At 38.9% G+C, this 72,089-nt stretch overlaps 1 protein-coding gene, 1 non-coding gene and 2 pseudogenes across 5 annotated transcripts; all 4 read left to right on the top strand.

The window, feature by feature from the left end:
• The first annotated feature begins 1,737 nt into the window (after positions 1-1,737).
• LOC109438382 (large ribosomal subunit protein uL1) lies at positions 1,738-8,019 on the top strand (annotated as a pseudogene).
• Positions 8,020-22,363: 14,344 nt separating this feature from the next.
• Positions 22,364-22,445, top strand: TRNAS-AGA (transfer RNA serine (anticodon AGA)). Its single transcript has one exon. It is a non-coding gene; the product is annotated as a tRNA-Ser (tRNA).
• A 244-nt stretch (positions 22,446-22,689) lies between these two features.
• CFAP418 (cilia and flagella associated protein 418) lies at positions 22,690-45,293 on the top strand. 4 transcript variants are annotated; one of them, XM_074316245.1, is made up of 7 exons: positions 22,690-23,076; positions 24,775-24,835; positions 27,296-27,383; positions 30,133-30,197; positions 30,745-30,810; positions 38,204-38,317; positions 43,095-45,293. In XM_074316245.1, the coding sequence occupies exons 1-7, from the start codon at positions 22,932-22,934 to the stop codon at positions 43,246-43,248; spliced, it is 693 nt and encodes a 230-aa protein (XP_074172346.1). In that variant the 5' UTR covers positions 22,690-22,931; the 3' UTR covers positions 43,249-45,293. The 4 variants fall into 4 exon arrangements, with proteins under 4 accessions (XP_074172346.1, XP_074172348.1, XP_019573783.2 ...); XM_019718224.2 differs by having other exon boundaries at positions 22,708-23,076; positions 38,222-38,317; XM_074316247.1 differs by lacking the exon at positions 24,775-24,835 and having other exon boundaries at positions 22,704-23,076.
• Positions 45,294-45,436: 143 nt separating this feature from the next.
• LOC109438383 (maternal embryonic leucine zipper kinase) lies at positions 45,437-50,253 on the top strand (annotated as a pseudogene).
• The last annotated feature ends 21,836 nt before the right edge of the window (positions 50,254-72,089 follow it).

Consider the following 72,089-nt stretch of genomic DNA (forward strand, 5'->3'; position numbering starts at 1 on the left):
GTGGGGAGTGGGAGTAGAGACCCCGCAGGCCGCCCGCACGACACCTGTGTTCTTGTGCAGGGAGCGGGAGCAGAGACCCCGCATGTCACCCTGCACGACAACACCCCAACATTGTGTGACATTTTTTAGTAGCCATGTCACACTATTGCATTATTTTGAGCTTGAATGCCCTGAATAATTCTCCACGTAAATTCCTAAAAGGTTTGATGTCCATCTAGTCTGTACCTGTATTGCTAATTATTTGAACCCCATTTGAGACTTCACGTTTCTTTCCTTAATCATTATACAACAGATATGCTAGGCACAAGACACACAGCCACAGAACTCCCAGTCAAATGGGAGGGCAGAACCCTGTGAGAAGTAATGTAAGAGATGTGTACAAAGTAAAGGTCACTTTTCTAATTTTGCTCATTCTTATAACCTGTAAAAGATTTTTCCTTCTGTTTTCAGGTGAATAACTATCCCACCCAGCTTTATCTTAACCACAAAATTAATAAGCATGTTTTATATTTTTGTCCAAATTGTTACTAATATTTTAATAGCATTGATTGATATCTCAAAATTGTGCTCTTTGTGTTTGTCTGTTTAATTATCATAGCAGGTTGAATGGTGTTTCCCAAAAAGATATATGAGGTGTGATCAAAAAATACAATGAATGTTTCAATTTTTAAAAATTATTACAGTAAAAGACACATCGCCATTAATCCCCCTCAAAATACTTCCCCTCACTTTGAACACACTTATCCCGGCATTCTTGCCATTTTCTGAAGTAGTTCTGGAAGTCCTCTTTTGTGGGTGTCTTTAGATGCACTGTTGCGGCTGCCTCAATAGCCTCAATCATTTGACTTTGGGAAAGAGACAGAAGTCGCACGGTGCCAGATCCAGTGAATAAGGTAGATGAGGACACACTGAAATGTTTTTATTTGATAGAAATTGCCATCTACCAGAAGCAATGTATGACACAAAACATTGTCATAATGGAGGATTATTTATGGCATACTTTAAAACACACCTTCTCTCAACCATAGCTCACAGCTGACTGACTGCACTGAACAAGTTGAAACTTGTCACACACTGTTATTAAGGTTCAATGTGCTGCTTCCCATATTGAACATCTTCGTCTTTCCATTGGATGGCACTTTTCAGAAGCAGTCACCGTATTTTGTGATCACAGCGAAAAGATTCTATGTCACACATAGCTTCTGGTATGGCAATTTCTGTCAAATAAAAACATTACAGTGTGTTCTCATCCACCTTATTAACCAGACCTGACACCATGTGACTTCTGGCTCTTCCCCAAAGTCAAAATGATTCAAGACATCCAGGCAGCCATGACAGCTCAAAGACACTTACGAAAGAGGACTTCCAGAACTGCTTCAGAAAGTGTCAAGAATGATGGAATAAGTGTGTTCAAAGAGAAGTGGGGGGATTAATGGCAACATGTCTTTTACTGTAATAATTTTTTTTTTATTTAAACAGTCACTGTGCTGTTTGATCACACCTCGTGTCCACATCATAGCCCCTGAAACCTGTGAATGTGATCTTATTTGGGAAAAGGGTCTTTACAGATGTAATTAAGGATTTCAAGATGAGATCATCTTGGATTACTTAGGTGGACCCTAAATCCAACGACAAGTATCTTAATAAGAGACACCCAGGGGAGACACAGGGACAAGAGAAGTGCATGTGAAGACAGCAACAGAGATTGGATTTATACAGCCACAAACCAAGAAACACATGGAGCCCCCAGAAGCTGAAAGAGGTAAGGAACTATTCTTCCCTAGAGCCTTCAGAGGGAGCGCAACCCTGCAGACACCTTGATTTCAGACTTTTGGCCTCCAGAAATGTAAGAGAATAAATTTCTGTTGTTTTAAGCCACCAAGTTTGTATACTTTGTTATGGCATGCTTTGAAAATTAATAATATGAGTTTAATCACTACCTATTGTGTGTGTCCTTGTTGTATATATTAATAGGAGTTAGATGTTGTGTGAAGGGGGCCATCAAAGGAGTGTACAGTCCTCAAGGACACAGGGATAGAGGGGTCAGGTTAAAGACAAGAGCTGTTTTGACTTGACTCGATCCAGTAATAAGCCATAGGCTCCTTGTTAAAGCACGGATTTTTAACGGCTAAACTGGAAATAATTGGCAGTATGGATAGGAGTATAAGCAAGGAGAGGCGGTTTCTGAAGTCAGGATACCATTTAGACACTTAGTTTCAAGAGTCCAGACACTATGGAAAGACTGTGTCAGAGGAATTAACATACTAATAGCATAAAGAATTTCAAATAAATATCAAACATTAGAGCAGGAAAAGGTAATGCTGCTGTCCAACCTGAGAATATTGGAAAGAAAAGCTAGCTCAAATGGCAGTTTAACCAATGTCCATTTGGACATCTGAGGCCTATACTTTGTTGGCACAAGAATGAATTGCCTGAATTTTCAGTATCAGTGAGAGGAGTCAGGTGTCTATCTCAGTAGTCAAAGAAAATATCTGCCCTTCTCCTTAGTTATTTTCCAACCTGGCTTTTCACCCCCTCCTCACTCTATCACTTCCACCTGCGGGTTTCCCTTTGTAACTAAGAATTTCTCACACTGGGACACTCAATAACCATGAAACAACCCTAGTCCAGTCATTAAAAAAAGCTCCAATTATGTGGCCAGTGATTGGTTGTTTATCACCATAACAAGAGTTATGCAGCAGATAAAATGAAACTCAAATAGTTGGCACTCAAAAAAAAAAAAAAAGTGTCATTTGCTCCACTGCTCTTTTGTGATTTTCATGAGAACTTATGTTTGGAGGGTTGGGCGGGGGGGACATGAATATCAACAAGTTGGTAGGTGTTTTAGCCTAATGAGATGAAGAGTTGCCAGAAGAAAAAGTCTAGCAGGCAGATGAGGAGGGAGAGGGCAGGCACGAGCAGTATCCATTGTATATCTGTCAAACACATTTACTCTAAACCAAACAATTTTTAATGGCAGTTATGTTTAAAAAAAATGTTAAAAGTGCATAGTAGTCCATTATAGGCAATAATTCATTAAATAACAGTGTAATAAAATTTCTATGAGTGAAACAGACCCCAAATCAATGTCAGTCAAGGAGCTGGAATAGAAGTATACAGGGCTGGTGGAGGCCCCCTCACTGACAGCATTAGTAGTAAGAATCCAGATACATGAGTTAATTCATTTCAGAAATGTTTATTGTCCGAGGCCCTGTTCTAGGTGCTGGGTGCTGGGCTAAACAACACAGGCCAATTTCCCGCCTCCTCGGGTTGCTGCCTAAGGGTGTGTTGAAAATGGCAGCAACTTGACTTCCCAATCCAGTCAAAAAGATCCAAGTGTTGTTACGTCCTCAGATATGAATAAGATGTATTCACACAAAAGTATTAATAAAGTGTAAAGGATATAAAGGAAACTCTAACCTGCTCAATTATGTTGTAGCAGCATGAGCTAAGAGTGCCCTTCAGGAGTTAATTTTTCCTCTTTAAAGGAAATTCAAGGGTCTTTGTGGTGATAGAAGAGTGCTGTATCTTGATTACGGTGGTGTTTACACATACATATGCTAAAACTGCACAGAAAAATTTACACACACACATATAAGTATATATAAAATTAGTGAAATCTGAAAAAGGTCTGTAGATTGTACCAATGTGAATTGATATTATACTGTAGTTAGGTAAAATGTTATCACCCAAGGAAACTGGGTAAAGGAGCCCTCTGTACTATTTTTACAACTTCTTATGAATCTATTGAATCTATAATTATTTCAAAATAAAAGTTTTTTAAAAAGGAATTTGAGAGTAAGGAGTGTTATTGTGACTCGATCCACCCAAGATAGAAGATAGTCTGATTCTGGGACCACTGTCAGAGCTCTAAGCACATCCCTAGAAGAAGGAAGGGTGATCCGTGCAGCTTCCTCACAGTCCTCAAAATCAAGTCTCCTCCTTGGTAACTCCTTTAACTCTTCCCAGGACGCCCATACCAGAGGCACATATAAAAGTCCATGACAAACACTGGACTCCGGTTCAGGAAATTATTCCAGAATGCTTGGAGCCTTCCCACACATCACACATTGTTCTCTGTTCTCTTGGCACCTCACCTTGGCTCCCTCTCTGCTTGTTTCCCAGGGTGGAGCTAGTAATGGTGCCCCAGACTCTTGGCACTACCCTAAGACTTTGTAAAGCAAGACCTAGGCATCACCTCTCGTCTCCAAATATGAATGTGTCTCTGAAAAAGAAAGCTGGAGCTCAGAGGGATCAATGATGTTTCCTGGTTTCCCACCTGTCCAATCTGATGAATTTTTTAATGTCTTTGTTGTGGTTTTATGCTCAGCTAGGAATAATTGACCATGATTTGGGCTTTCAAGTGAATTTTCTCACTGGGAGGGAGTGACCAGAGAAAATAGCCTACATTTATTATCATAGTAATTATATCTCTGTTTGTAAAAAAATCAATTTCCATTCTGGTTTCAGCAAGAGTTAAGTCAGTCCCTTGGTATAGTAGTTATGACTCCACAGCCAGGCTGCTTGAGTTTAAATTCTGGCTCTACCCTCACCAGCTCTGGGACTTGTATATCACCATTTACTTGCTATGGGACCTCAGGCAAGAACCTCATCCTTCTGGGACATTTTTATTTCCTCATCTATAAAGTGGGTGTAATAGAACTTATGTCATAGGGCTGTTGAAAGCATTAAGTAGAGTAACATATCTAAAGTACTTAGAGCTATGCCTCCACACTTTAAGGATTATGTACTAGTTATTATTACTGCCTGGAAATTAATAAAATAAATTTTGAGTCCTATAAAACTAAGAGACAGACCCTGTAACTATAAGAACTGAGTTACTGACAAGCACTGCCACACTATCACGCCTGAGAAATAAGCCAGCCACTGAGAGTTCTCTTGCCCCCAAGTCCCTATAGAATAGGTGGTTGATCTACTTGGTGATAAAGAAAGGACACAAACCAATGCTGAGTTTGCCCTTCAAGGTCAAAGCCATTTGGTAAGTGATTCAAGACAGAAACAACCTGGTAGTTCGTACAAATCTGTTATTCTTCTGAACTGATTCACACATGGAAGAAGAGGAGTTGCAAAGACAACCTATGTATGTTACCTGAAAACATCTCCAGTGCAGGGTTTTGAGAACAAGCACTGCTTAAAGAGAACCACAACAATTTATGTGTTTGCATGGGGTTGGGGGGAAGTGAAACTGTTGCAGGCTCTATCTATATGATAACTGACCAACTATTCAAGAAAGTTGACTGAAGGAACTAATAAATGAATTAATTCATTCAATTAACTTGCCAATTTAGTAAAAGATTCAGTTAACTTTGTGTTCAATCCTGTCAAACCACAGCCTTTATCTGAAGCTCACTTGCCTAAAAAAATAAAAATGGCTGTTAACCCAGGGAAAGATATAAGAAAGTGATTACACCATTTCATGAAATTACCCATACAAACTAAAAATTAGGTATAAAAAGAGTTTAGAAAGTCAAGCAATAGCACCTGCCAGTACCATTAAAATTAGTGTTGCCCTACAATGTGATTTTGGCTAAATTGCATAAAGAAAAGACATACCTTAAAGGCCTCTTACAGAATAATTAACAAATACCAAAGGAATAGCTGAGACAGAGAAGGTAATAGGAATAATTAGGCAGGAAAAACTGGATGGGACTGGTTCCTACTCATTCCTTGAGGTCAACTGGGGAAGTGACGCAGCTGTTTCCCTAGAGAGACACAGACATGTCTGAAAATTTCTTGTTTTCTCTGCTGGGAGTCACTGTGCCCCTTAGAAGAGCTCCAAATGCAAAAATCTTATGTCCATACTATTTATAAATGTAAGATCTCAGCAGTTTGCAAAGTAAAACCAGAGACGAAAAAAAGAAAGAATACAGTTCCAAGGACCAATGTGATCTCGTAGAACTCTACTAACTATCCGTTCATGGAAGAGTTCCTAGGGTAGGGTTTTGGAGAATGGAGGAGGTAGAACACAGAAATGCCAAATAATACTAGCCTACATATATTGGGTTGTTACTTATGTGCTAGGCACTCTCATGCATGAACTGATTTAATTCTCAGGAGAGTAGTTTTATGAACTCCATTTTACAGATGAGGAAAATGGGCACAGAAAGTTTAAATAACTTCCCCAAGATCCACAGTGAATAAGTAGCAGAGCTTGGATATTTTATTTAGGCAGACTGGCATCAGCTTATTTACTTGAATACTATATTATGGAGTCAAACAAAAGAACCCCCTTAAATAATGCACTATGGGGTCAAATGAGAGACGTGGGATCTATCGAGTCCCCTTTGGCTTACAAGTGCCTCCAACAACGGGTGTCAGCACATATAAGGCCAGTGTTTAGAAAGAGGCAGTCATTTGAACCTGTGGAGCAAATCCAATTACATGTTTAAAATATTGGGAAGGGGCAGGGAGGAAGAAATTGGTACTATGAAAAAAAATACTCACCATGCATCACTCTTCCTTTCATGAACCTTGGCACAGCTTCTACAGGCTGACCACATCCACAGAGTTCCATGCCTGTGAGGCATGGCAAATACCTTAAAGCAGCTTCCTAACAGTATATAACTTCCCACTGCAGTGTTTCTCACTGGGTTAGAAAAACTTCCACAAAACCTTTTAAATGATGAAACACATGGAACACACCGTACAGAAGGTGCTGCTGGTGTGGGATTGGAGAGTGTGTTCTCCTTTCACTTGTAATGATTCAAACACTGAGTGATGCCATGCAAAAATGAGAGAGCAGAGAGGGGAGGAAGGATCCTGATGGAGCTCATGTATACAACATATGGAATTAGTTATTGAAGAAAGTGGTTCTAACAGAGTTTATAAAAGTTGAAGAGGGGCAGTTATGCTTCTTTTGGAGACAGAGAAGATTGAGGGTGTGGTGAAAAAATAGCAAAATGGAATTAAGATAAACCAAAAACAGAGGAGAAATATTGGGCCAGATGAACTTTCACCTTCCCTAAAATGATTTATGTACTTACAAATAGTTAGACTGGCCTTGATTTCTGAGAGTGAAAGTCGCTGGTGAACCTGCATGAATCTAGCATTTCTGCAGGAATTCTGGGCAGAGCTATAGTTCTATAGGCAGAGCAAACATCAAACATTCATGGTAACAAGTTTTATCACCTCGCTCTGAGAAGAGGAAAAGATGGAAAAGAGGCAGGAACAGAGGGGGACAGGTAGAAAGAGATGAGAGAATCTGATTGTACAGAAATCTGAGGAAAGAAGTGGCTCACTTTTTTAATGATCTAGTCTAGTCTTTTATCTCTGTTCCAGAAAAGAATACTTTCAGTCTTATTTATTATTTATGGCTATCAAAAGTCAAGAGAGAAGCACGAGGCAACATGAGCAGCAGACTCCCCCAACACCCTCTATGAGGCGGTGCGGGAAGTCCTGCAGGGAAACCAGTGCAAGCGCTGGAAGGTTTTGGAGACAGTAGAGCTGCCAATCAACTTGAAGAACTATGACCCTCAGAAGGACAAATGCTTCTCGGACACCACCAGGCTTAAAGCCACACCCGCCCCAAGTTCTCCGTATGTGTTCCGGGGGACCAGCAGCACTGTGACGAAGCCCAGGCTGTGAATGTCTCCCACATGGACATTGAAGCACTGAAGAAATTCAACGAGAAAAAGAAACTGGTCAAAAAGCTGGCCAAGAAGTATGATGTCTTTGGGGCTTCAGAGTCTCTTGATCAAGCAGATCCCATAAATCCTGGGCCCCGGCCTGAAAAAGCCTGACAAGTTCCCTTCCTTGCTGACCCACAATGAGAACAGGGTGGCCAAAGTCAGTGAAGTGAAATCCACCATCAAGTTCCAGGTGAAGAGGGTGCTGTGTCCGGCAGCGGCAGTTGGCCACGTGAAAATGACAGCTGATGGGCTTGTGTACAACATCCACTTAGCTGTCTATTTCCTGGTGTCGTTGCTCAAAAAGCACTGGCAGAACATCTGGGTTTTATATATAAAGAGCACCATGGGAAAGCCCCAGTGCCTGTACTAAGGCAGACCTTAATAAACCATAGTGCTACCAAAAAAAAAGAGACCCAACTGTGACTAAAGGCCCTATAAGGACTTAACCAGATCTAACCACTGGATTTCATAAAAGCTTGGGCCAGCGAGGGTTGGGCAGAATAAAGATTGTTAGCACACTGGTGAGCTAAATGTCAGTGTATCTTATTGACCAACTGTCATAGGAGAAAGCAGAAGCCAGGATCCCAAAGAGATGAAGTATAAGATTGATGAAATGTAAGATTGTTGAAATAGAAGATTTTACTGGGTGTAAGGTAGTGAATGAGGAGATTGGGCAAATGCAGACTTGCCAACTAGGGTCCAAAAATTCAGTTGAGGTTCAACCCTGAAAGCTTTAATAAGGGTTGAGATCCATGGAAGGGTCAGGAAGTCAATGTAGTCCATTTTCTTCCAGAATTTTTAAAAATAAAATAAGATAGGGTAGAATTTAAAAATAAAATAAGTTGAGATAGAAAAAAATATAAAATAGACTATAGCAGACTATAGCAGAAGAGTACACTACCTTCTGTACTAAGGGTAAATATTATCCAATGAAACTTTTAATTCAGGAGTATGTGTGCACACATATGCATTGGGTCATTATACAAATACACATCTTACCATGTGTACTTAACAAAAGAGTCTAAAACCACTGATAAGCAGAGGCTCCAGGGGACATAGAAAGCTGTGAAATTCAGGAAAATTTGAGTACTCAGCAAGTGCCATAACAGTTCTAAGGCCCTCGTTGAAAAATGGAAGCCCAAGAAACAAAATAATATGCCAAGTTTCTTGGGTTCATGACAGTGACGAAACTGATTATCTTCATGCCTGTAGTGTAAATGCCTCATATTAAGCTTTTTGATTGTTGAGGCATCCATTTCAAAAGTCATCCATCTTGAATAAACATATTGCCAGCTGTAAATCACAGCTACCAGCAAAACCAGATAAGGAATTAGGCTGCCCCTATCCATGAAGTTCCTTCTTTCAGAAAGCCCTAGATAACCTAAATAATAGACCACATCTCCTTTTTCCACACCCTAATTTCCACTTTTATGGTTTAACTTAGCCAATAAAGAGTGAACCTGCAAGACCCTAGACATATTAGGTTGGTGCAAACATAATTGCAGCTTAAAAGGTTAAAAATAATTGCAAAAACTGCAGTTACTTTTGCACCAACCTAGTACATGCCACCCTTCGATCCTAACAAAGGCACAGCCCTAGGTCTCCTCTCTCTCTTTCTCTCTCTCTCTCTCTCTCTCTCTCTCTCTCTCTCTCTCTCTCTCTCTGTCTCTCTGTCTCTCTCTCTCTCTGCCTCTCTGTCTCTCTCTGTCTCTCTCTCTCTTTCTCTCTCTTCCTCCCTCCCTCTCTCTTTCTCTCTCTCTGTCTCTCCTTCTCCCCTCTACTTCACTGTGTGGCCTTCAGGTGTGCCATGTACCCTCCAGGATGCATGAATAATAAATCTTGATTTTCAAAGTTCCCTGATGATTTTGCTGGAGTGCATCCTGCAATAATAATAAGAATCACAAGGGCTGATCCAGCCACAACATTGCCCCAGCTTGGGTAAATGTCTGTGAGGGCTGGCTCCCTATGAGTAATACTGGTAGGTCCTGGAAAGTACCTTGGGCCTTCCTAGCTGAGAGCATCACTATCTATAGACTGGGATGACACAACAATGGCAGTAAGTGCTTTTTTACTAAAATGTAAAGGAAAGAGGAAGAGGGAGGAGGAGAAAAGGGAGGTACTGCAGACAAACCTCTGCTTTTTGTTGCCATGGGTTGGTTCTACTGCTAAGGTGGACAACAGATTTGTAATTAGAAGTCTCCTTTTGGCCATCCACTTAACTGTAAGATCATTGGCAGTCATTCAGCTTCCATAAGCCCTGGGTTTTCCTCTGTAAATTAGCACCAAATACTTGGAGTAAACCCTGTTGAATCCTACCAGCACCCATTCCCCTCTTCTTATTTCCTGACTTTGTTCTTTCATCCATCCCCTTTATGTGACCCAGAGCAACTAGCTCCATGCCCAGCTCCAGGCATGGATCCTAATAGGTCTATGCCAAACACAGTAATCACACCCTTCCTAGCCAGTAATTAGTTCAGGAACCCAAGCCAGTCACTGTAGGTCACCACCTCACCCCCATGGGGTGGATACATTACCTAAAATGACTAATCAGGAGAAGAGAAGGACTTCTCTTCCATGGTTAGGTGAGAGATTTTTCTTCTTTTGAACTAGACATGAATAATGATGTGGGTAGTCCCAGTGCTACTGACAAAATTCTTACTACCATGAGCGGCAATAGCCTTCGCTGGAGCTGATGCTCTAGATGATGGAGTGGAAAGAGAGAATTACCTGAGTCCTCACCAACCTGCTGGATTAATATCCGAGACCACTGCACTCCAGGGTTTAGAGTTAAGACAAGTGTAACTTTCCTTATTATTGAATGCATTTTGAGTCAGGTTTTCAGTTGCTTGCTGCTGACTAAATCACAATGCAGCAAGGCTAAAGCGAAGATTAAATTAGATAATCTATGTAAAAACATTTTGCAAACTGCAGAAGTTTTATAAAAATGACAGCTGTTTACAAAATCATAAAATTTCAACTAACTTATATAGAAGGGGTTTTAAGGAAAACTCCTTAACTATTATAAAAGCTTTATCGTTTTGGCAGGAGGGAGGTGGACATAATTGCCCTCTCCCTTGACCTCTGAACAGGGATTGTATTCTCTACAACACTTAGTGCACTATCAACACTTAATAAATGCAAAATAATGTTGTGTTAACTACAAATTGCCACCAGATGTTCTCAAGGCTTTGGAACCTTCAGGTAAAAGTGATTGCACTAAATAGTAGTTTAATTATTACACCATCCATCTCAGTAATGGTGAGAGTCTGTCTGTCTTAGGACTGAAATCTCAAGTTAGGCTGCTGTGCTACAGTGTTTAAATTTTAAATGCTCAATATGTGGTCCCTAAAGGCAGATTTTGGGAAGAGCCAACAATCAGCTTCTCTCTACATCACCATCTTGAATTATTTTGTTCAAAGTTCAGCATCCAAAACAAGATGTCAAACAAGAGGATGTCAAAAAATAACTTTCTGGCTGAAATGAAGTTTCAGAAGACAAGTACTCCCAGCAGTTGCAGACAAGCAACCAGGAATATTATTCATATGTGGTTAATTGGAAGATAGGGTGACAAGGCTGTTTGGAAGGGCTAGAAGGAATTGTCTCCTCTGAAAGGCAACAGGAAAAGAACTGGACTCCTGCATCCTCAGAAAAATGTTCCTCCCATCCAAGTGAGGGTGCAGGGATCTAAAAAATTAAGTTAACTTATCCAAGGCCACCCCACTGGTAAGTGCCACAGAACAGCCTTCACTTTTGGCCCATCTGACTCCAAAGCTCCCACTATTGCTGCCTCTTGCCAAGCATGGATCTGAGGGGGAACTAGGAGCCTTCCAGCTAAGGAATTTGGACTTCATATGGAAGGCAAAGGAAGGCCATCAGAGATTTACTAAGAAACTAAGGACAAAATCAGAGCAATGCTTTAAGAACAGAATACTTCAAACTGTATGTCACTCCTCCTCCTCCTCCTCCTCCTCCTCCTCCTCCTCCTCCTCCTCCTCCTCCTGGAATCTATTTAAGTGGGTCATGGAATCTATTTAAGTAGGTTTTGACTAGCACTTTTTTTTTCAAATAAAAGGATAGAATAGAATAAAACAGAAAATATCAGAATGCATCTCACATACATTAAAATATAATTTCATAAAACTTTTGTTTCACTTTACATAGATAACATACAGGCAGATAGATGATAGATAGATAGATAGATAGATAGATAGATAGATAGATAGATAGATAGATAGATCGATCGATCGATAGATAATGGGGGAGAGAGAGAGAGAGTGAGAGAGAGAAATAGTAGAGACACATATGTGTATACTGTCCTGTCTTCTAAAATGTATTTCTCACTGTGAGTCATGGACAGAAAACCTGAAAGCCTGAGCTCTAAGATGATTGCCAGGAATGTATGTATACAGGGGGCAGGGAACCCAGTTAGAGGATATTTACAGATTTCCATAAGGGACAACAGTGTGAACTGGGGTGGTAGGATTCAACAAAAAGGGTTTTGTGCAACAGATATGTTTTCTCTGACTTAATCTACACTGGAACATCATTCACTTGTTCTCTCTGCCCTCAAGAAGGATCCCTCAAAGGCCCTTTCTGACTTGCCTACCTACTTCTGTATTATCAGGAGGCTTAACTTCCCTCTTGCATCCCCTCCTCAGGGATCAGACAAAGTCGTCTTTGATGTTTGGGTTTGTTTTAAAGTAATGAAATTAACTCCTCTCTGCTTGGTCCAGTAGTCTATCTGTTACAAACCAGAATCCTGACTTTGGAGAGAAAATTTTAGACAAGCCCAGAAAGGTGCAAGGAAGCAAGGATGGTCTTTTGCTCTCAGGGTCATCATTAGAGGCCAGTCTGGCTCTCTCAGTAGCTCCATACTTTGGCTGCCTCCAGCTTGGGCTCTCATTCAACCCTCACAACATTCCTGCAAGATATGTACTGTATTACTAACTCATTTTTTTTAATAGATGGAGAAATTGACAGTCAGAGAAGATAAGCAATGCCTCCAAGTACCTCCCACCCTCAAGCTAGTAAGTAGGGGAGATAAGTTTGAATCTCAGGCCCTATGAGTTTTACAGCCATGTGTTCACTACCGTTAGTGCATTGCCTTTATGTTTCTTTTAGATTAAGAAAGCTATCTTTTTAAAAATTTATTTTAGTTTATTATACTGTAGAAAGTGTGGAAAACATTATTTACTAGCCACAGTTACACATAAGGAGACTGAAAAACAAGAAGGGTCAATATCTCATCCAAGACCATAATACAGTAATAGAGCTAAAAGTAAAACCAAAGATAGCAAGGCCAAGTGACAAATCACTTTTGGTTCTAAGGTTTTTAGTCTAACTGTACTTAGAAGCATGGCTATTGGTCTGGATTTCAGTCAGAGGCCAGTGTGTAAATTCATTGCATGACTTCTTCCTTGGAATACAACTTTTAAACTTTTCCTGGCTGACTGAACTTGGCATTTTCCTTCATACTTGCATCTCTTCTTCTCTGTGAATGAAGGATGGTTGCTGGAGAACGAGAATATTAAAAGAGTACAGACAGATTCTGCACATAGTGGGGAATTGCAATAATTATAAAATAATACAAACTGGCAAGATTAGTGTAAACTTATATGCACTCAAAGATCCTGGGCTGGAAAGATCCCCCACAGACAAGAATTTAAGAATTAAGTTATCGGTTGAGTACATTTGTCTGCCAAGTCCTTACAAATAATTAGAAAATCAAAGTCAGTTCCTACCCCCACCTCAGTTTTTTTGTTTTGTTTTGTGTTTTGTTTTCTTTTAATGAGATGGAAGAGAGAACATAACCTTCAGATAAATATTGAAAACATATAAAATATAGTGTGGCATGGTAAAATGAATATGAGTTTTATAGTTAGACCCAATTTCAAAACTCACATTGTATAACGTTATGCAAGCAAGTTTGTCTCTGTCCCTAATTCTTCAGCTGTGACATTAAATAAGTTATATAAAGAGCTCAGATTATGGCAGGTATCCAATAAATTATATTATAGATACGAGAACACTATACCTGACAACACAATCATTGCCATGAGGGATGCTGAGACCTCAAGGCCAGGCTGACAAGAGGATGGAAACCACCCTAGTATGGCTCAGGTTAAGAGAACTGACATGACCTTGGGCTCATTTGTGGGAAAGGAGTCCATCAAGCAAAGTCACAGCATTTAAAGGCAAGCTTGGCTCTGATACAACCTGACACCTATACCCAAGTGGCTGGAAATGGAGGCCTGGGAAGTCAGTAAGAATGTGTGAGCTATGGAGATACGTCAAGTGGGTGACAGAATTTGATTCCAGACAGACTCATCATATTAAAACATATCCTTAGCCAGAACCAAGAAAGACAAGGAGCTGATCTCCCAGGAAGAGGGACCAGCACAGGCCCAGAGTTTGTCAGGGCCCTAGTGACAAGCTAAGAAAGTACCCTATGAAAAGATATCCATGTCAAATCCCTGGACTGTTACATCATTTGGGGAAAGGGCCTTTGCCCATGTGATTAAGGATCTTGAAAAGAGACATTTATCCTAGATAATCTAGGTGGGCCCAAAGTGCAATCACATGTATCCTTATAAGATGAACACACTGAGATGACATACAGAGGAGAAGCGAATGTGAAGACGGAGGCAGAGATTAGAGTGATGAGGCTACAAGCCAAGGAATGTTGTCACTAGAAGCTGAAAGAGGCAAGGAGGTCCCTTGGCACCTTCAGAAGGAGTGTGGTCCTGCCTACATCTTCATTTCAGATTTCTGGCCTCCAGAACTGAAAGAATCCATTTCTGTTGTTTTAAGACACCAAGTTTATGGCAATTTATTATTGGCAGCCTTAGGAAACTACTTCAGCCTGGACAAGATTTTGGGGTTTGGACACAGTTTCAGCCCAAGAACAGAAGTGGAGTTCAATCTAAAGGTAGAGTTGAAGTCCATCCTTGGGGTTCATGGTGAAGACAGTAATGTTGTTCTTTGTTCATTGGATACCATACTTAGGCTGTCCAGATCGATCCAGATCCAACCATGATGGGGAAGAATGAGAAAATCCTGGCTTAGCCTAGGGGCTGGTGGGGTTCATCCTGTAGGTAGAATATTTCAGTACCCACAGCAACTAGGGCAAACAGGAACTGACATAGCAATCAGTGACATTCTGCCAGTAAATGATAATGTCTTGTAGAACCTGGCTGCATATAGTCTGAGATGATGTTGGTTTCAGAATAAAAAAACAAAAGGCCAGAAAATATGCTGCTCCTGTTATGGAAGGAATCTGGGCATTCATTCACAAGCCAGTCACATGCCAGCACTGAGGGTACAGAAATGAACCCAGACCTTGCTGTTCTGGAACTCACATGCTTCTCTGCCCTCTTCTGTAGCCCCACAGCCTCTCCCAGAACTGAGACCTCCCTATGTGCTCAGGGAAACTCATTCTCCTTCAGCCAAGAGCTTCTTTGGCTTGAAAAACCATACTGCACCCATATTAGTTAGAACTTACCATCTCTACAGGCTTCCAACTCACAGGTCATAGAATCAGCCTCTCTGTTACAATACAATGGGGGTTCCCTGCCCCCAATAGCGGTATCACAATAGAATTTCAATGTAGATATTCTCAAAAGATATACTTCTCCCTCCCTTCCTAGGCACTATAGAAGAAACAAATATACATCAGTTACAGTCCTTGTCGTTATATGACTGTGATCAAAAATTACAGTGATGTTGAAATTTAAAAAAAAAACAAAAAAACAAAAAACATTGCCATTAATCCCCCTCAAACTATTCCCCCTCACTTCAAACACATTTATCCCACCATTCTTGCCACTTTCTAAAGCAGTTTTGGAAGTCCTCTTTCATGAGTGTCTTCAGTTGTGCTGTTGTAGCTGCCTCGATGTCCTGAATCGATTCAAAATGTTTACCTTTAATGGTTATTTTGACTTTGGGGAAGAGCCAGAAGTCACACAGTGCCAGATACGGTGAATAAGGTAGATGGGGACACACCATAATATTTTTATTTGACAGAAATTGCCATACCAGAAGTGATGTGTAACCTGGAGCCTTTCCATTTGGGACCACAAAATATGGTGAATGCCACTGCTGAGTGCCAAACAATGGAAAGGCAAGGATCCTCAATATAAGAAGTAGCACATCAAACTTAAGTAACAGTGTGTGACAAGTTTCAACTTGTTTAGTGCAGTCAGTCGGGTGTGAGCTATGGTTGAGAGAAGGTGTGTTTTAAAGTGTGCCATAAATCATCCTCTATCATGACAACGCTCCGTGTCACACATCGCTTCTGGTACAACAATTTCTGTCAAATAAAAACATTATGGTGTGTCCTCATCCACCTTATTCAACAGATCTGGCACCGTGCGACTTTTGGCTCTTCCCCAAAGTCAGAATGATTCAGGACATGGAGGCAGTTAAGAAAGCACAATTAAAGACATTCATGAAAAAGGACTTCCAGAACTGCTTCGAAAAGTGGCAAGAATGATGGATACATGTGCTCAAAGCGAGGGGGAGTATTTCAAAGGGGATTAATAGCAAGTGTGTCTTTTACTATAATAATTTTTTTTTATTTAAACATTCACTGTATTGTTCGATCACGCTTATATGTAATATGAGGTCTAGACATAATCACTAGGGTTATGGGGACATTACAGTGATATAGACAGAGATTTTAAAAACTTGATGAGATGAGCTATCTTTTAATTGATATGTCAATCCAGTCACGAAAGGATTCCAAAATGTGGCAATCTGACATTAAATTTATATCATCAAACTTATGGCCATTAGAAATAATCTTATTGAGAATAGCCAACATGATAATGAAGTAAGACAATGTAATGAATGGTTGCAATGAAAATCTCTTAATAATCAAAGAATTTCTAAATTGTTTCACTTCTCTAGCCATGATTATTTCATCTGTAAAATGAAAAAGATTTATACATAATCACTAAAGTCCTTTCCAGCCCTTATATATTCCTTGGGAAGTTCATTGTAAGAGAGATAGCTCTGTTGGCTTTATCCTCAGGGACTTCTATGAGCTTTGTGTGTAGGTTGAGAGCTTTTAGATTTCAGAAACCTAGAGGTATCTTTTTTAAAGCCATAAATATTGGTTGATGTAGGAAATGTGACCAAGGAAATAGAGCAAACTTATCTACTTAAAATCCTGGATTCTTCCCTAAGAGGCAACATGGCCAATCGAGGGAATGGAAGACTGATAGGCACTGAGCCTAAGCCCAAGGCTGTGAGATATTTCCAATTTCTTAAGCCTATTTGGTCCTCACCTTGCTTTTATTATAACACCTAGCTGAAATTCCTACATACACACAAACATACACACACACACACAACATAGTCCCCAAACTGATTCTTCTTTTTCCTTGAATCAGGTTTAACTTTCTGAAGGTAAAAATCATGAAGCAAAAAATAATATGAGAAAAGGAAAAGGGAAGAGGGAACTGTACTCACAGAACTGTAGAAATGAAAGGAACATTTTAATGACAAAGCCTCAAAAAAGAGCTGGATTACTGACTCCTCAGAGGTTTGACTGGTTTGAGAGACATACACCAGCACTTGCCTCCTCAAGCTTATCTGTTTGTTGGTTGCTATGTGGATGGTGACAAAATATCCATTTGGGTGGGGTCAAAAATTGTATTACACTCAGAGAGCACATCTGTGAATACCGGCCTTTTGAACAAATGACTATAGTAGGCCTCTGTGCTGTGAGAGGCTGCTTCCCAAATACCAACTTTGAACCTATCCCTACCATATGGACACATGGGGTCAATGAAAAATCGTGTCCAAGGGGCCCCAAAGCATGAGAAGTTCTGGCAAAAGTGACAGGTTTTATCCAGGCTGCTGAAGAGAAATGTACTGAGGCTAGAAAGACTAAGGAGGTGCACGCCTTTGGAACGTGTCTGTGGATCAAAATACACCCTAACAGATTCTTGAGAGAACCCCTGGCGACTGTGTTAACCTTGGCATTGTTATCATTAAAAGGCTATGCTCATTTCTGGCACCTAACATTGGACACATTGACAGCAACAGGGTTGATGGAAGAAGAAAGAATCTGTTTTGCAGTTTAAAAAAAGAAAAAGGTTCTCAGATTTCTCAGACTATTTGAAATCACGCCAGAGAAATACTTGATTTCAGCATTTTTAAGCTCTCTGCGATGATGCCGCAAGTGGTGTCCCCCACATGTGATGATATATTTCAGGGCCAGAGTTTTCTCAAGATGTTCCAAGCCTGCAGGCTCCTGATCCTTTTTCAAATTATGAAGATGATAGTATCCCAGTGAGAGTTGTGATTAGTCTAAACTCTCCACAGCTGTGAAAGATGAATGTACAAATTCCAATAAAGATTCTGCATGTTCTGGACTGAATTTACCTACATGACATTGGGGCCTCACTCAGGGACTACTTAAAAGAACCAGAGCTGCCTCAATGCTGTTCCATTTCTTCCATAGCATCATCAGCTGCTGGGAGGCTGGCAACTGTTCTGGGAGGATGCCTCCCCTCACACCACTGTCACTACTCAGCAGTGTCTGTTTATTTAGAGGGTCTGCGTGATTGTGGGGAAAAGCAGGGTCGGGAAAATTAAACCCAAGTACCTGAGAATTCAAAGAGGCCTTGTAATTCATTCTGTGAAGAGCAAGAAGGATTATAAAACACCTTCTAACTAAAGGTGTTGGTCTAGAGCTATAAGGGACAATAAAACCAGCTGTATCACCACCTCTAACTCATTTAGAATGGTGCTAGCAAGAAGGCAGGCTCGGAGCATTCTTCAGTTACTTGGAAGAGCCAACAGGGCTTTGTTTTCTTATTTTGGATACGCTTTCTCTAAAATACTTCCTTGGCATACTAAGTAAATGTAATAGTACATGACATGACCCTTTTACCATGTTTAATAATTGTATCATTTGAAAACACTTTGGTTAAACTCCTTTATGAAACATCTGACGCTCCACATGCTTTCCAAGACTGGTAAAGACTTAGGCGACAAAGACTCACATTATCGTCTACACATATTAACAACTCTGGAGGTAAAGATTCCTCACTTTGGAAAACAAAAAGAAAATACCAAACGAATATATACGGTAGTTTCCCCTTATCCACAGTTTCACTTTCCATGGTTTCATTACCTGCAGTCAACCGTGGTCCAAAACTATTAAATGGAAAATTCCAGAAATAAATAATTCATAAGGTTTAAACTGCACACTGTTCTGCGTAGTGTGATGAAACCTCAGGCCAACTGGCTCTGTCCACCCAAGATGTGAATAATCCCTTTGTCCAGCATATCCACACTGTAAACACTACCCACCATTAGTCACTTAGCAGCTGTCTCAGTTATCAGTTGACTTTGACTGTCATGGTATAGCAGTGCTTGTATTCAAGTAATCCTTATTTTTCTTAATAAAGCCCAAGAGTATTGAGGCTAGCAATTCTGATATGTCAAAGAGAAGCCATAAAGTGCTTCCTCTATGTGAAAACGTGAAAGTTCTCAACTCAGTAAGGCATTTTATCACCTCATATCTTCACAAGAAGAAGCGTGAGTACAGTACAATAAGATATTTTGAGAAATAGAGAGATCATAGTCACATAACTTTTATTACAGTATATTGCTATAATTATAACTAATTTATTATTGTTGTTAATCTCTTGCTGTGCCTAATTTATAAATTAAACTTTATCATATGAGGTTGGACAATTAAATTTGTGAACTCATCCGAGAAAAAGTGCTACATAACTCATTGCTGAATATCACTACAGTCACCTTTGAAATTCTCCCCTTGGGAAGCTATGCACTGATGCCAGCACCTAGTCTACCCTTCAAAGCAGTTTTGGAACTCTTTTTCTGGAATGGCCATCAGAGCTGTTGTCATATTACACTTGATGTCCTGAATGTCATCAAAATGTCTTTCTTTCAATATTTCCTATATCTTCAGGTAAAGAAACAAGTCATTGGAGGCCAGATCAGGTGAGTAGGGAGGGTGTTCCAATACAGTTATTTGTTTACTGGCTAAAAACTCACTCACAGACAATACCATGTGAGCTGGTGCATTGTCGTGATGCAAGAGCCATGACTTGTTGGCGGAAAGTTCAGGTCGTCTAACTTTTCATCCAGCCTTTTCAGCACTTCCAAAATAGTGAACTTGGTTAGCTGTTTGTCTAGTTGGTACAAATTCATAATGAATAATCCCTCTGATATCAAAAGGTTAGCAACATTGTTGCAACAAGTTCATGAACTTAATTGTCCGAAATCATAGATATGTATGCATAGCAAAAAACATAGTATATATAGGGTTCAGTACTATCTGCAGTTTCAGGAATCCATTGGGGGTCTTGGAACATATCCCCACAGATAATTTGGGGGAGTACTGTAATATGGTTTTTAAAAATTATTTTCTAATGTGATTTTTATGAATGCAGAATCTTCTGTATACATATCACGTACTTATACTTCCATTGTTTAGAGTCCACTGAAGCACAACTGGTATTACTCCTGACATCTGGAGATTTTTAATAGTGCACTAGCTATCAGTTTTACAGTTTATCACACAGCCATACACATATGTGATATGTGGCATTTTTCTTTATAGACACAGACTTTTCTCTCTAACACACACCAGAAATACAACACGACTAAAGTCAAGAGACCCAATGGAGAGTTTGATGAGCTATAAACGAAATTCTGAAAACACCGACCTCTGGATGACGTATATATGGTATTTTCTTAAAATGGGAATGGGAGTGGAAGAAGCAGCAAATAAGCTCCACTTTTTCTCTAATATTCATACAAACAAAACACACAACTAGAAAAATTTCCTTTTTTATCTTTTCACTTTATGCAAATCTACATGCTAATCGATTCTTTCAACGACAGTTTACCCTTAAACAACGTGGGTTTGAACTCAACTGGCCCACTTAAGCAGGGATTTTTTTCAAGAAATACCTGTACTGTTTCCATCCATGGTTGGGAGTTGCAATTGGCCACCTGTATGCATTACTCTACCTATACCATTTTATGTTGGTATAGTTGGCCACCTGTATGCATTACTCTACCTACACCATTTTATATTGGGGGACTTGAGCATCCACTGATTTGGGTATCTACAGGGGGGTCCAGGAAGTAATCCCCTGTGGATACCAAAGAACAACTAAGTTTTAGGTAAGTCAAAATTTACAGAAGATTTTTGACTGAACAGAGGTCTGCACCCCTAAACCCCTGTGTTGTTCAACAGTCACTTACATGGCACATACCATCTTAGATTTCATCTTTTCTAGAGAAAAATCAAATCATTAATTTAAGCCAGTTAAACTGGATGGCAATGATGCATTGCTCCCCCTGGAACCATGTTGCAAAGGCAACTTCAATATCAAATGGCTTATTCCTGTCTCTCCACTGGAGGACAATTCCAAATACAATCACCCTGCAAGGCAACTTGGAGGAAAAAAAATTTTTTTTAATTGAGTGAGAAATACAACATGCCAGGATTCTAATCGTTAAAACAAAGCTGCAGGGAGAATAACCAGAGGAGCCCTACAGATAAGGAGTGTTACCTTGCAGAAAATATTCAAGGTTGGTCTGATGGTAACATTAGTGATGTGCTGGTAAATGTTTCGTATGCAACTCTTAGGGAGAAAAAGCTATATTTTGTAGCATTCACAATTTCTCCGGTGTAAATACATCCACAAAGGCTGATTTCAAGCTACCCAAGTGACATCACTGAATGGGAAGTTAAGAGCAACCCACTGTATAGTGTTTCAGATACAATAGATGTAAATAACATCAACAGCATAAATTGTAGTAAAATGTAGTGAAATAACTAGACCATAGTGATTTTTTAGTATTATTTTTGTTTTTAATATAGTTCATTTAATTTTAAGTTTATATAATTTAATTTTTAATAATGGGTGCATTTAACAACTGGTTCCCAAAATTCGTGAAAATTTAAAGGTGAGCTCTAACGAACAGGTAACATTCGCTCCAGCACAACACAGCACGCTGCTCTTCAGGGACATTAAAAATATTTTGAACAAAAACAAACCAAATAAATGAAGTTACTAAATCATCTGGGTCAAACTATCTCCAGTTTCCAAAAGTACCAAACTCTTTGCTACCCCATTTTAGAAGTATTCAAAGCTCGGGTTACACCGTGCATAGCATCTATAGGAATGCCATTAGATGACAACACCTTACATTTTTATCACGCATTACACTTTTCAAAGCAGAGCTCTTATGGAACGGTGGGACAGAATGACCCTGCATAATAAATTTAAATTGGCTGGTAATAGCATTATAGTGCCCATTGGATGAAAACAAAAAAAGGGTTCTGGGAGCTGTTCGTCTAAGAGCGAAGACCAGGAATGGAGCTGGGATCAACGCAAGGAAACCCAAGGCTGATCAGGTGCCTCGAGGTTCCAGATTCCCTCCGGGAAATAATTCCTTCAAAACGTAAGCAGGTGTGCAGTAGTACTGGATTTTACTCCCTTTCTTCTGTTTTCTAATTCGAAGTTTAAAATTTTGACTAAATCAGTTTTTTCAGATGGAAAAAAAAAAGTTGGACAGGATATGCTCTGAGTCCTTTCAAAAATCTGAAAAGATTCTCTTATCTGACAGCTTTGCAATATTTTTCTCGCGATCCGTAGTGTTACTGTAGACACTTGTGTATATACTCTATATAGATTTTACTGTGTAGTTTAGAGACAGAAGTAGTCGTGGCCGAGTGGTTAAGGCGATGGACTAGAAATCCATTGGGGTCTCCCCGCGCAGGTTCGAATCCTGCCGACTACGGGAAACCAAGGCTTTTGCAGATACTTGTTTTCATTTTGGAGAGTTCTCAACTTTCCAACGGATCATTTAAGGAGTTTATATAAACGGCTAGAATACAAAAGGACCCCAGTGGAGTCGGAAGAGGAGTGGATAAAGGAGCTAGGGAGTAGTGTGATTGTAGTTACAACCAGAAGGGGGAGATGGGGCCAATATGCGTCAGACAACCTGGCACGATGAAAAGCAAAGTGTCCTGACGTCTCTCAGGAAGGAACAGCTCCGACCTCTGGCCCTGCGAGGACCCCGGCGCCACGAGACCTCGCTGACCCACAGCACCCTTTTGCAGGAGTGCTGTCAGCGAAAAGTCCTCGCGGACGCCAGGTCCGCCTCGGGAAGGAGCGCGCATGCGCAGCGGTGGGCGCAGCTGAGGGCGCGCGAGGCGGGTTCTCGCGTTGCCCCTGGTAACTGGAGTGGGGGAAACGTAAGGACTCAAGATGGCGAAGGGTTTGGATGAGCTCTTGGATGAGGTCGAGTCCAAGTTTTGCAGACCAGACCCATTCTGCCTGGGCAAGGTCGAGCGGTCCGGAGGCTGCAGCGGCGGCGGCGGCATCCTCAGCAACGACTGGAACCGAGCCGAGGCGAAAGAGAATCTCAGGTTAACGGACGGGAGGGGTGGGCTGTTCTGGTAAAGCCTGCTCCAAGCCCTAAAGCCGCCCCTCCGTCGGAAATCTCCAGCTCTTCTCCCTGTTAGGGCCCAGACCCTCAGTTCCCGAGCCCCGGGGCCGCCCACACCTCAACTCCGTGTACACGAGGATTCTGGCGTATCTCTTCCCGAGGCCCGACTCCGCCCCCGGGCAAGTCCCAGAGAGCTGACCCGCCTCTGAGAGCTCGAGGCCTCAGCCAGGCAGAGCCCAGAGGGTCCTGAAGGAGGTGAGGAGAGAGCGGTGCCGTGTAGGCGCGCTCTCTTGAGCCGCGAAGGCGGTTCTGTACCCCCTGTGAGGTACCGGTACAAAGAACCTCAACCTATTGTCTCTGACCCCATTCCCGAAATTGAGTAATCCTTGGACCAACTTTTGAAGTAAACGATTCCGTTCTATTGTCATCATTAGCTGATTTTTGTTTTTCTTTAGCTCAAAGAATTTGGGGAAATTTCTTAAGTCTTTTGGGTTTTGATCCGAATTACCTTTCGAATTTGTCATTTTTTTTGATACTGTAATTATAATTCTCCCCACAATCCCAAAAACAGAAAAAATTTTGCGTCATAATGAGAATTGCCTTTCAAAGTGATGACTTGGGACCCTCTACAGTAACTTCCTAGAACCTGTTGGAAACGTTTGTAGAATTACACAGAGGTAGCTTTGGAACAACCCAAGAAAGGCGTTCTTGTTAATTTATGGCTGTATCTGTGGTTTTTGTTTTGGTGCACATGTGTATGATTTCCCAGAAATATTACTCAACTTTGTTGTTACCCAATTTACCAGACTTACCTCTAATGACGTTTATTTATTTACAAAAATTCACCCTCAGAACATAAATACATAGAAAAGATTCTAAAGTTCAGAAACAAGTTCTAAAAATTAATTGAGTACTGGGCAGCATTCTAAAAAATAAATGTAGAGCCAACTACATACAGTGACTACTTTTAATGGGCTAATGCTCATTTGATGAGATATTTATGCAAACAACACTCATTAATTTGTAGATAATTATCTTTATGCTGGACACCCTTAGATACTCATTCCGGCACACCTATCCCTATCCCACAGCAATGTTACCTTGAGATTTCTATTACTCTTTTTATTCATTCCTTTAAGGAATGGAGACAGTTTATCAAAGAGCCTTCCAGAGCCTGTCCATTTTAGAACTACTAGTGCAGAGGATTAGGGTATCTTCCATCAGGCAGCTTAAAATGGAAAGGGCTGCTAAGATGGATCCTCTTCAAGCACAGGTCCTTTTATGCCTCTCCAGAGCCTGTTATTATACTACTAAAATCCATCCATAATGCTTCTAGTACCCCATCCCACCTTACTACATCAGATTTTTCAGTAATACATTTATAAAAGTTGTAGCAAACCAGTCATGTGATAAAAGTTTTCATTTGGTAGTGTAGTTGTAAAGATAAATTATGCAAAAAACAGCTACAAAGACCCTAAACCGAATACCAAATACAGCCCCTACCTGGTATATAGTGCCAAACATTAAAATTTTGTCCTTAGCCAAAACTGATATTTAAAAGTTAGAAACCTATTTATGTTATGAATTTATTAACAGGAGACTGCCTGCTGATTATTGTATAGTGATGTAGACTATCTTTTCCTTATAAGAGTTAACATACTGAAATTGTCTCTTAAAGTGATAGTTCTGCAAATAATAAATGACCATGTTACATCTGGATACCAGGAACAATTGCTAATGTAAGTGGTCAAAACATGCAATTTTTTGAAGTGTTCAAAATGATAAAGAGAAATATGGGATTAATTTTTTAAAAGACTGATGCAGTTTGAAATGCAATAGTAATAAAGTGGTTCAGGATGATACAGATGGGAATGTTTACAGATAATATCATAACCTCCTAGGTAATAGCTATAATAATAGCTAACATATATTGAATCTTTTGTATGTGCTATGTGCTTTATATGTGGTATTTCATTTAATCTCTGCAACCCTGTGAGGTGAACACTGTCATCCCATTTCATTGACGTAAACCAAGACTTAAAAAAGACTTAAGTTGCCCAAGGTCATATTTCCAACTCCATCAGAACATTGTAGATCTTGATTTAAGCTTTTATATGTACCTGTCACATTTAATTGTGGGTTTCAAGTGTTTGTATTTCTTTTATTTAGAATATACCTTTTATTTTTGATAAAAACTATATATTAAATCAAGATTAGACTATAAGAAGCAAAGGTACAGATAGAACCAATAAATGTTTATTAACCTTCGATTAAGAGTCTTATGTTACAGTATCAAAAGAACAGAAAAATAAAAATATATTACCCTGTTCTTTAAAATTTACATAAGTTCTTAATGAAATGATGGCTTTTTTTTTTTTTTTGTCATTTCTCTAGCAAAGCATAGACAAGTGTAGTCATCATAAAATTGTGTGATCTAATAACAGACCAAAATCTTATGTAGGCTGACAGTATGGATCCCTAAAGGTACCGATTATGTCGGTAAAGTTTGAATGCATCTGATTCTTGAAATTGTGAAATTATATGAGAGCAGAACCCAGAGAGTATATCATGAAAACCAAAGGAGGAGAAAATTTCAAGACATTTTAGCAACCTGCTGTCATAAAAGGAGTTAGTATCCAACAATGTCAGATGCTTCTGAAGGATTAAAAAGGATTGGAAATCAGAAAGACCATTGAGTGTGGTAATTAGGTCAGTAGTGACCTTTGAGAGAAGAGTTTCACTATAGTTGAGGGATGTAGAGGCCAGAAATAAAATAGTACACGAAGTTTTAAAGAGTTGTCTAGATCTCTAGATCTCCTTTTTACAGATAAAATGTTTGAGGTTCAGAGAGGTTAACTAATTTAAACTAGGTCAGTAGTTCTCAACCAGTTATGATTTTACCACTCAGGAGGCATTTGGCAGTGTTTTGACATTTTGGATTGTCACAGCTAGGGAAGGATGTGTTACTGGCATCTAGTGGGTAGAAATCAGGGACACGGTAAAACACCCTACAGTGCACAGTGGCCCTCCTCTTTTCCCCGCACACACGTTCCAAAGAATTATCTGGCCCTAAATGTCAGTAGTTCCAAGGTTGAGAAACCCTCATCCAGGTTTCCAGCTGATGCTAAATCCAATATACTTGTAGGGAAGTAGAAATAATGAATATAGACCGCTCTTCAGTAGTAAGTAAGAGAGGGTGACAGATTCAAGAGTGTTGTTTGGAGTGTTTCTTTGAAAAGCAAAGTCTTAAGCATGCTTATAAATCAAGGGAAGGAGTCAGTACAGAGTGGAAGACATTAGGGATAAAAGGGAACAACTGAAGAGGCAAACCCTGGAAATAGATGGAATCAAGTGTTCACTCTAAGGCAGCAGTCTCTGGATTTTCTTACATCAGATTAATTATCTTACTCCAAGCAATAACAAGGGCCATATAATCAAATGGTCCAATAAAGTTATGAAGTTGATATACAGCATCTGTAACATAAACTCTAAAGAGTGTAATGTGTTAAGTGTACAGACTGCCTTAGATTCAATTCCAAGCGTCTCTCACTATTTGTATGAACTTGAATGAGTTTCTGAATCTCTTTGTCTCTGTTTCTTCATCTATATTGTAAGTATTCTGTAAATGTTAGCTATTAAATAGAAGTTCCATGCAGTAACAGTTTGTATCAATAATCCTGTGATGGCTTTACCTGCAGAAATTAGAAAGGTAGTTAAAATATTGTCAAACAAATAATTGCTCTTTCTTTTTTTGTATTGATCACTTGAGTATATAACCTTTGGCTCCCCTAGTAAAAAGATTTAGTGTAACTTAACAATGAAACTCTTAGGGAAAAAATTAGAAAGACATTAAAATTATCATAATTCTCAGGTTCTACTTAAAATTGTACATATTTTATATTCTTTATATAGTGGTTGATGTTAAAAAAGTACATGCCCAGCTTTCTCTTGAATATAATGTATTGCTTTAAACATCTTAAGTATGCAATGATAAAGTACATGTGTGAATTTGTAACTGATAAACTATATTTTTCTCTCAGCAAACTTAGGTTATGTCCATAGCAGGAAAAAAATTAATTAACATCATGTTCATCATTCTATTACCAACTGTAATAATATACTTTATTTAAACAAAACTCTTCTGATACTGCCTGACTTTATCTGCTCTTAAGCTTCAGCTGTTTTATTTTGTTTTTCAGATCAACAGAAACATTTAAAAAAGAAGATGATCTTGACAGTCTTATTAATGAAATATTTGAAGAGCCCAACTTTAATAAAAAACCCTTTGTAAGTCAAGTGTTATAAATGTGCGATAATTTTTTTCATTATTTCAAGACATGTTTAGAATAGTCTGAAAACTTATAAAATGCACAAGTATCTATAGTCCTTTGCATTCTGAGAAATATAATCATTTAAATAAATTATTCCACTTAGAGTTGTAGAAGAAATAAAATATCAGAAATTCTCACCATGTGTTTGGTTATTCATTTCTCAGCAAGAATGCGAAATTAGAAAAACTGTTAGAACAATTGTCAACTCATAGTTGAAGTTGGTTGCCTGTATTTATTTGTAGACTCTAAGAACACTTTTCTAAAAGACCGAAAACAGTTTTCATTATAGGAATGTGCTTAGCATCTCAGATGCAATGCCATTGCTGTTATTCCATGAACCATGAGAAAATTGTTAATATTTTAATTTTTAAATGCTTATGTATCTATATCAACTTTATGAAAAGCTCGTAAAGTAATATAACAACCCCCTACATATTTACCACTCATATTGAACATACATTAATGTTTTGCCATATTTGCTTCTCTGGATTTTTTTAAAGAAATAAAAATTATAGTTTAAGAACTCCCCAAATCCTACTCTACTGCCTTTCTTCCCAGAGGTAGTCACTGTTCTTTCTATCCATACTTTTATACTTTTATTACATATGTATGTAAATATAAACAATTTTCATTGATGTATAATACCTCATGTAACTCTACCACAGTTTATTTATCCACTTCTCTGGTGATGGACATTTAGGTTGTGCCCAGTTGTTGCTTTTACAAACAATGCTTCTTCAGATATCTTTAGATGTCTTCTTTTGCCCATCTACAGGAGTTTCTCTAGGATTTATAAACCTTGAAGAGGAATTGCTAAGGTTATAAGGTGTGCTCATTTTAAACTTTTCTACCCATTGCCAAAGGGTTTTCCAAAGTGCTGTATCGTTTATATTCTTACCAGCAGTGTATGAGAATTTATATACTTTAATTTTTACCACTTTGGTGATTGCAAAATATATTTGTTATGTTTAAAAGAAAGACCACATGGGAGTCTAAATTACAAGGACCACAAAGAAAGAAAACAATCTTAAGAAATAAATATAATACCAAAGGTTTCTTTAAAGGTAGGGAAAATTAAAACAAGACAGTGGAATGAAAATCACGAGGCAGTGGTGGTGTTAAGGATATGGATGTGGGCAACTTATATTTTGGTGAGACAGATGAAAAATAAAATTACTAATATAGATCTTAAGATCTTTTTTGTCTCTACATTTAATTTTATTTAATTCATCTGAGATAAATTAATAAGCTGATAGCCTAGTTGCTTAACCTGTCAACACAATGGCAGTGGTGTTGAATATTCTGAGGAAAAGAATGCGTCATAAATGCTGAACAGCAATCTAATTTAATAGAGCAACTACATGATGCGATTCATTGATCATCTGAGTAATTATTAAGTACTACAGGATGCACATCTGTATGTGGGGCACTGTTTCTTCATCTTAAAGTATTTCAGCAGAAGGAAATACTTCTCTGGCTTGACTTTTAGATACACAAATTTGAAATAGAAGTAGAATCATGAAGAAATAAACTTTTGTATACTCTTCTATGTGCTCCTTTTTTCAGTTATATCTAATTTTCCAGCCTGCAAGGGAGAAAGCAACACAAATAAACTTCTGAATGAGAACAGGTCTTTGTAAAACATTGATTGGATGAGGAAAAGTGTCTGTGAATGGCTGGTCCATGCCCACCTTGTCCTTAGAGACCACATCATGCTAAGAGTACTGCTCCTTCCCCTGACGTTCGCCCACTCTTTTATGTTTCTGAACTGCTCTCAGACCCACACGGGAAAGCCCAGAAACACAATAAATATCACAGTATGCCAGCTTCGAGTCATAAGTGTGAACCTGGATGGTACATGAAACATGCTCCGAAAAATAGAAAATCATGCAATTATTCTTTTTCAGACATGCACCAAAAGTTTTTCCAGTTCTGTTTAATATCAAATAAAAGAGTTAAGAGAAATAGTAAAATGAAATATTTTTGCCTTAAATTTCCTCACCTACTTGGTAGAATGAAGGAATGTCTCTGCATAGTTTAAATTGCCTTTTCTCCATCTCACTTCCCCTCTTTGGCGGTGGTCCTAGTATGTGGGTTGGTTTATATTGTTTGGTACCATATGCCAGTTAACACTTAATAAATGCCTGCTAATGATGATGATGTTATGTAACCATATAGGAACTACTGTATGGTTGTGACTATGTAGCTCTACATTTTCCTTGAATGCCTATTGGTTGATATCTTTCCATTTGATCAAAATTAATATTCCTGAAGTTACCCAGGAGTTTGGTTAGTTTATTTTTAGTTCAGGTGAGTACCATTCACAGCCTTTAAAAATGAGTCAGGTTTTTTTCCTCCTCAATTGAATTTTTCCAGGATGAGGTTTAAATAGAAAGTCCTTCATATTAAATCGTTAAACTCTAGTATTAACTGAAGAGTTATAAAGTGACTCTAAATCTTAGCATGCTAATAATAGCAGTATATCAATTTCCTATACTAAAAGAATAATTTGCAAATACCTCGGGGAGGTCTACTTTCCTTTTGCCTTTAAAAGGTTTTGATCATTGTTTTTATTTCAGAAACTTTAAAATGATACAAAATTTTTGTTTACGTCATTTAAAAAATATTCTTGTTATAAAATAAAGAATATTAGTTTTCATGTTACAATTGTCTAAGTTACTCTTTGCCTTTTGTTTTTTTAACAGAAATTAAAATCTAAATCTTCAGGTAATACATCTGTCAGAGCTTCCATTCAAGACCTTGGTAAAAGGTAAGCTGACATTGCTCTGGTGAGTTATACACACTAGTGAGCAAAGACTGTGAGCATAGTCTAGTTGATTTTATTACCATTTAAACAGCAGTGACATTTTACAACAAAGCACTGGTTGGCTTTCAGGAGAAAGACCAATAGCAATATCTTTAGTGTTCTTATGGTCTGTGACCTCTTAGTGTAAAGGAACTTGAACGGGAGATAATTGCTATTGTAAATAATTTTCTGCCATGTGGAAAAAAAAAAAGGTAAATGTGAAGTTTCTCAAAATTAATGTTCTGTTATATTCTTTAGTATTTACTTTGTCCCTTACATTATTTGGCAAGCAGATTTTTCTGTGACTCATTTTAACTCCTTGAGTGTTCCTAAATGTACAGGTTTTGTCCAATAAAACAGTGATCCTGGAATAAATACCTCTTTAAAAGAGTTGGCTTGCTCAGGAAAATATACAATTTGATTACAAGACTATCGAGTCATTGAGGCCAAATTAACTTCTCATATTTCTTTCTTGTAATTTCATTTTCTCCCATCTATTGAACATGTCTAGTTGCAGCCCAGTGTACCTTGGTGGAAGCACTGTTCCGTGCGGGGTTGGAACAACTACTTCACAGAGGTATGATGTCAGAAATATACCTTCTGATTCGTTTTTTCCAAATTGATACCCTGTTACGACATAGTTCTTATCATTTTGTCATTAATCTGTTTCATAATGAGGAATATTTTATTAGCCAACCCAAGAACACTTTACGGAAATGTTTGTTACTCTTGGGTGATAGCTATTTAAAGCTATGATGTTGAGTATGTGTTGTTCATTATGTTGATACCCTTTTCTAAGCCCCACTTGAAGTGCCTGGATCACTCCACTCCCAGCTTGGCTTCCACAGGACACCAGGAGAATGAGCTTCTACTTTGTCATTTTTCCTTCCAGGTAGTGGAAGCCAGTGGCTAAGACAGGTAAAGCAATGTAGCCATGCAGCTACATGATATGTACCCACACTAACTTGGCCAAACAGCATGAAAAGCTGATAATCTGCAGTACCCAAAAAGTTCCCAAGTATAGTCACTTGATTTTACGTATTTAAAAACCAGAAAGCCTCCTTTCTTTATCCCTTCCCCACCCTTTCTTATACTCACTGTCTCACACAGTACCTCTTTAAGGCAGTCCTATGGTCCTGATGGTACCTATCCGAAGCCCATATTGGCCTCGTTCTCCTAGCATATTGCATGCTCATTGTCATAATGTGGGGAAACAGATTGGTTTTAAGCAAATTTTTCTGTTGTCCTGGTACTTTCGATTCTATCTTTGCAGAGGCCTACTTACCTAGATTATTATTTTTTTGTCTAATTATTCCTAAAACACTTTCTATTTTCTGATAATTTTTTTTAGGAAAGAAAAGACTAAGATATATGATTACATGTTGACCACATTTCAGGAGGGATAACTGTTATATTAAATAATAGAAGTGGGATCTGAAAAAGACATTGTTGAAGAGTTGATGTTGTGCTTGTCTAGATTCTAGGAAACCTGGAAAGAAGGGCTGTAATAACAAAAGGAAATGGGGTCTAGGGAAGCCTGTACCAGGAACACCAGGCAGCAGAAAGGCTAATACCGTGTTTCCCCGAAAATAAGATCTAGCCCCACAATCAGCTCTAATGTGTCTTTTGGAGCAAAAATTAATATAATAAAAATTATATTTTACTATAATATGAGACTGGGTCTAATATGATATAATATAATATAGTATAATATAATGCCAGGTCTTATATTAATTTTTGCTCCAAAAGACACATTAGAGCTGATTGTCTGGCTAGGTCTTATTTTCGGGGAAACACAGTAGCAGTCCATTGGGTGCTGCCTTCTATATGGGTTGTGAGAATTGATAGCACTTCAATCATCATGCATTGAGGACTGCCTATACAGAGAATTAGAGGTACAAACTGCCCTTTAAGAAGGGTTACTGTCAATCCTGACTATTTGTGTCAACTCAGTGGGACTGACTGTCATAGTCATTTCCATTTCCAAGGAAATGATTATGTTATATTTCAGCAGTAGGAATCCTATATCCTGCTACTACTTTTCCATTTTATCTCAGAATTTGTGTGTTAGTGTTTACTTACAGGTGTCTTTTGATTTTAAAAATGGTCTTTAAGATAATGTATTCTGTTTTACTTCCAAAAAGTAAATATTTCATTAAGATTTTCTTTTATATAGTATTTTTTACATGTTCTTTGATTTGGTTCCTTAATAGCAGAGTCTTGTTCCAGGTGAAATTTCAGGGGACAAAAGAATGACCTGTTTTTCAGCTTGAGGGTCCTGTTACATGATATTGACCCATGAGAATGCCAAAATCCATCAAACCCCATTCCTACCTTCTGCACAGCTACAAAAGCAGAAAACATATACCATTTGCATATATGTGCACAAGTAAATGTTTGCATTCACAGATTGCTTCTTCCTCACCCATTACCAAGATACCAGTCATCGGCCGCCATTTTTTAGACACAGATCTACATCCACAGAAAGATAAGCACATACCTGTTCATGTACATGTAAAACATTTTATGTGTAACGTACTTTATACTGTCTAGAGCACTTTTTATATATGCATATTGGTTTTCACCTGCTTCACAGGAAAAAAAAAAAAACAAGATGGAGATAAAGCAAGAATTTTTAACTCCATTTTGTAAATGAGGAAATTGAGGCACTGGTGTTAAACTCATCAAACACGTGAATTAACCACCTGCTTGCTGGGTCCTAAGTTTTGAGTGAACGAACACATTGTGGTGAACAAATAAATGAACACTTACCTGCCCTCAATGAGCTTTCAGTCTGAGGAGAGAGACTAAACAGATAATTCTACAAATAAGTATTTAATTTCCACATAATATGTAATGTGAAGGGAAAGTGTTATAAACATAGATAATTGGCACCCAAGCTCATGTGAAGGGTTAGAGAATGCTTCCCTCAGCAAGTAACATTTAATCAGACTACAATATGAAAAGTGAGTAGGAGTTAAGCAAAGAGAGGGGACCATTGGAGTCAGAGGGCATGCCATATGAGGTGATCCTTAGCTGGGAAAGAGTGTTGGAGGAGCAGAGCCCATTCGGGTGAGCTGGAGCATAATGAGTGGGGGAAAGAATGGCTCCCGATGGGGCCAGAGAGGTAGTCAAGGGACATTTGGTTTGAAGTCCTGTAGTTCTCTGGAGGATTTTAGAAAAAGTATGTCATATATGCAGTGGAAGCCACTGGTGGTTTATTTGTTTGTTTTTAGCAAATGGAGTGACCTAGTCATATTTGTGTTTCTAAAGAAAGTCATTTTGGCTGCTGAATGGAAAATGGATTGGAAGTTGGAGGGACAAGACAGGAGAGGACCCAGAGAGATGAATCAGCGGGCAATATCATCAGCAGCAAAGGGATGATGATAATAGCTGTGATCTGAGTAGAGGCAGTGTCTGTAAGGAAAAGGTGTTACATTTGAGCTATTTAGAATCTAGAATTGACAGAATTCAGTGAATTAAATGGTTATGGGAGGTAGGAGAGAATGCTGTTAAGAATGATTCCCAAGTAATGTGCCTTACCCAAGGTCACATATATTATTACAAAGCAAGGACTCAAATGTGTAACTTGATTCCTACTCCATTATTCCGTCTAGCATACCAGTTTGCAGAAGGCCATATAATAATGTATTAGAAAATCTAATGTAAGGGGAAAACCTTTGCTGTTTTTGCTGCTGCAGCTGCTATGATTTTCCAACTGTCCAAACATTAAGATTACCCTAATCCACTGTGAAGATCTGACAGTAGTTAGCTGAGAACCTCAGGGTGGGGTCTGGGCACAGACTATATTGGGCTGGATTTTGGGCATTCCCATCATAAACATCTTTAAAATAGTAAAGATTCCACTTATTAGCTGAACAAGGGGACAAAGCTGTTGGTGACACCTTCATAGTCTATTCCCTCCATATTTTAGAGAAAGATATCTGACAGTTTATCTTTCATTGGAATCATGACTTTCAGCTATGCTCTATGTATACATAATTATGGAAGAGAAATAGTTTTAAATCCTGAAAATAAGCATGATTTACATGACCAGGGCATGATGGAAATTGAGTCTATTCTGCCTGTTTTCCGTGTGTTTTGTTTGATTCCCGGGTGGAGTTCTGATTTGGAAGTAATGCTGAATGACTTTAGAGTATAAAGATTTGAGTCTTTTGCCCAGCTGGTGGAAAGGAGAAAGAGGAGTAAGAAGTGTGTTGGCATTAATAAGGTATAGATAAAACCAAGGTGTTATTTTCAAGCCGAATTGAATTTTACTCTCCTAATTATTTTTTAACCTACTTCTAAGACTGGATTAGTCTATAGACTGGTACTAATTATGATCTAAGAGAGTGAATCGTAGCAGCAGAGTGATTTCTTAGCTGTAAGTTACTTTTATTTTTCTCAAAGGACAGTGTTTGTAAGAAAATGTGGTAGTGTGAATAGATTTGAATAAACTACTAAATTTTAAATTAAATTAAAAGGCTGTATTTAACATTATGGTTGAGATTTTACACATACAGAATGTCAGGAAATTCAAAATTATAGTTCCCACAACAGCAATAATTCAGCCAAATTGCACATATGTATTAAGGCATTAAAGTTAACACTCTGTGCAATCATGTAATAAACTACATATGCATGAGAAAGCAAGTTATGGCAGCTTTGGGAACCATCATTTTGCATTTCCTGACGTGTACATTCAAAATTCAAGTTCAAATGTGTACGAATATAATTGTGTTGAATTTCCATATGTATATGATACAACATCATAAATTGCTAACAGTTTGAAAGAAAATATGGAATTGCTTATGAAACATATAGAGTTTGAATGTTTAATTATTGTTATGATTAATAATAATTTTATAAATAGAAAGCATTCTCAAAGGAAATTTTAGGCCAAAAAAAATTGCAATTTTCAAGTTACCATATCTGAATTTTAAGGGAAATACGTGGTAAAAAAAATCTAAGTATGGGTTTTATTTTTTTTTTTAATTGTCAAAAGATGATATCCTTATTGAAAAAATGAAAGCAAACTTGAAAAATGTATAAAGAGAAAGATAATCTCCTTCCCTCCCCTCCATTCCCACCATTCCTGAGACAACCAGTGTGAAGTGCATAGTACACGAGTATAACCTTCCGTGTTTTTCTCCATGTTCTTACCTTATAAACACCTATATAGGATTTTTTTTTGGTTGCTTTCACAAAAATAGGAACATGTTGTATATGTTACGGTGCACCTTGCTTTGGCCATCCCTCTAGGTCAGTTGGTAAATTAATTCTCTTTATCAGCTGCCTAATATTCCATAGTATAAATGTACTGTATATTATTCAGTCTTTTCGCTTTTTGGTAGATATCCAAGTGGTATCTTGTTTTTTGTCACTTCAACAATATTGCAGTACAAATTCTTGAAATATATGCTTATTTGGTACTTTTAATTATATGGTTCCCCAAAATAGGATTGCTAATGCAACAGCTAGGGATAATTTTAACTTTAAAATAATGCCAAGATTTTCCCCCAAAGGTTATAGCAATTCATATACCTACCAGAAATGTCTAAGAGTGCTAATTTTTGCTAACTTAATTGGTAAAAAAATTTATTTTCGTGGTTGCTATAAATTTTAATTGTTTATATTTTACCTTTTAAAAAACACTAGGTGCTAGGCAGTTATAAACACTTCACCAATATCAACTCATCAGGTCCTCATAATAATTATTCTATGAGATGTGTAAGTATTATTAGTATCCCCATTTTACATGTAGGGAAACTGAGTCACAGAGAACTTGAGTTACTGGACTGCAGTTACACAGTTAGTAAATAGTGGAACCAGTTGAAGCTAGGCAATCTATGTTCTGAGTCTACACTCTTAACTACTATAATACCAGTATTAGTGAGATTGAAAATATGTTTTAAATTTTTCCTTTATTTGTTGTGATGTTTTCTTCCACTCTGTTACTGGTCTTTTCACTTTGGTTTGCGTATCTTAAAAACTCTGATTTCCTTTTAATGTTTAGATGATCAAATATATATTGATTCTAGTTTTTAAATACTTCCAACAATAGAGGTTTCTTTAAAGTAATCACAATTATTATACAAATGAAATTGTAACAGCAATTCATAATTATTGCCATATATTATCATTTTACTCTTAAAGTCCCTATGTAGTATATGAGTTTTGAGAATTGCTTGGCATTTCAGTTCCTCAGATATTCATTAAGTACCTGTTACATGCTAAGCATAATTCTAGCAATTCTGCCCTCTTTCTTTCCTGCAGCATCAGTATTTTGCCTGTCACTACATCTTTTCCATCAACATATAAACATGCTTTTTTCCCTACTTTCTTAAATAAAACCTTTTCTTAACCCCACTTCCTTTACCAGCTACCACTTCCATTTAAACTGCTCAGATATACCTTCTCAGAGAGGACTATGCAGGCCACTATTTAGAATTGCAACCCACTCCCTCCTAGTACTCCAAATTTTATTTACTCATTATTACATTTGAAGCACTTTTCATCTTCTAACGTTGTGATGAGTATTTATTTCTTTTTTTTTTTTTTTTTTTTTTACTTTAATGGAAATTTTAATAAATTGGAAAATGTTAACTTTCTGAAATCTATTTTTTTTTTTTTTACTTTAATGGAAATTTTAATAAATTGGAAAATGTTAACTTTCTGAAATCTTCTTTTTTTTAATTAAATTTATTGCGGTGACAATTGTCAGTAAAATTACATAGATTTCAGGTGCACAATTCTACATCACATCTTCTATAAATCCCATTGTGTGTTCTTCACCCAGATTCAGTTCTCCTTCCATCGAGTATTTATTTCTTTTCTCGTTAGAATTGAAGCTCCATAAGGACAAAACTCTCACTAGCACAGAGTAGGCTTTCAGTAAATATTTTTTAAGTGAGTGAAATGCCAGATAGTGTGGAAACAGAAACAAATAAGATATTGTACCAGCACTTAAGTTACTTATAGGGGAGACAGTCATTTCAATATAACATGGCAAATTCTGTGATAGCGGCATCTTTGAAAATTTCAATAGGAAGGGAAGCAACTTAAAGAAGTTAGCTTAAGTGAAGATCTCCCTCAGGAACAATTTGAAAACCGTTAAACTAAAAGCTATACATTTATTTTGTTTCTTTTATATTGGTCCAATGTACATGTGTGCATACGAGGTCTGACAATTAAGTTCGAGAACTTGTTGCAATGATGTTGCTAACTTTTTTTTGGTACGGGAGGGATTATTCATTATGAGTTTGTACCAACTGGACAGTTAGCCAAGTTTACTATTTGGAAATACTAAATAGGCTGCATGAAAAAGTTAGGCAACCTGAACTTTTCGCCGACAGTTCATGGCTCTTGCATCATGAGAATGCACTAGCTCACAGCACTCACTGTCTGTGAGGGAGTTTTTAGCCAGTAAACAAATAACTATATTGGAACACCCTCCCTACTCACCTGATCTGGCCCCCAGTAACTTCTTTTTTTTTTTTCAACCGAAGACAAAGGAAATATTGAAAGAAAGACATTTTGATGGCATTCAGGACATCAAGGGTAATGCGACAACAGCTCTGATGGCCATTCCAGAAAAAGAGTTCCAAAGTTGCTTTGAAGGGTGAACTAGGTGCCGGCATTGGTGCATAGCTTCCCAAAGGGATTACTTCGAAGGTGACCATAGTGATATTCAGCAATGAGTTATATAGCTCTTTTTCTAGGATGAGTTCACAAACTTAATTGTCCAATCTTGTATATGTATCAGTGTGTAAGATAGTAGTAAAATGGGTTTGTGCAGAAATTTAACCTGGAAGTTCAGACATATAATCAGTCCTTTACTATAAAAATTTATAGTCAGATTAATCTTTACTTTTCTGTTGTTTGCTCTGTAATATGTAATATGTAGCATATCCTATGAATAAATCACCATATTTTTATAATTAAACATACTGATAGTCTTTAATGTACAGTTCTTTTTCTCTGAACAGAGCATGTGACCATCTGCGTTGTATATCATGTGATTTCTGGGTGGTAAGCTACAATGACTATATGTGGGACAAATCATGCGATTATCTGTTTTTCAGGTATGTTTTTAAAGAATTTCTGTGAAAAATGTACCAAGTACAACTTTATATTTCTTATTTTTCTATAATGTCTCTTGGTGGACTTGGTCAAAATGCAAAATGTGTGGCCTCTATGTCTCCGATATTTTTCTCATCCATTGCCCCCTTTCATTCTGTCTGCTGTCAGTCTGGGTAAGGACATGTTACTTCTGGACAACAGTACAGAAATAGCCTCCTTGCTGAGAATTAAAGCATAACTATAAGTATGCCATTCTCCTACCTAAAACCCTTCTGCTTACAGAATCATGTCCAAATTTCTTAGTATGGCATTTAATACCCTCCACAATCCAGCCCCTATCTATTTATTGTCCAGCTTTGTCTTTCCACAATATACTTTTCACCATCACAGGTTTTTAGCTACATCAAATTAATACTCCCATTCCCATACCCTGTGACTTTGTGCAAGCTGTCTACCTTCTAGGACACCTTTTTACCATTTTATCTACCTAAACCCTACCTGTCCCTCAGGGAACAATTTATTTCGCATCTTCCATGATTTCCTCACCATTCTCAACTTGGAAGTAAATTCATTCTTTCCAATGTGTCCACAGTACTTCATACCTATTTTAACACTCACTGTAATATAAGATTGAAAATCTTAGATTGGTTTATATGTCTGCCTCCCTCCTTGTGGTCAGAATTGTCTTATTCATACTTTTACAATTTGTACATTCTTACACATTTTCTGAATACCTAATTTTTAAAAATATTATAAGTTATAAAAATAAAACGATGCATTCACATTTTTAACTAAAAATTTAGAGCTAGAAATTAATTGTGCATATATCATACATTTTTGGATCCCTAAACCTGTGCCTAGACAAAGACTATTTTCAGACACAAGTAATCAGAATATACTGTAGCATCTCCAGTAGCATAAAGAAAAGGGTGAGTTTTTCTTCCACATCTCTTCTGGCAGCCATTCTCGTGTAAATCCCTGGAAGTCTCCTCTAATTTAATAGTTTTTAAACTTTTTCACATCAAGAACTACTTTAAAAATCTTATGAAAACTTTGAATCTTCTCCACACACACACACACACACACATGCACATACACACACACACAAAAATTGAAATGTACAAATACATGGAAAAATTAAAATTTAAGAGGTTTCACAGTCCCAATTCAAAATAAAGCCTAATACAGTCCCAAAATTCCAGGTCAGGTTAGCCCATTTTTAATTCCATAGTTGGAAAAAGTCAGCTGTTAGTTTCAGGTCTGTTTTGCCTTTTCTGACTTTTCTAAATCCTCTGCTAGACACTATCTTCTAGTTAATCTAATAAGTGATTAATAACCCCCATATGTCACTAAAATGAACCATCAATTTTTAGAAAACTAGTATAGGATAATAGAATGCATGTAATATCAAAACTGGTGTGAGCACAGGCATTAAGTAAACTCACTGGTGATTTAGTTGGTATTGAGGAACTTGCAGTGTCTAAGAGTTATCAAGGACATCATTTGATTTTGGTGGTAGCCTGATTTTTTAAAAAATATATATGTACTTTTAGATAAAACAGAATTAGAAGATTTATTATACTGTTAAAAATAAATAATATTTATTATTTGTCTTTCTACAGTATGCTAAATACAATATTTTTAAAGCAAATAATAACAAGTAATTATTTGTATCAGTAGAAAATGTTGTCTCAGCCCTCAAGATACTTAGAAATACTTGGGAAGTAAGAGAATGGAACAAATAAAAAGGCTGTTACCATCATAGGATAGAAATCATTAATGTGATATTTTTTATTTTGTAGAGCTTATTAGTGTTCCTTTATCAGACAGACATTCAGCACCTAATCTGTGGCGTTCTTAGATATTGGGCTCACAAGATGAATAGGACCCAGTTTCTTCTCTCAAGTAATGCAGTTTTGAGAGGGAACAACATCATGTGATAATATAATGTGATAAATGTGACAGTGGAGGTAAGTTAAAAGAAAGAGGAGTATCACAGGACAAGGTGTATACACTCCACCCTGAGGTATCAGGGGAAGCCTCAGACTCTTGAATAATAACTAGGAGTTTGCCTGGCAAATAAGATGGTCACTGGTATTCTTTTAGGAAGTATTTTTAAAGACACAGGTGAAACCACATGGCATGTTTGAGGGCTTACAAATAGTGGAAAGTGTTGGATACAAGGGCAGGAGATGGCAAGAGGTGAATGAAGTAGGAGAGAAAGATAGAAAAGTGCAGAGTCAGGAAAGCCATACTGAAGAATTTGGACTTCATTTTTCAAGTTGTGTATAACCACTGAAGGCTTTTATTTTTATTTTTTAACCAAGACAGCAATCTGAATAGAGGTGATTTTTTTTTTTTTTTTTTTTTTTTTTTTAAGATAACTACTGTATGGGAACCAGGCCAGTTTAGAATCATGGGGATTATTGAAGGATGTTATGATAATCCAGTGGGAAACAAATGAGGACCTAAATTACAGCAGTGAGGAGGGTAGAGAGGAGTAGATGGATTTGAGTAATATTTTAGAGGTAGTCCTGGCTGTGAAAGGTGAGAGACAGACATCGTCTAGGCTGTATCCTGGGTTTTGTGTTTACACTGATGGGCGATGATATTGTCCTTTGATAGAGGGAATTGATGAACAGATTTGAAGGAAGAGGCTATACTCATATGTTCATTTATGGGAGCTGCTAAAACTGTGGCTCTTAAGTTCTGGTAGGAAATGTAATCTGTAATGTGGTAGTTGAAACCATGAGATTGGATGATATGACCCAGGAGTCTGGCAACTTGGAAGCCTGTCAGTGAATGCAGAGTTAAGGGATCATTTAGTTAAGATAGGAGGTACACTGATGTTTATGTTGTCAAGGGTAAGGGAAATATGGGAGGGGAAGTGTGTGTGAATAACGAGGTCCTGGAGGCTTTGGGGCCTGGAGTTCTGATGGAAAGTGAGCCTTGGATAGGACGAGTTTCATCCTCTGTAACTGGGTGAGAGGAGGTAAGATATTGATGCATTCTCAGAGAAAGCTAGGAGATGGAAGGCCTTTCACATCTGATGGCCTGGCTTTTTGAGTGAGGATGTGGTCTGCTGAAAGTAATCGAGTGGAGGGTAGATGAAACACTTGGGGAGGGAAGGGAAAAATCGCAGAGGGAAACAAGAAGTAGGTGACTGAAAGCGAGTCACCCCAATAAATTTAAAAAATAAAATAAAATAAAATAAAAGGCTTGCAGAGTGCCTTTGAATGCCCAGCAGAACATAGGGAGCCATTTGTTTTCAGTCTGCACATCGTAAGTGAAACGCCATGCTGTTGTTTGTTTTATTGTCCTTATTTTATAAATGGGGGAAATAAGGGTATCCTAACTTTCACAAGTTCTAGAACTTTCTAAAAGATGCATAATCTATATTTGACCATCCTGCCATAATAGCTAAATTAAATGCTTTTATTTTTCTATTGAATCTTTTTTTTATGGGAAATAATGAAATTATTTTCTTTTCTAAGCTTTTAAGATACGTGCTGCTTAAAAAGCATTTGAAATGTATTAATTAGTTCCTTGGCTGTTCATGATTCCTACTCGTAAAACCTCTCATTATTTAATCAGGTATCAGATGTTAAATTTCATCAAAATATATTGCAGGTTGAATAAAGATCATTTTTCCTTCATTTAACAATTTAGTTTTCATTAAACACATTTAGTTTTGTGGAGTTTTTTTTCTTTCTGATAAAGCTTGGATGATTCATTTCTTCCCCTGTAACCTTAGCTCAGTCACTTAACTGGTCAAAGTCTCATTTTCCCGAAATCAGACAGTTGGCCTAGAAAATCTCTCAGGTTTTGTTAGGTTCTAACTTTCTAAATTGTGCCTGGGTTTTGTACGGTACAGTACTGAATGTGGTGTCCATTGGCCACCAGAGGGCACTTTATAGCCTGCCTTCTACTGCAGTGATAAAAAGTAACAATAGGACTATATATATCTTTTTAAAATATTTATACTGTATTTCGTCATTTTACTTTGCAATTTTTTCATCATTTCATTTTGAATTGTTTCATTTTCTGCCATGTAATAGTTACATGAATTCAGTTCATGGATTATCATGAAATCATAATTGACTTTCTATTAATTAAATTTTAACTTCTCTAGTTTTTAATAATTGCATCAAGTCAGATAGTTATAATCTTTGTGATGGTCCTGCCCATTGATTCAGTTATTTTAACATTATTGTCATTTAATGTAGGATAGGCATTTATTTTGTTGCTAATACTATAAGAAAATAAACATTGAAACAAATGAAAGCTATAATTTCAGTTCAACATAAAGAAACAAAAGGCACTTTTTCTCTATCAATGTAAAATTTCTATAGTTAACCTATCAGAAGCGTATTATTTTTATATCTCTTATATGCCCTCCATTTGCCAATAATACAGGCTTTTAGAATATGGTATAGTGAATATCTGAGTTAGGAGATGAACAACCATCCTTTCCACTCTGTTCTTTATCATGTCACCTCTGATAAGACAAATCAATAATTCTTCAGCCTTTTAGATCTTGTGTTCTAAACAGCCTTAATAAACAGACCTAGAGAATTAACATTTAAAAAGACTGGATACCAAGGAAATACCATCAGAAAGAACTCAGACACATCTCTTTTATTGTTTGTGTGAGGGGATCAAGGTTTGTTTAGTGTTCAGATGTTGTAAAGATAGGAAAATAAAGCAATTAGAACTTTTTTTTTGTCATTAAGCACTGAACAAAGCCACTATTCTAAAACATTCATATTTTACTAATAGGAACAACATGCCAGAATTCCACAAATTAAAAATTAAGTTGGTAAAGAAGAAAGGCACACGGGCATATGCCTGCCAGTGTAGCTGGAGAACTATTGAAGAACTGACTGACCTTCAGACTGATCATCAACTGCGTTGGATTTGTGGTAAACATTAAGAATGCAGACTTTTCACATTCAGACAAATGCATCCATGAGAGCAGTCAATTAATCATTATAATATTTAGGTAAAGGTACATAGCAGTATCATGCCCTTTGGAAAAAAACAGGAAGTTTCATTTAATGACTATTCAAATTTTTGAAGACCAAATGGACTTGAGAAGATAATGAGCTTTAACATTTTGGAATTATTCGCTTTTGATATATGGACATTTTACTTTGTAAGTAATGTAACGAGTTACCCAAATTCTTCTTTACCATCCTATTTCCTGTTAAATGGAAGTTTAATTTTGGAGTTTCATACAAATATATAGCCTTTGATTAGCAACTGCAGTATTACTGACTGCTGATACACTTAGCATAAACATTCCTCATTTATAGCATTTAAAGGGGATAAAGCCAGCCAGTGCAGAGGTCGTTGAGGGGTATATACATCACCCTCCTCTAATCAGAGCTGTTATGCCAAATATCATAATTTAAACATGGCAGAAACTATGTAAGCAGTGACTAACTGAAGGGTTTTCAGGAGTACAGGTATATTGTAAATGAAAACACTGCCTATATCTGACATCACCAACTGAAAAGCAATTTTATGTTCAATAATGATAAGTGTGACAGATTTTAGCTTATTTCTCCTTTTTTTCATTTAGATATCAAGTTATTTAGTTTGCAATTTAACAAATATCCATTTATGTATAAATTTTGGGAGGGGGGAAGGGATGCACCTAAAATCACAAGGAAAGATGCCTAATACGAAGTCATTGTTGGATTTTCCAGTACTTTCTAGACTTTAATGCTTAAAACTCCAATCAAGTAAAGGGAACAGCAAGTAATATATTTTCTCAGGCAGCCTGTTGATTTTTCTGCTAGAATCAGATCAATATACTGTTTATTGGATGAGTGCATGAAGAGAAATAAAGCATAACTGAACCAACCTGTTGGGCTCCTTCTTGACATCACTGAGACTTGAGGAACTCTATAATAGCAGCACATTCCAGAAATCAGTTACCTTAAAATTACCAGCTCCCAGCCACAATGGAGAGATTCTGCGGGCTTTCCAGTGTGCCAAAAGCTCTTTTTACTGCATGTATCTAATATATAGTTCAAATGTGTGACACAAGACATGCTGAAAAGGAGTAATTGAAGCAAAGTTATGATCTGCTTAGTCTTATGCTGAATCCATTCCGACCACCCTACTTAAGCAAAGAAGAAAAATCTGGTCACTAAAATCCTTTTCCTAGCCATGACACATTTGCACATGTGTAAAACTTACTTTGGTAAGTCTAGCATTGCAACAGAACAAATCTCCTAGTGGCAGAGGCTCACATTTTTGTATGAAGAATATGTTTACAGATCTTATTTTTCAATAACAATGTTTTACTCCCTAAAATTTTATCACAGTGTAGTTGTATCCAGAAACGGGGATTTGGATTAAAGTCACCTGTTCCAAAAAAAAGGCACAGCAACAAGAATTGCACATTCAGAACCCCATGGAATTTGTCATAATGGGAATGTTTTCTTTTTATTCAAATGAACAAATTTACTAAGTCATTAATTTGAAAATATATTTTATTATTTAACCATAACTATCCTGTAACTTGGATATATTGCCCATGTTTGGCATTCCATAACATAGTAATTATAATAATTCCTTAATGTCAGAAATGTATATATGAGTTCATATTTTTGTTGGCAATTTACTTTTTAAGCTTTCTAATACTGTACAATTTAATCTAAAACATAGAAATAATATGTTTATATACCAATGAATAAATTACCAGTTGTAATTTAAGCCAAAATGCAATTACTTTAGTATCAATGTAGAAGAAAAGCATGATTTCTTATGAACTGTAATTTTAAAATGCAAAAATCTTTAAAACTTGCAAGATGTTTTGCCCATTTGTTTTCAATATTTATAATAATTTCCTACCTTTAGAAAGTACCTATTTTTTGTCAAGCCAGGTAGATACTTTATTTGAACTGTATTATACTCTCCAACCCTTGTCCCTAAAAATGAATAAATAATTAATAGTTTTACTCTGTATTTAGTTACTTTTTTTTGTATAGTAAAATGTTCATATAGGGATTCATTTGAAAGAATTTTGATAATTTCTTTTAAAATGTCAACAAAAAAGTTTCCAACCATCCAGTTGAACAGAGAATTTATTGATTTATATCGAGGAGGAGAAACATGCCATAAGTGTGTGTGCATGCATATGTAACAGAGCATGGGTATTTAAAGGAGCAAGCCCAACTGCCGTAGAACAAGCCATGTTGATGTAGTATCCGTCCAGCCCCTGTATATTGATGTCAGTAAGCTTAGCATCTTTCTTTTCTTGGACCAAAGAAGATAGCATCAGACTATGACTTTGAATTAACTTTCCCTCCTTTTCTTAGATCTGATATGAACTAAATAAAATATGAACTAAAAAGGTCTTTGTATCCAATAAGTACTGTGATGCTGAGCAGTAACTCAAATGCTGATTTTTCTCGTTTTAACAAAATGTCTACCAGCCCACATACTATCCCTAGAAATACATATTGTTTAAAATAGTTCTTGAAGAGAAGAAAAGATTCAAAATATGCAATCTCTTTATAGAGATTCAACGTCTTATATGTATTTGGGTTTATGACACCATTTTGTGCCCTATTTTAAAAGATTGCATGGGGTATGTAGATATACATGGGGTTGATACATAAATTTGTTTTCAGACTTTCCCCAAATGCCTTCAGATAAGGATGACAATATGAACTGTTACAAAATCAGAGCTGAAAGTCCTATCCCTTGAGAAGTTACTTAACATTTTGGGCTTTATTTTGCCTTATCTATATGAATGGTGACATCTGTTTCTAAGCTTGTTAAAGATTAAGTTATATAACATGAAAAGTAACTAGCATAGTGTTCAGAATATGTGCTTACATGTGTTCTTATTTTTCCTTCTGAAAGTAGTGCTGTCTAAATTAACATAAAAGTGCAGCATGTTTCTTACAGCAAAGCATTTTACCACGTGTTTATTTTTTCATTCCCTAGAATTCCTTATGAGAAAAACAGCTATGCTCTTGTTTTTATTTTATAACTAGTAAACATGGCCAGCTTTATTTTTATATAAGTTGAAATTACAACTTTCAAAAACAAAACAAAAACCGCTCACCCTAGCCTCTTCTGTGTGGTTTAAACCTAATTGATCATCATGAAGGCGTTCCAAGCCTTTCACAGTATCTTTGCAACTTCATCTGCCTCTGCTTCTCTCCTCTCCAAACAAATAAATCCTACCCACTGACCCTTAGATACACCTCACGTTTTACTGCCTTCTTGATGTTCCCACTCTTCGTCATGCTATCAAAATTCAACTTACTTTTCAATACCTCATCTTGTACACCAGTGATTCTCAGAGTGTTGTCCACTCTCAGGGGACTCCCCAGGAATCTTTCAGGGGTCCATATGGTCAAACCTGCTTTCATAACACTAAGATATGAATTTCCTTTTTCACTGTGTTGATATTTGCACTAATGGTGCAAATGTAGGTAAACCTGCTGACACCTTAATTACATGATCCAAAGCAGTGGCATTATGCACTTGCAGTACAAAAACCAATTTCACTTAAGAATGTTTTTGAGAGCCCAAACCGCACTCTCGAAAAGTCTGGTAGGTGTTTTCCGCCCTCTCCACTTCACCTCGGACGAGGTGGGCTCCTCCGTCCCTCCGCCCCTCAGGCTTTTTATAATTTTGAGTGAACTTCTAGGAGAACCATGAAAGATTATGATGAACTTCTCAAAAACTATGAATTATATGAAACTATTGGGACAGGTGGCAAAGGTCAAACTTGCCTGTCATATCCTCACTGGAGAAATGGTAGCTATAAAAATCATAGATAAAAGTGCACTAGGGAGTGATTTGCCCTGGATCAAAACGGAGATTGATGCTTTGAAGAACCTGAGACATCAGCATATATGTCTACTCTACCATGAGTTAGAAACAGCCAACAAAATATTCATAGTTCTTGAGTATTGTTCTGGAGGAGAACTGTTTGACTACATAATTTCCCAGGATCACCTATCCGAGGAGGAGACCCAAGTTGTCTTCCATCAGATCGTATCTGTGGTTGCTTATGTGCACAGCCAGGGCTATGCTCATAGGGACCTCAAACCAGAAAATTTGTTGTTTGATGAATATCATAAATTAAAGCTGATTGACTTTGATCTCTGTGCAAAACCCAAGGATAACAAGGATTACCATCTCCAGACATGCTGTGGAGTCTTGCTTGTGCAGCACCTGAATTAATACAAGGCAAATCATATCTGGGATCAGAGGCAGATGTTTGGAGCATGGGCATACTCCTATATGTGCTTATGTGTGACTTTCTACCATTTGATGATGATAATGTCATGGTTTTGTACAAGAAGATTATGAGAGGGAAATGTGAGGTTCCTAAGTGTCTCTCTCCCAGTAGCATTCTGCTTCTTCAACAAATGTTACAGGTGGACCCAAAGAAACAGATTTCTGTGAAAAATCTTCTGAGCCATTCCTGGATCTTGCAAGATTACAACTATCCTGTCAAATGGGAAAGTAAGAATCCTTGGCAGTATGATCACCTCACAGCTACCTATCTTCTGCTTCTAGCCAAGAAGGCTCGAGGAAAACCAGTTCGTTTAAGGCTTCCTCCTGTTTCCTATGGTACCCCACTCACAAATGTCAAGTCAAAAAACTTAAGTCTAGAAGATGTGACCACAAGTGATGAAAATGATGTGGCTGGATTAATAGACTATGAATGGTGTGACGACAGTTCATCTACAGGTGTGGCTACTCCCCGAACACCACAGTTTGCGAAGCATTGGACAGAATCAAAACGTTCGGAATCTAAATCATTAACTCCAGTTTTATACAGAGCATCTGCCAATAAATTAGAGAACAAAGAGAATTTATATATTCCTAAGTCTGCTGTAAAAAATGAAGAGTGCTTTGTATTTCCTGAGCCAGACTCCAGTTAATAAGAACCAGCATAAAAGAGAAATACTACACCAAATCATTACACCCTCGAAAGTTAGAAACCAGTGCCTGAAAGAAACCCCAATTAAAATGCCAGTCAATTCAGCAGGAACAGAGAAGTTAATCACAGGTGTCATTAGTCCTGAGAGGTAGTGTCACTCAGTGGAACTGGATCTCAACCAAGCACATGTAGAGGATACTCCTAAAAGAAAAGGAACCAAAGTGTTTGGGAGCCTTGTAAAGAGGTTGGATAAAGTTATCACTGTGCTTACCAGGAGCAAAAGAAAGGGCTCTGCCAAAGATGGGCCAAGAAGACTAAAGCTTCACTATAATGTGACCACAACCAGATTAGTGAATCCATATCAATTCTTAAATGAAATAATATCTGTTCTTCTAAAGCACGTTGACTTTGTACAAAAGGGCTATACACTGAAGTGTCAAACACAGTCAGATTTTGGCAAAGTGACAATGCAGTTTGAACTAGAAGTATGCCAGCTTCAAAAACCCGATGTGGTGGGTATCAGGAGCAGGAGGCTTAAGGTTATGCCCGGATTTACAAGAGATTAGTAGAAGACATCCTATCTAGCTGCAAGGTATAATTGATGGATGCTTTCCATCCTGCTGGATGAGTATGGGTGTGATACAGCCTATGTGGAGACTGGTACATTTGGTTTGATTGTTCAGGTCCACTGGAACGACAAACTTGTTTCTGAAGAACTGTCTTAAAGACCAGTATCTTTTTGTTTTTAAACAAAAGATATTATTTTGTAGATGAATGTAAGGCCAGCCTTTCTGTCATTATCTGTTCTGTCTCTTTTAATCATGTGGCTTTGTGTATCAGTAACTGTTGACATTCCTAGATTCACTTCCATATGTGAATATAAGCTCTTAACTATGTCTCCTGTTAATGGGTAATTTCTTTCTGAAGTAAAACCATTTGTGAATAAAAAAAAGAATGTCTTTGATAAAGGTAGCAAAATTTATTAATTTTATTAATATCAGCCTTCAAGAACCTGTCTTTTTAATATTCTGTTACTAAAAAGGGAGTACACAAAAAGGACTTTTGTGATTGAGTTGCAAGCTGAACAAACCACTTTTCATGGAATCCATTTTTGTCTGAAAGAAAAACTGACAGATAAACTGAGTATTCAGAATATTGAATATCTGGCATACATTTTCTCGAAAATTAACTGAGTCGCCTACAGGAAAATAACTAACAGTATGTGTTCCCAATGGTAAAATTCAAGTCTTCATGCAAAAAATTAGAATTTTGGAAAACTTGTATTCACCACTGTAAGTATTACATCTTCCCCATACTTAAAGACTTTTCTGATAAGACTAGTGGTAATAGGAACAAGTGTGATTTTTTTTGATACTATATAATGAAACGTGACAATACTTGGGAGATCTGTATAATTCAGCAAACCAATATTACCAAGTGACCAATACATGATATTATAAAACTATATATTTAAAGTACAAGATAGACCGATGGATTTTAATGTAACAGACTACTAAATGTTCTTTGATATGATTTCAGTTTCCACATTTCAACTAACTTCTAAGAAACTATCACCGAGTTTAATATATTAGGTTGGTGCAAAAGTAATTGCAATTTTTGCGTTTATTTTTAACGTTTTAAACCACAATTACATTTGCACCAATCTAATAGTACTAAAGAATAGCTACAGTCATCAGAAAAGACTATTAAAATTTTCTTTTCCAGCTACATGTCTGCATGAGACCAAATTTTCTCCTAAGGTTTCAACCAAAACATCTTAAAGGGATAGCAGCAGTAGATATGAGTATCCAGCTGTCTTCCATTAAGTCAAAAATTAAAGAGATTGGCAAAAATGTAAAACAAATGTCACTCTTCTCACTTTGTTTTGGAAAATGTATTTTCATAAAAGTTCAACATGTAATGGGTTTATTATTTTTTAAGTTAATAGTTTTTAATGTTCTCAGTTTTCATTTCTAATACAATAAATATCAATAAATAAAACCACAAATAAAACAAGCTTTTTGGAGTTCACAATAATTTTAAAGAGTGTAAAAGGGCCCTGAGAACAAAAAGGTTGAGAACTGATGTGCACTATCCTGACTACCCTTCCTATCCACAACCCACCCCAGCCTAAAGGTGTAAGTTCTCTTTCTATCTGCTTTTGAATTTTCTGTTTCTCATATAATACCTTGTATTATAATTATTTGTGTGCTTATTGTATTCATCTTGGAGATTAGATGTCAAACTCTAAAGTCTTGAATGATCTGTCAGTGGTAGAGGGGATTCTATCTGGGACAGATATGCCACTAACTTCCTGAAGCATTGTGGGTAAGCCACTGTCTTTGTGCTTGTCTATAAAATGAGAATGGAATTTAATACCATAAGTTTTCTTCTAGCTTGAAATGGTATGCATACTGTTCCTTTTAAAATGCTTTATAGACCCAGTGTTGTGCTAGCCATGCGAATACATTAGGAGACAGGGTATGTGTTCTGGGAAAGAGCTCAGATTCTGGGGTCAGAGAGACATGGGTCTTCAAAATGACATGATCTGTGTTCTCTTGGAGCTTTCACTCAGTGGAGGAAACAAGGAAACCACTTATTGCTGAGACCGCGTCTGCTCTCAGAGAGAAGTAAATGGGGTCTTGTGGGGACAGAGCCCCAGAGAGCAGTTTCCAGGCTCTTGGCCTCACATAGAAAGGTGCTGGCTCAGGTAGTAGATGGTCATCAGCTGTGACTAGTTGGCCATCGGCTGTTACCAGTTAGCCATTAGCCACTGATACAACTGCTGCAGCTAAGATAGCAAAGTGTGGTGTCATGGTGTGGCATCCTGGCATGGCATGGCGGAGTGTAGATTATGGATTGCAGAGAGGTGGATTGCAGCTAGCAAGTGGGGTTGGTTGGCAGAGACAAGTGGACGGCGGGTTGTGCATCGTGTGGCTCCTGCCTCCTGTGTCTCCAACCCAGCCGCCAGTGAGACTATAGTGGTATGACTCCCCTGTCTATGGCTCCATGGGTGTTCCTTTTTGGCCTCGCCATATCCTGCGTTCTTATGCAGGTAGCAGGACTAGAGACCCCAGAAGAGACCCCGCCTGTCACCCTGCATGACAGGTCCTCACAGAGGATAGGTATTTAAATGAGGGTGGGAGGGAAGGATGTTCCTCCTTGTAGGAGATGATTCTTAAGTTGTCTTGATGTGTTTGAAGAACTACAAGTATGTTGATTTGGCTTGATTTTTACAATGAATATGGGGTATGGAGTGCTAAGATCTGAGACTGCAGTAGAATGATAAGTCAGATTGAATTAAGAAATCTGTATCATATAGTCTTGGATAAAAATTGAACTAATTGGAAGAAGCAGTTGGGAGACAAAGATGACAAACAGTTTTTCCAAGTGACATGTACTGTGTGTGTGGTACTATTGTTCGCAATTACTCCTTCCCCTCCAGGACTTCACATCCTCACCTGTTAAACTCAGGGGGAGAAGAATGACATCCTACACTCCAAGAATGAAAGAACCTCAGGGAAGCATTTCTAAGAAAGCCATATTTGTTAAGGCAGAATGAGGGTATGTGAACTTTGCCACGATATGGGTGTTCCAGAAGGCATGGTGAAAGGAGTTGGCTAAGAGACAACAGTGGGGAAAGGGGGGGAACAGGATGCTGAGAGATGGAGAAGAAAAACAGAACCGTTTTGAGATGAGAGACTGGAAGAAACTTAGGGAAAAACAATAGGGATCTGAGCCCTGGGAGATTGACCAGCCTCAAGAATCTAACTGAAACTCTGGTTCCAACTAGAAACAAGGTGGTTTCAGTGCATGACATAGGCTAGTGGCTGGGGGTGGTGACCCAGGCTGCTGGACCTGGTTTTTACATCCAAGTCAGTGGTCTACACCCTTTGCTCTCAGTTTTGAATACAATTGATTCTAATAAAATCCAAATTGTTAGACTTCAAGGCTCATCTCTGGCTAGAGGAGTACAAAATACCAAAAAAAAAAAAAAAAAAAGTATTGAAATGCAGTCATTTCAATACATTTGTCTTGAAGGCCATTTATAGGCACTCTAAATATTACAAGTGTTTAAGGAGGACTAACTCCTTATCAAGAATTTGTTCATCAGAACAAGTTATTACCAGGGGGCTGAGAGGATTGGGACTCAGAGACAAGGAAGACTAATCTGCATCTGTGTAAAACGGGAAAGAAGTTGCTTTCTGTAAGACCAGCTAGAGCACAAGCTCAGTTGAAAAACCCCAGGGCTTTCATCCTGGTATTCCCCAGTAGAGCCCTAATGGACTAAAAGATAAACACACTGGATTGAGAGAATATAGAACCCCAGTTTTACCAAAATAATACTTTCAGATATTTTCTGTGACTGTTTAGAAGAAGCAAGGTATAGTGCCCAGGTGTAGCTAGGTTTCAGGTTGTCTCCAAGTGCTGATGGACAGGTGGTAACTTCCGGGAACAATGAGAGGGAGACCAGGAAAGAGTTCAATAATCCATTAGTCAAGTCAGCCATGGGCTCAGAATGAGGAATGAGAGACTGCCATGGCTTTGATGACTCTGGAACAAGGTTAGGACCTGAGTTTTCGTCTAACTTAGTGGTTCTCAACTCTGGCTTCACATTGAGACATCTGGGGAGCTTTAAAAAGTGCTAGTGCTCAACGCCCAGAGGCCCAGAAATTCTGATTAAGTTGTCTGCCATGAGTGCCAAGCATCAGTATTTTTTGAAATACTCTCCCAGTTATTCCAGTGTGAAGCCAGGGTTGATTTCCACTAGTAGCTATATGACCTTGGGCATGTCACATTCCTCTTTGGGCTTTAGTATGTATCCTCACCTATAAAAAGAAAAAAAGGGAAAATATATATATATATATATAAATATATATGTGTGTGTGTGTGTGTGTATATATATATATATATATATATATGGTTTAATACTAAGTGATTTTTTAATTTTTTTTATTGGGGAATATTGGGCAACAGTGTTTTTCCAGGACCCATTAGCTCCATGACAAGTCATCGTTTTCAATCTAGTTGTGGAGGGCGCAGCTCAGCTCCAAGTCAAGTCATTGTTTTCAATCTAGTTGTAGAGGGTGTAGTTCACTGGCTGTCATGCAGAGTGGCCTGCGGGGCCTCTGGTCCCGCTCCCCACATAAGAATGCAGGATGTGGCTAGGTCAAAAAGGAACACACAAGAAGCTATAAATAGGAGAGTCATACCATTATATTCTCTCTGGTGGCCGGGCGAGATACACACAGTAGTAGCCACACATCTGCAGTCCGCCATTCACTTCTCTGCCTGCCAACCAACCAACCAATCAACGCAGCCCTGCAGTTACATCAGTAGCCAATTGGCTAACTGGTTACAGCTGATGGCCAACCAATCACAGTTGATAGTCATTCATTACCCGAACCAGCACCTCCCCACAGGAGGCCAAGAGCCTGGAAACTGCTCTCTGGGACTCTGTCACCACACCAGCCCATGTGGGAATCGAACCGGCGACTCTGGTGTTATGAGCACTGCACTCTAACCACTGAGCCAACCGGCCACCCCCAATACTAGGTGATTTTTAATGTCCTTTTTAGTATTAAATTTTCATGAATCTCGACTTCCGGAAAAATGGCGGAGTGAGGTGAGCCTCTGTAAAGCTCCCCTGGAATTTACAAAGAATCGAACAACAAAAACTCCACAAAGGACTCCCTGCACAGCAGACAGGCAAGACGAAGAGGCCCACTACCGACTGAAATCACCTACAGGTGGGAGATTCGCACGAGTGGAGGGAGGAGGAAAGGGAGAAGTGCGCGGAGACGGAACCGCGCGGGCGCAGGACGCAGACCTAGCTCAGTGCGCCGAGCTCGCTGCTTCCCGGAACTACCGCAGCTGCGGGAGATCGGACTGCTAGGGCTCCGCCAGGGCTCCACAGGGCTGAGGGGGCAGCATATAACACGGCTGAACCCAACGCTCACGGCAGAGACCTCGGAGAAAAGACTGAGGGAAAAAGGCTGAAGGCGGTGGTTTAAGCCCACACTGCCGAGCAGAGAACGGAGCCTTAGGCACTGAGACTAGCCGCCCCCTCCCTCCCAGAGCTCGCCCCGCCCCCACCTGCCCGGTGCTAGAAGCGAAACAGTAGCAGTGTCAGATCAAAACAACAGAAAATTTGCTGTTTTGAGATCTGTGGACCGCAAACACAAATTCACAGCCCAACTAGTTCCAGCAAAGGGGAGAGAGCTGTGGAAGCAGGACCGGCTGTGGTGGTGGTCGCCGCCATTGCTCTGGGCCACCTCTCACAACTCACCCCGCCCCTGAACCCACCTATCTGGGTGGATCCTGCAGGAGTAAACAGAACTGCTGAAATATACGGGCTCTGAATCAGCAGCTGGAAGAGCTTTCGAACATCAAAAGCTCTCCGCATACCCACCGGGACACTGCGCCCTGTGACCTAGACGAACTATTAACAGAGGTGAAGCCCGTCTCCCAGGGAATCCCCCCATTGCGTGAGAAGTTGGAATAGTGCAGAGAAAACATAGCACTACTGTGTGGGAGAAGAAAAATAAGTTGCAGTTGGAGAAATAATAAAACATTCTACCAACAAGTTCTGGCAAACAAAAGAAAGACCGCTTTCTATCAACCTGTTGCAGAAGTCACTCCTGTAGATGTCTAGGAAGAGAAATAGTAAACCAGTAATCGCCATGAATAACCAAGGCAACAAGATAGCTCAGAAAGAAAGTGAAAAATCTCCAGAGAAGGCACTTAAAGATACAGAAATATGTGACTTAAATGACAGAGAATTCAAGATTGCAGTTCTGAAAAAACTCAACGAGATACAAGAAAACACAGATAGGCAGTTAAAGGAACTCAGAAACTCAATCAAAGAACAGCATGAGCATTTTACGAAAGAGATTGAAATCTTAAAAAGAACCAAATAGAATTTCTGGAGATTAAGAACTCAATAGAAGAAATTAAGAATGAAATAACCAGCTTAGGTAGTAGAGTTGACCAGATGGAGGAAAGAATCAGTGACATCGAAGATAGAAACCTGGAAATGACACAAATTGAAGAAGAAAGAGACTTGAGACTTAAAAGAAATGAAAGAACTCTACAAGAACTTTCTGACTCCATCAGAAAGAGCAATATAAGAATAATGGGCATACCAGAAGGAGAAGAAAGAGAGAAGGAACAGAGAATATATTCAAACAAATTGTCGATGAGAACTTCCCAAATTTGTGGACAGAACTGGACCCTCGAATCCAAGAAGCAAATAGAACACCTAGTTACCTCAATCCCAACAGACCTTCTCCAAGGCACATTGTATTGAAGCTGTCTAAAATCAACGACAAAGAAAGAATCCTCAAGGCAGCCAGGGAAAAGAAGACGGTAACTTACAAAGGAAAGCCCATTAGATTATCATCAGATTTTTCAGCAGAAACTCTACAAGCCAGGAGGAGTGGAACCAAATATTCAAACTATTGAAAGAGAGAAACCATGAGCCAAGAATAATATATCCAGCAAAGATATCCTTTAGATATGAAGGAGGAATAAAGACCTTTCCAGACATACAGAAGCTGAGGGAATTTTCTAATACACGACCTGCACTACAAGAAATACTAAAGGAGGCTATTCGACCACCATCAACAGGGACAATTTGTGGCAACCACAACTCAAAAAGGGGAGAGTAAAGGCCTGAACCGAATATGGGAATGGAGAAAGTAAGCGTGCTGAAGAAAATGGAATACTCTAAATATCAAACTTTCTTTTACATAAACTTAAGGGTAACCACTCAAAAAAATCCAGAACTGAAATATATACTGAAATAAAAGAAGAAACAGAGGGAAACATCATAGAATACCACCACACAGAAATAATAGACAACAACAAAAGGCAAAGAAACAATGGAGACACAGCCTTACCAGAAAACTAAAGATAGAATGACAGGAAATCCTCACATATCAATAATCACCCTAAATGTAAATGGACTGAACTCACCAATAAAAAGGCACAGAGTAGCAGATTGGATCAAAAACTAAACCCAACCATATGCTGTCTCCAAGAGACACATCTCAGCTACAAGGACAAGCATAGACTCAAAGTGAAAGGGTGGAAATTGACACTCCAAGCAAATGGTACCCAGAGAAAATCAGGTGTAGCCATAATGATATCAGATGAAACAGACTTCAAGGTGAAAAAGATAACAAGAGACAAAGATGGACATTTCATAATGGTGAAGGGACTGTACAACAAGAAGACATAACAGTCATCAATATTTATGCCCCCAATCAGGGAGCACCGAAATACACCAAGCAACTACTAACAGAACTAAAGGGAGAAATTGACCAAAACACAATTATACTAGGGGACTTAAATACATCATTGACAGCTATGGATAGATCATCCAAACAGAAAATAAATAACGAAATAGTAGCCCTAAATGACACATTAGATGAAATGGACATAATTGACATTTATAGAGCACTTCATCCTAAAACATCAGACTATACATTCTTTTCTAGTGTACATGGAACATTCTCAAGGATAGACCATATATTGGGACATAAAATCAGTCTCAACAAATTTAAGAAGACTGAAATCATACCATGCATATTATCTGATCACAAGGCTTTGAAATTGGATATCAACTGTAAAAAGAAAGCGGAAAAACGGACAAATACATGGAGATTAAACAACATACTTTTAAAGAAGGACTGGGTCAAAGAAGAAATTAGAGGAGAGATCAAAAGATACATAGAAACAAATGACAATGAAAATACATCCTACCAAAATTTTTGGGATGCAGCGAAAGCAGTTTTAAGAGGGAAATTTATCTCATTACAGGCCTATCTCAAGAAACAAGAAAACTCCCAAATAAATAACCTCATGTTACACCTTAAAGAACTAGAAAAAGAAGAACAAGTAAAACCCAAGGTCAGCAGAAGAAAGGAAATAACAAAAATTAGAGCAGAACTAAATGAAATAGAGAACAAAAAGACAATAGAAAAAATTAATATGACAAAGAGCTGGTTCTTTGAAAAGATTAACAAAATTGACAAACCCTTGGCTAGACTTACTAAGATAAAAAGAGAGAAGACACTGATTAACAAAATCAGAAACGTAAAAGGGGAAGTTATCACGGACACCACAGAAATACAAAGGATCATCCAAGAATACTATGAAGGACTATATGCCACCAAATTCAACAACCTAGAAGAAATGGACAAGTTCTTAGAAACATATAGCCTTCCAAGGCTGAACCATGAAGAACTGGAAAATCTAAACAGACCGATCACCAGTAACGAAATTGAATCAGTCATCCAAAACCTTCCCAAAAGCAAAAGTCCGGGACCAGATGGCTTCACTAGTGAATTCTACCAAACCTTCAAAGAGGATCTAATACCAATTCTGCACAAACTCTTCCAAAAAATTGAAGAAGAGACAGTACTCCCTAACTCATTTTATGAGGCCAACATTACCCTGATACCAAAACCTGGTAAGGACAGCACAAAAAAGAAAACTACAGACCAATATCTCTGATGAATACCGATGCAAAAATCCTAAATAAAATTCTAGCAAATCGAATACAACAATGCATTAAAAAGATTATTCATCACGACCAAGTGGGGTTCATCCCGGGCACAAGGATGGTTCAACATCAAATCCATCAATGTGATACATCACATAAACAAAATAAAGGACAAAAATCATATGATTATATCAATTGATGCAGAAAAAGCATTTGACAAGATACAACATCCATTTATGATTAAAACACTTAATAAAATGGGTATAGAAGGAAAATACCTTAACATAATAAAGGCCATATATGACAAGCCCTCTGCTAATCTCATAATTAATGGAGAAAAACTGAAGCCCTTTGCTCTACGTTCAGGAACACGACAGGGATGTCCCCTATCACCTCTGCTTTTCAACATAGTGTTGGAAGTCCTTGCCAGAGCAATCAGGCAAGAGAAAGAAATAAAAGGCATCCAAATTGGGAATGAAGAAGTTAAATTATCACTCTTTGCAGATGACATGATGCTATATATAGAAAACCCTAAAGACTCCACCAAAAAGCTATTAGAAACAATCAACGAATACAGTAAAGTTGCGGCTACAAAATCAACGCACAAAAGTCCATTGCCTTCCTATATACTAACAATGAAATCTCAGAAAAGAAATACAAAAAACAATTCCTTTTGCAATTGCAGCAAAAAGAATAAAATACCTAGGAATAAACTTAACCAAGGATGTGAAAGACCTATATGCTGAAAACTATAAGACATTTTTGAAAGAAATTGAAGAAGACACAAAGAAATGGAAAGACATTCCGTGCTCATGGATTGGAAGAATCAACATAGTTAAAATGGCCATATTACCCAAAGCAATATACAGATTCAATGCAATCCCCATCAAAATCCCAATGGCATATTTTAAAGAAATAGAACAAAAATCATCAGATTTGTTTGGAACCACAAAAGACCCCGAATAGCCAAAGCAATCTTAAGAAAAAGAACAATAATGGAGGTATCACACTTCCTGACTTTGGCTTGTACTACAGGGCTACAATAATCAAAACAGCATGGTATTGGCAGAAAAACAGACACATAGACCAATGGAATAGAATTGAGAACCCAGAAATAAAACCACATAAATATGGACAGATAATTTTTGACAAAGAAGCTAAAACATACAATGGAGCAAAGACAGCCTCTTCAATAAATGGTGCTGGGAGAATTGGATAGCCACGTGCAAAAGAATGAAACTGGACTGCTATTTGTCACCATGTACCAAAGTTAATTCAAAATGGATCAAAGACTTAAGCATAAGACCTGACACAATAAACTGCATAGAAGAAAACATAGGTACTAAACTTATGGACCTTGGGTTCAAAGAGCATTTTATGAACTTGACTCCAAAGGCAATGGAAGTAAAAGCTAAAATAAACGAATGGGACTATATGAAACTTAAAAGCTTCTGCACAGCAAAAGAAACCATTGACAAAATAAAGAGGCCACCAACTGAATGGGAGAAGATTTTTGCAAACAGTGCCTCCGATAAGGGGCTAGTATCCAGAATATACAAGGAACTCATGCAACTCAACAACAAAAAAACAAACAACCCAATTGAAAAATGGGCAGAGGACTTGAAGAGACATTTCTCCAAAGAGGACATACAAATGGCAAATAGACATATGAAAAAATGCTCAACATCACTAATCATCAGAGAAATGCAAATCAAAACCACAATGAGATATCACCTCACCCCAGTGAGAATGGCTATCATCAACAAGACAAATAGTAACAAATGTTGGAGAGGTTGTGGAGAAAAAGGAACCCTCATACACTGTTGGTGGGAATGCAGACTGGTGCAGCCGTTATGGAAGGCAGTGTGGAGGTTCCTCAAAAAATTACGAATAGAATTGCCATATGACTCAGCAATCCCTCTCCTGGGTATCTACCCAAAAAATCTGAAAACATTTATAGATAAAGACACGTGTGTTCCAATGTTCATTGCAGCTTTGTTTACGGTGGCCAAGACATGGAAACAACCAAAATGTCCTTCGATAGATGAATGGATAAAGAAGTTGTGGTATATATACACAATGGAATACTATTCAGCGGTAAGAAAAGATGATATAGGAACATTTGTGACAACATGGATGGATCTTGAGAGTGTAATGCTGAGCAAAATAAGTCAGACAGAAAAAGCAGAGAACCATGTTATTTCACTGATATGTGGTATATAAACCAAAAACAACAAAAGAACAAATGAGAAACAGAAACTCATAGACACAGACAATAGTTTAGTGGTTACCAGAGGGTAAGGGGGGTAGTGGGTGGGAAATGAGGGTAAGGGGGATCAAATATATGGTGATGGAAGGAGAACTGACTCTGGGTGGTGAACACACAATGGGATTTATAGATGATGTAATACAGAATTGTACACCTGAAATCTATGTAATTTTACTAACAATTGTCACCCCAATAAATTTAAAAAATTAAAAAAATATATATCTGCAAGTCAATTAATGTGATACACCATGTAAATAACATGAAGCATAAAAGATCATATGACAGAGTTCCCAGATGGCTCAGTTGGTTGGAGCACGCACTCTCAAGAACAAGGTTGCCGGTTCTACTTCTCGACTCCAGCAAGGGATGGTGGGCTGTGCCCCCTGCAACTAACAATGGCAACTGGACATTGAGCTGAGCTGCGCCCTCCACAACTAATAATGAAAGGACAACAACTTGATTTGGAAAAGTCCCGGAAGTACACACTCTTCCCCAATAAAGTCCTGTTCCCCTTCCCCAATAAAAAAAAATAAATAAATAAATAATAAAATCTAAAAAATCATATGATCATCTCAATAGATTCAGAAAAAGCGTTTGACAAAATCCAGTATTCACTTATGATAAAAACTCTCAGCAAAGTGGGAATAGAGGGAACATAGGTCAACTTAATAAAGGCCATATATGACAAACTTACAGCTAACATCATACTCAATGGTGAAAAGCTAAAATTGTTTGCCTTAAGATCAAGAACAAGACAAGGATGTCCACTTTCACCACTTTTATTCAACATATCAATGTGTCGCATCCCACGCGATGTGGGGCGGAATGCAGCAACAGAGGCAGAGGCTTTCCTTAGCTGGGGGAAGGTCGGGGGCTGTGCCCACCTCTATGAACCCTGTGGGTTCTCCTGTTGGTCCCCAATCGACTGCCCCTGGTTTGAGTTGTCCCCCCTGTGGGGAATCTTACTTGTCATTGGCTGACCATCCATCTTTTGGGGGCCAAACAGGGAGACATAAGGTACAAGCACAAAGGTGAAGGAATGTCCCTGAAAGGATCCATCTCACAGACTCTCCTTTCTTTAGGGAAAGGTACGACGGGACAGATGGGTAGGCTGCTGAGTGGCCACATCTCCCCTTTTTTGTTTTTGAAGTATGAGAAACACAGACCTTGTAGATTTTTCTTCCACTTATGGCCCATCAGAGGTCTTGTTGTAAACAAAATAAACATAAAACAATAAACAGAATAGCAATAGCACCAGCAAATCCTCCACCTAGGGTTTTCACCCATGTGAGTGGATTCAAATCAGATAGTTCTTCCAAAGCTATGGGAAGTATCTCCTCTCCTGGGAGGACTGAGAGCTTTTCCACACCGTAGGGGCGTGGACGGGTATCTATAGATGTCTTCTCTTCCGTGGGCTGTTGTTCGTGGTGTGGTTTGACACACCGACCAGGAATCCACAGAGGTTTTTCTTCAGGACCTGGAGAAATACAAGCAAAGCCTCGTCCCCAGGTGAATAAAGTTCCTAGATGCGATTGATTAGTTTGAATGTCCTTCCACCAAATAGGCACATTTTCCAAAGGTTTTGGACTCTGGAGACTACTGAAATGTCTCAGCTGCAGTGCGTCCAAGGTGAGCCTTAGTATCTGAAGCAGATGAATTTAAAAAATTTAAAGTAAACATGGCTCTTGCTAATTGTATCTGTGGGGGGTCTCCTTTTTCTCCCCCTTTTTGTTTTTGTAATTGTTTTTTTCAATGTGGCATTAGCACGTTCAACAATAGCTTGACCCTGTGGGTTGTAAGGAATACCAGTGGTGTGAGTAATGTGCCATTCAGCACAGAATTTTGTAAACTTGGCACTGGTATATGCAGGGCCACTGTCTGTTTTGATCGCTAGAGGGAGTCCCATAATTGAAAAACAGACAAACAAGTGGCATATAGTGTGGGCAGCAGTCTCGCCACTTTGAGCTGTAGCTACAAGGAAGCCAGAAGCTGTATCAATGGTGACATGTACAAAGGACAAACATCCAAAGGAAGGAATATGAGTTACATCCATCGCCAAAGAGCATTGGGTACAAGACCCCTACTATTTACTCCTTCAGGGCATTCTTATGGAGCATTAAGAATCTGACAAGTTGGACAGGTTTGAACAATCTGTCGAGCTTGTTTTTTTAGTGATAGGAAACCAAGAGCAAGGACCACCAGCATTGGTATGGGTCAAGGAATGGAAATGTGTTGCCTCGGTAACATGGGCACTTCCTACTAATGAGTCTGTAAGAACATTACCTTGAGTCATAGGGCCGGGTAATGTAGTGTGAGCCCAAATGTGGGTGATAAAGAAAGGGTGTTGATGATTTCCCACAATCTGTTGGAGTTGGGTAAACAAAAGCCGAAGAGATTGATTAGGATTATTGGAGAGAGATGCTGTTTCAAATCTTTGTATTGTATGAACAACATAAGCAGAATCAGAAACAATGTTTAAAGGATCTGAGAAAGTTTGTAACACAGTTAAAACTGCAACTAACTCGGTCTTAGTGCTGAAGTACAATTAGTGTGAATAAGTTGATGACTGTTTTCACTGACAAGTACTGCTTTACCATTATTAGATCCATCTGTAAAAACTGTAAGGCCTTGAGGAGTAGGGGCCCGTCTGAGTTTTTTAGGTAAAATCCAATTAGTTTTTAGGAGAAACTGAAATAACTTATTTTTTGGATAATGATTGTCAATTGTTCCAAAAAATCACTAACAGCAATTTGCCAAGAATCGGAATGAATGCTTAAACATGTTATTTGTTGTTTTTTAAAAGGAACTACTATTTTACTTGGTCCTTGTCCATTTAAATGAAGCACTCTGGTGTGAGCTCGTGATATGAGTTCTGAGATTAAACTCTACATAGCTGGGAAGTGACTTAGTAAAATTGTTAGGCAGAAAAAGCTACTCCACCTGGTCATTTTGTTGAACAATAACCAATAACCGCTGTAGGCGAATGTGGAGTAGGGAAAACTAACATTTGTAAAGGCAAAGAAGGATCAATACATTGAACTTGAGCGTCCTGAATTTTCTTTTCAACTAATTCTAACTCTTTGTTGGCCTGAAGAGTTAGGGTGTGGGGGCTATCCAGTTGAGGACGGCCCCGCAAAAGGCTAAACAAATTACCAAGAGCATAAGTGGGGATACCGAGAGTTGGGCATAGCCAATTATTATCTCCCAGTAATTTTTGTAAATAATTTAAAGTAGAAATTTGATCGCTTCTAATTTGGACTTTCTGGGGCTTGATACACTGGCAGTCCACTGCTGTCCTTAGATATTGGACCGGTGTTATAGTTTGAATTTTATTTGGAGCAATGTAAAGTCCAGCGCAATCAAGCTGTTTTTAAAGTAATTCAAAGCATGCCCTTAAAAACTCTATTGATGGCACAGCACATAGAATATCATCCATATAATGAATAATATAACAATCTGGCAAATTAGTTCTTATAGGTTGTAATGTTCTAGCTACAAAAAGCTGACAAATTGTAGGGCTATTAAGCATTCCTTGTGGGAGGACTTTCCATTGAAATCTCCTCATAGGTTCCTTATTATTAATTGAAGGAACAGAAAATGAAAATCAAGGACAATCTTGAGGATGTAAAGAGATTGTATAGAAACAGTCTTGTAAATCTATAACTATTAAAGGCCAATTCTTAGGAATCATTGAAGGTTGTGGGATCCCAGGCTGTAAAGCACTCATGGGCTCAATTATAGCATTGATAGCTCATAGATCTGTGAGCAGTCGCCATTTTCCTGATTTTTTCTTAATAACAAATACAGGAGAATTCCAAGGGCTAATAGAAGATTCTATATGGTCTTGTTCTAATTGAGTTTGTATTAATTCTGTTAATGCCTCTTAATTTTTCTTTGGAGAGGGGCCACTGTTCTATCCATCGAGGCTTATTGTTTATCCATTTTAGGGCTACCAGAGTCAGTAGCTGTTCAACAGTGGACCCTACATAAAAAGCTCCTGATTTTCTGATTTAAATCCTAGTCCCTTATGTCCTTGTTGAGACGAGGGCTGTATAGGTTGAGTAATTCCCTGATTAAATCTTCCTTAACCTTCTCCTGGTTGATATCCCATTTGACTCATAATTTGTTGACTCTGAGGACTGTATTGTCCAGGTGGTATCCAAATTTCTGTTTTCCATTGTGTAAGTAGATCTTGACCCCATAAATTAACTGGAATGTCTGCAACATAGGGCTGTAAAAATCCTTTTTGTCCCTCTGGCCCGAAGCAGGGAAGAACGCAGACACTTGGGCACAAACCTGAAGCTCGGCCCACCCCTACTATATTAATGTTTGGCTCTTGTACTTTCCAATTCTTTGGCCATTCCTGAGGGCTAATTATGGACACATCTGCTCCTGTATCAACGATTCCAATAAATCTTTTGCCCTGAATTTCAACTTGACACACTGGGTGAATTTCTGATATCTTTTCTGCTAGAAATATTCCTGTCTGTCCTATGTTTTTAAACCTTCCAGTTCCCCTTTTTTGAGTTCTCTCTTTTCCTGGGAGAATGTATGGAAGCAAAAATAATTGTGCAATACGTTCTCCCTTTTTAGCTGTCTAAGGAACAGATGAGGACATTATAATTTGAATTTCTCCTTTATAGCCAGAATCAATAATACCTGTATGAACTGTAACTCCCTTGGATGTTAAACTAGAATGACCAAGGAGAAGTCCAACAGTACCTGGGGGAATTGGTCCAAAAAGTCCAGTGGGTACGTGTAAAGGAGATTCTCCAGGAAGTAATAAAATATTTTGTGCTGCACAGAGATCTGTAGCAGCACTGCCTTCTGTCATAGGACTTAATTGTTGAATTGAAAGTCGGGGGGGGGGAGGTACTGCCTAATAAGGCAGTCTGATTTACATATGCCCCAGTTTTTGTTATGGGGGCCTGGGGCTGGCCCCACCTCTCGGTTCCCTGAAGAGGGATCCTATTTTTATGAAAAACTGATCGGCATTCAGAAGCCCAATGATTTCCTTTTTGGTAGTTAGGGCACAATCCAGGGGGTCTAGGTCCCTAACAGTATTAGTATTAGGCAAACAGGAACTGTTTTTATTTTTCTTTCTGCATTCTTTTCTGATATGGCCTGGCTTCCCACAATTGTAGCAACTACCAGGAAATTTATTTTGACCTATTTTTAATCCAGTCATGGCTTGGGCTAACATATTAGTTTTAAATAGTTCAGTCCCTACTCCTTGACACAAACGGATGTGTCCCATAGTGTCAGTTTTTCCTCTCAGGGTCCCGATGGCCTTCTTGCAGTCATCATGGCATTCTCATATGCCACGATTTGTAAAACTGTCTCAGCTGCCTGTAAATTGGTCACCTGTTTGCTGATAGCATCCTGTAACCTGGCAACAAATTCAGAGTATGGTTCTCAAGGACCTTGTAAGACTTTTTGAAATGACATCAGGGCTTTACCCTCAGTTTCTACTTTTTCCCATGCCATTAGGCAAATTCTTTGTAGTTGTTCATTCATTCCTAATTGATCTTCAGTGTTTTCCCAATGGCTACTCCCTAGCAATTGATGTTTGACAATAGCTATATTGTGAGCCTGATTGTGTTAGCTTGGGTTTCTTCACCATCAATCCACTAAGTTTTAAATTGCAAAAACTGGGCTGAGGAAAGACAAGTTTTGGCTAGGGTGTTCCAATCTGTGGGAATTAATCGATTGCCATCAGCTGCACTCCGTATAAGACCCATGGTGTAAGGAGAAGCAGGGCCGTACTGTGTTACAGTTTGTTTAAGCTCCTTTAAAAGCTTAAATGAAAATGACACATGTGAAAATTCCTGAACAATGTAGGGTGGTCTGGATTTGCGTCAGGTGTAACGCACTCATGAATGACAACAAGAAAGGCAAATGCCTTGATGTCTCCTTCCAGTCTCGCCTGCCTTATACCCTTCTCCACGGCAGAGAGAACTGCGGGAGAGCCTCCTGATGGAGGGGGAGGTGCGCGCCAATGGCAGAAAGAAAAGGATTAGCCTTTTTCTTTTCCTGCTGCCCTGGTGAATCCCATTCACATGCTGTAAAAGCCGGAGGCAGCAGATCAGGGAAGGGAGCTGAGGGCTCCAATGGTGTATATACTGTGGGAGCTTTCAGAAACCCTTCCTCCTTTTCCTCAGATTTCTGTACTTCTTTTTTTCCTGTATCTTTCTCATCAGTTTGTAAAGATTTTAAAACTGACCGGATTAATCTCCACGTATCCCAGATGGTTACTGGGAGAGAAACTCCTATACGATATAAATCGCGGAGTTCTGTACCAACTTTTTCCCATGTTTTTAAATCTAACGTCCCTAAATTTGGGAACCAAGAACAATGAGTTTCAATTACTTGGAGAAGCTCCTCTAATTTCTGATCTGACACTCTAGCTCCTCCAACCTCAAGAAGGTGCTTAAGCAAACAAATATAAGGCCTATATCAGCTATTAACATTCCCCATTATGTATAGAGAAAAGGCTAGAAAGGAAGGAGACTTTCACTCTGAAGGGATTCAGATGCCCATGTGGCCACGTCCCTCGCGGGACTTTCTGTCTTGGCTATGGTGCACCCGTATAAACCCCGGGCCTGGTTAACGCCGTCTGGCGCTAAGTCACCATTTTGCCTTATGACAGACCACGGAACCGCAGAGTAGGGCCCACACAAGCTCCATAGCTGAGGCCGTGAAGCATAAACACACACTCACACATTCACACCCTTGCACACAGAAAGAGAAAATTCCCCTTTTAACTTGGTCAAATTCTCCGAGAGTTACCCTACTTTCTTGCAGTAATTGTCGTGACCTCTCCTGGGCCTTGCGCCGTGAAACCTCTTTGAAACCTTTTTGTATTCCGACTCGAAGTCCACCTTCCTTCTCGAGCCCCACAAGTGAGTCCTAAAATCGGACCCCAGAATTTGGGGGGCCCCACGTTGGGCGCCATATGTCGCATCCCATGTAATGAGGGTTGTGGGGAGGAATGCAGCCACAGAGGCAGAGGCTTTCCTTAGCCTGGGGAAGGTCGGGGGCTGTGCCCACCTCTATGAACCCTGTGGGTTCTCCTGTTGGTCTCCACTCAACTGCCCCTGGCTTGAGTTGTCCCCCCCTGTGGGGAATCTTACTCGTCATTGGCTGACCAGCCAGCTTTTTGGGGCCAAACAGGGAGACATGAGGTGCAAGCACAAGGTGAAGCAAAGTCCCTGAAAGGATCCGTCTCACAGACTCTCCTTTCTTTAGGTGCAGGTACAAGGAGACAGATAGGTAGGCTGCTGTGTGGCCACATCACTGGAAATCCTAGCCACAGCAATCAGAGAAGAAATAAAAAGCAACTAAATATCAGTTTCCAATTTGGCCAAATTTCTGATCAAGAAGTTATTAATTCTTTTCAAATATCCTCTCAGATTTCAGTCAGAACAAAAGTAAATATTTCCAGCAATATTGAATAACCCTGTTAATTTTTATTTTATTTTCTCCTGACTATTTAAGGGAATAACATAGCAGTTTCCCAGGAAATTTCCCAGAGTTCTGTTAACTTTGGGAGGGGCTCATATAGGGGCATTTCAGTTGATGCTGAAGAATTTACACAGGGCATTTGAGGATACATTTTTTTCTTTCCATTGTCCCAGTTGATTACAATTGAGACATCAATTTCTGAGCCAGTGTTTTCATGATGATCTCCTAGGAGGGTGTATTGGGGAAGGCCTAGGTATTATTTTGGGTCTCTGGCCCTGGATCTGTTGTAGCTGTAAAGCTATTAGCTTGGCCATGTTTTTGTTCGTAATTTTGCTCTATGGTCCTTTCAAAATGCTCAACTATAGTCATGACTTAGTCAAGCCTCCAGCCTCACACCTATAGCTTATAAAAGCTATTTTCTGGGCCCTTTCTGGTCAAGGATATCAAATATCACTCTCAGGTTTTGCCATCATACTTTCTTCATCCATTTTTGGGCTTTCCCAGGTCCTACTAACATGTACACAAGCTGATAAAGATCTGGCAGCTCAGGGTCTTAGGTCCTAATAATAACTCCAAATTCTTAAAAAAACAAAACAAAAAAAAAAACAGCAACAAAAAAATCCTTTCTCTTGGGGGATAGGGAATGCAAGGAACTTATCATACAGATTGTGTCTATTCCTATGAGGGATGGAGAGGGCCCACATGACAGATTGAACACCTCCCTGGTGTTGACTAGAAAATTCCAGTCTGGCTGGTTAAGATGACCTTTCTGGTGACGCTTGAAACTGCACTTAGGTCATGAGCTCTAGCACAAGTGATGCCATGTTGGGCCTGTGGTTTCTTCTTTAACACTACAAATTGTGGCAGGCAACCTCAGGCTCATATCATCACCACCGTGGGCCAGTGGGACTGAGTGAGCCAGTGATCTCAAAAACTCTTAACACATACCTAGGGATTGAGTGTCCGTGGCCCTAATTGACTTATTTGTATTACCCACCCATTCCTAAATCAATCTCTGAAGTTAAGGGGGATGAGCAGTACTGACTGGTCTAGCCTAGGTCATATGCTTCATTCTTGGAGCCCAGGGGTGAGGTCAAATTTGCCCAACACATATAGGTTCAAAGTGAAAGAGGGGTGGTATCCCAATGTAAAACAAGGGTACTTGTAGTCATACACACAAAATAGATTGTTAGGCCCCCAAATATGGAATATCTACTCCACTGATACAATTGCAAGTGAGATGAATATTTCAAAAAGAAACTGCACGGGGCCAATAGGGGTCTGACTTGGGGTGAGGTGTCAGGGACATATTCCCTAAGGAAGGAGCAGACATCAGTCAAGTGAAGGCTGTGGGTTTATATTCGTGAGAGGAGAAACTGGCATGGGAAGGCCCAGAGGTGAGAAAGAACAAAGCCCTTGTGAGGAACTTAAAGATCTATAATATGATTGGAGCTCAGAGAACAGGTATGGGGGAGACCAAGACCAGGGAGAGTGACATAGGTGAGGCAGGCAGCCCAGATGGGACAAGAGCCTGTAAGATGGACCTGTCACCTTTAATCCACGCCATAGTTCACTGCTGAGCTCCGTTCTTAATGGTTCTCTGGTGCTGAGTGTTCAGGCTTGTCACTCTGCATGGTAGCTGCAGGCCTAGTGCTGCATGAGTGTGAGAATCAAATGTGACCAGGTCACTTCCTTACTTTAAACATGAACAGAGTCCCACATTCACATGGCCTTCACGACCCTGCCCAGTCTCCAGCCTTCTGTCTCTCCCCACCCTTGGCTTCTCCCTGGCTGCTGGTCCTACACCCCCAGTTCAGAGGAGAATCAGGTCAGTGTGGGCACAAGCTATGGGACCTGTCCTCAGGACCTGTTCCTAGGTGCAGTGTCTGGCCTCACTGTACTCACCGATGCTGCCTATCTGCTGGACACCCACTGTGTGAACTGTGACAGCAGCTTTCACAGGATCTGGGGTTAAGATCAAATGAGGAGTGAGAAGTGACCTTCCAGAGAGAGGAAAGGGCATCAGAGCAGGAAGCCACAGGACCAAAAATGATGACCCTGAGCACTATCTCTGGGCACTAAAAGCTACTGAACACTGACCCAGACTCTAGCTTTGAACGCCTGGTAAAATTTTTCATACTTTTTTGAAGGGAGCTGTGGGGACAGAGCCAGGAGTGCAGCTTTCAGGCTCTCAGCCTCACGTGGAAAGGTGCTGGCTCAGGTAGTAAATGGCCATCAACTGTGATTGGATGGCCATCAGCTGTGGCTAGTTGGCTGTCAGCTGTAACCAGTGAGCCATTGGCCACTAATATAACTGCCATGGCTACGCTAGCAGCAAATGGGGGCTAGCAAGAAGATGGTGGCTGAGCTAGCAAGAGCGGATTGCAGTTAACATGGCGAATTGCAGCTAGCAAGTGGGGTTGGTTGGCAGAGAGAAATGGATGGCAGGTTGCGGATAGTGTGGCTCCTGCTTCTTGTGTCTCCATCCCAGCCGCCAGTGAGAATATAGTGGTATGACTCCCCTATCTATGGCTCCGTGGGTATTCCTTTTTGTCCTCACCATATCCTGCATTCTTATGTGGGGAGTGGGACCAGAGACCCCGCATGACAGGAGCCATGGGAAATGCAACTTCTTCAAGGTCATATACATAGGAAAGTGCAGAGAGCAAAAAAAGAGAGGGTCAAAACTAATTTTAATGCCTAATACTTCTTACCGTTGGATCTGGGCAGAATTTTCTCTCTAGTTCCTCTCTGGTTTCTGATCTCTTTCTGACTTATATTTAAGCTGCCCAGTTTACATAAGTGTTTTTAATTATAAGTTGCCTCCATTACTTTCTGGAAGTAGACTAATAAATGGAAGAAGACTTATAAAAGTGTAGTTTTTCTTTCTTCTTTTTTTTAATTCAACGGAGCCACTGTAGGTGTAAAATAATTTGCTGTAGATCAACTCTGGGTCTTCCCAGATTGTAAAGCATTTCCTTATCTTACATTTATGCTGTTAAAGTGGAAATAGCCACCACTGGTGGACAGCTTCCTCTGTTTAATTAGTTGTTTATTAATGCACAGCATACAATTTCCTCCTGCCAGACCAACAAGTGTAACTACAGCTGCAAGCACACATTTGTGCTAGGTAACAGATAACCAGGCTCAGGCCAATCATTTATTTTATGCAAAAAGACCAAAAAAGTGCATAAAGCCTCACAGGGGCCCCAGTGTCCTCTTGAATGTAGTTTATGTGCAGGAATTGCCTTCTGCATTTTCTCATTGGTCAGTTCGAAAATTACATTCCACCAATCTATTCTTAGAATCTGACCTTAGAGATCAACCCCTCCCACCCCTGGTGGCAGAATCTCTGGCTATAACTCCAGACTCTCTGAGTACACTGCTCTTCATCTTTGCACAATTTAGTAAATCTCAATTTTATATTTCTTGACATTGCAACTATGGGAAGTCAGCACAGTGCTTCTTGCTGGCTGGAGCTACAGCTACCAGAAAGCTGTGGAGAAGCTCTCCCAGCAGAAAGGAAGGCCCATGCAGGATCCAAACCTTGGCAATGCCGGGAGCCACTCAGCTGGGACATCAACAATATTCCTCAGCACCCATCTGCCCTCTTCTCCAGAGTATCTCCAGGCACATTATAGAGATGGCCTTGAGCTCTTTAAAGCAGGACTTAACCTGTCTGAATGTAGGTGCAACCATTTTTCTGCAAAGGGACTAAACCAACCCTCCTTCCTCCTTCCCCGACACTGGAGCTGAGCCAGGATGGGTGGAGAGCATGGCTGTGGGCCTTTCACCTGGCCTCCTTCCCAGATCGGCCAGGGATTACATGAACCTGCTAACCCCTTTCCCAACAGATCCTTAGTCCCAGCAAGGAGCCTAACAGAAACCATCCCCCACACGGAGGGAGGTCAGTTCTGAATCAGCTATCGTACTCGCTAAGCCTCACACCACTTAAGGTCTCTTTAAAAACAAGCCCTAGATGGCTGCCTCCCACACAGCAAGCCTCCTCAGAGGTGTTTTGCTAGATAAAAGGCCGTCCACTCCTGAGATAACTCTGTCCTCCTCCCCTCTCCCAGCAAAAGCAGCCGCTCCTGCAATTAATTGTTTATGGCTATCCACCAGCAAACATCTCCTCTACTTCAGAAGATTCATCTGGTGACAGTGAGCTCTTGCAGGGAGTTGGGGAAGGCTGGAGGCAGCCAGACCAGCTAGGAAAACAGGGCAAGAATAGGAGTCTGCGAGGTGGAGCAGGGGCAGAAAGAGGGGAGCTCCTGCAGCCTGCTGCTCACATGTGGTACTGACAGAACAGTTGGGCACCACCTGGGAGCTTATTGGGTATTCAGGCTAACAGTTCCCACCCCAGGCCTATTGGATCAAACTCTGCATTTTATAGACCCCTGGGTGGTGTGAAAGTTTGAGAAGCACTGAATCCTATAGGGCTCACGACTGATTAGATCAGAGATGAATCTCCAGGTGGTTTCTAAAACTTTTCCATACGGCTACTGTGAGCAATAAATGCCAGATACGAAAGTCTTCCTTTTGCAAAGTAAGAAAACATACCTTTTCTTAATTCTGGTAACAACACTGGGAGGTAGGTACTGTTATCCTATT

The sequence above is a fragment of the Rhinolophus sinicus genome, linkage group LG12, assembly GCF_036562045.2.
Source record: "Rhinolophus sinicus isolate RSC01 linkage group LG12, ASM3656204v1, whole genome shotgun sequence".
Taxonomy (NCBI): domain Eukaryota; kingdom Metazoa; phylum Chordata; class Mammalia; order Chiroptera; family Rhinolophidae; genus Rhinolophus; species Rhinolophus sinicus.

Bases quoted from the DNA above. Each gene is read 5' to 3' on its own strand.
- CFAP418 (XM_074316245.1), top strand. From the start codon at position 22,932: ATGAGCTCTTGGATGAGGTCGAGTCCAAGTTTTGCAGACCAGACCCAT. The intron at 24,836-27,295 runs GTAAGTGGTCAA...TTTGTTTTTCAG, and splicing joins TACCAGGAACAATTGCTAAT to ATCAACAGAAACATTTAAAA. The intron at 30,198-30,744 runs GTAAGCTGACAT...GAACATGTCTAG, and splicing joins ATTCAAGACCTTGGTAAAAG to TTGCAGCCCAGTGTACCTTG.